The sequence below is a fragment of the Calliphora vicina genome, chromosome 5 (assembly GCF_958450345.1).
Source record: "Calliphora vicina chromosome 5, idCalVici1.1, whole genome shotgun sequence".
Classification (NCBI taxonomy): Eukaryota; Metazoa; Arthropoda; class Insecta; order Diptera; family Calliphoridae; genus Calliphora; species Calliphora vicina.
Window position 1 is genome coordinate 57569365 of NC_088784.1, and position 72089 is coordinate 57641453.

Below are 72089 nucleotides of genomic sequence, written 5' to 3' on the forward strand. Positions count from 1 at the left end.
CATAATGATGCCAAAATTATGATAGATATTGTCCTAATTCTTTAAGGCGTTTTAAGGCCTATGATCAGAGATACCGGGGGAATAATGTCCTGGCCGATAAGACCTACCTCATACAATATCCTAATGTGACAATAAACTCAACTATAAAAAACAAAAATTAGATTTTTCATAATTTAAGTAAATTTATAAAATTAATCGTCACTGTAATTTTTAGAGGAAAGTTTCTATTATTTCGGTAACGTTAATTGGGTATTTCAGGGACAATGGTAGCTTGGTGGTAACGGTAGCCAATCTTGGTTTATTTAGAAAGTTTGTATTACATTAAATTTAAGCACTGTGTTAAAGGTATTTTGTGCCGAAAGTTTCAATCATTACAATCCGTTTAAGTTTGAAATTGGAGTTTTGAAAATTTTATAAAAAATGTATAGCTTTTGGATGCAGATGGAGATCAGAACTTTTATAAATCTTAGGCATTGAGTTAAAGTTTTCTGTAAACATTAGTTTCACTATCAAATACGAAGAACATTGATCCATAATTGTACATGGGTATAGAGTTTTTCAGGGGAACATTTTCAATCCCGAAATCCCGAGAATTCCCTGGAATTATTTTCATTAGTTTTATGTGATGTTTTTGAAGTTGACTTTTTCTAGAAGAAGCTTAAAGCTCCAAAACAAATGCAAAATATTCATACAGCAAAAAAGATTTAACCCAAATAGACCAATAACAAGTTCATTATTCAAATTATTCTCAAAAATTCGTGAAACTTCAGGGCTGTCACAGAATTCTATTCCGATCGAAAGTGGAATTATGTTTGTATTTTTCAGTTCTCTTGTAACTGTCAGCTGTGTATGACGTGTCTTTTTTTTCTGCGCTCTGTGACTAAATTATTTTACAAAAATTGCATAAAAAACAAACATTTCAAAACGACGGGCAATTACTAAACCTGAGGACTTAAAGTCCTCGGTTTATCCTTCGAACTCTAAGATGAGTAGATATAATTATTGGACTCCTTTACAGGCATTGAATACAGATGACAATGCTCAAAATACAGACACTTCAGTGCAAAATACAAATGTTAGTGAATTTATTTCTCCAATTAAAGTTCTTTCACATAACTGCGAACAATTTCATAAAATGTTTAAAAATTCCGGTATGACTAAATACTGCATAAAAAAAATTTCAATTGGAATCAAAATAATTTGTGAAACTATAGAAACTTTCAATATTATTGTAAAAATTTTAAAAGAACACAATTGTCAGTTTTTTATTCATGAATCAAAGCATGATAAACCTTATAAATTTGTTTTGTTCGGCTTGGACGGTAAAACAGCTGAAGAAGTAAAAGACGAAATGGTTCTAAAAAAATATAAATGCATAAATGTTAAAAAAGTTGAAAAAAAATATAACGAGTACGTTGATACTCTTTATATCATTTATTTTGAAAATGGATCAGTAAAATTACATGACTTAAAACAAAATGTTAAAACTCTCTTTTATATGGTAGTCAAATGGGATTATCAAAGAAGAATTAAAAATAAACCAGTGCAATGTTATAATTGTCAAATGTTTGGGCATGGAGAGAAAGGTTGTTCTATAAAAACCAAATGTGCACTATGTTCAGGTAGGCACAAAACATCAGAATGTACCAACAAAGATAAACTTAGATGTGCAAATTGCAATAACACACACGCAGCAACTGACATCTCATGTCCAGTAAGAGAATCGTTTATACATATAAGAGAAAATATTCAACGCAAAAATAATCACTCTTCGAATCATAGAACAAATAATCAAAGAAGAATCAACAATAATGTCACAACAAGATTATCTGATAATAACTCTTTCCCTAACCTACCAAACACAAACAGTAGGAATGAAAGTGCTGCAAATATTTGGCAAAGTTCTCAACATAATAATAATTTTAAGAGAAACAATAATCAAAACTCAACTGAACTCTTTACTGCTGAAGAAATAAGTCAGCTGACCTTAGATGTATTGAATAAATTAAAAAATTGTAAATCCAAAGAAGAACAATTTCATGTTATCACACAATTATCAATACAATATTTATATAATAAATAAAATATAATGGCAGGCCAATTAAATATTATATTTTGGAATTGTAGAAGTATAAGAAATAAATATTTAGAACTTTATGATTTTTTAATAAATAATAATGTAGATATATGCTTTCTATCAGAAACCTGGTTATCGAATAATGTAAATATACCACAAATAGACTATTATTGTGTTCGTTATGATCGGACCGATCGCATTGGTGGAGGAGTTGCTGTTCTTGTAAAAAAAGATATAAGAAATTTTAGAACCATTTTTGCTAAAACGGAACAAATTGAGAATGTAGGTATTTGCTTAACGACTACAGATAATAAACAAATTAATTTATTTGCAGTTTATTTCCCGGGTAATGTAGCAAACTCTGAAACAAAGGGCTTATTTAGAAAAGACTTAAGAAAACTTCTTAAAGTGGATAGTAATGTTATAATTTGTGGAGATCTTAACAGTAAGCATAGAAATTGGAATTGTAATCGTGCAAATGTTTGGGGAAATATTCTGGTTGATACTGTGTCTGTCGTTCCGTACAACATTCTACACTCGGGCTCGCCAACTTATATTCCTACTGCTAGAAATAAGACACCATCAGTTATTGACATAATAATTTCAAATATTCCACAATGCATATCTCACCCTAAAACAATAAATGCTTTAAGCTCGGATCACCTTCCAGTGTCTTTTAAAATAAATATTGATCTCCTAAGAAATAGGCAACTGGTTTATAACTATAAGAAGACGAACTGGCATCTTTTTAGGTCGTTAGTTAATAGTTCAATTTCACATTTACATCGTGATGTGGGGATCATTACGAAGAAAGAAACTATTGATGTTTGTGTAGATTATTTAACAAAATCTATAACAGATGCAACAGTCATTGCAACGCCGAGAATAGATATTGATTTTCATAGAAATAAGTTACCACCTTACATTAGACAGTTGTTAACGTCACGCAACTATTATCGGCGTTTGTGGGTGAGGTATCGAAACATATCCGATTTCGACACTATGGAAAGATATAACAGAACAATTCGAAGTGAAATATCAAAGTTTAGAAATAGAACATGGAACACAAAGATTAGAAATCTAGATCAAGCTTCAAAACCGTTTTGGAATATTGCAAAATGCCTTAGAAAAAAGAAAATATTTATGCCACCTTTAGTGGAAAACTCTAAAACATTTTATGCGGATGAAGATAAAGCGAATCAACTTGCCACAAATTTTCTGGAAAACCATCATATTTCTACCAACTTAGGTAATCAAGATCATACTTCAATGGTTGACACTGTAAATGAACGATTTTCTTTACTCGATATAAGCACAGATGCAAGTGAATACACAAATGTCAATGAAATTGTTGCAATCATTAGAGAATTGAAACCTAGAAAAGCCTCCGGATTAGATGGTATTAAAAATATAATGCTACGGCAATTACCACACTCTGCTATTACCTACATCACCTTTGTTATAAACTGTTGCTTGAAACTACAATATTTCCCTAAAATCTGGAAAATAGCTAAGATTGTACCTATTTTAAAACCAAATAAAATTCCAAATTCAGTTCAGAGTTATCGACCTATTAGTTTACTTAGCAGCCTTAGTAAGATTCTTGAGAAAGTTCTCAAAGCAAGACTATCCATCTTTATTGAACAAAATGCAATTATTCCAATAACACAGTTTGGGTTCACACCTTTTCATAGCACCGTTCATCAAATCAAACGTATATACAACCATATAAATACTGGGTTTAAAAATGGACATTCCACCGTTTTAGTGGCACTAGATATCGAGAAAGCATTCGACTGTGTATGGTATAATGGTTTGTTGTATAAGATGATTCAGCTAAATTTTCCTCTTTACCTTATAAAATCTATTGAATCGTTTTTAAAAAATAGAGTTTTCTGTGTAAATCTCAATGATAAATATTCAAATTTAATAGAAATCCCTGCAGGAGTCCCCCAGGGCTCAGTTTTGGGGCCAATTCTTTACAACTTATATTGTTCAGATATGCCTACTTTTAATGGAGTTGAATGTGCAGCATATGCTGATGACACCTGTTTATTTTCTTATGGACAAAAAATTGTTAATTGTTTGCAAAGAGCTTTAGACCAACTAGTGACTTACTTTCATAAATGGAAAATAAAAATTAATGAAAATAAAACTCAAGCTGTATTTTTTAGCCAAAGACGAAAATATTGTTTTTATCCCACTAATCAATTGAAAATTAATAACACAGCAGTACAGTGGAGTGATAATGTCAAGTACTTAGGTGTATACATAGATAGAAAACTTATTTTTGATTTGCATATCAAAAATCAGATTAAAAAATTTAACATGGCCAAATGCATGTTATACCCCCTCATAGGGCGTAGCTCATTTTTAAGTCATGAAAATAAGATAATCTTAGCTAAAGTAGTGTTTCAATCTATTATTTTGTATGCTTGTCCTGTTTGGGGAGTTTGCGCAAAGTCCCACATTAAAAAATTACAAATTGTTCAGAACAAATTGCTAAAAATGATGTTAAATTTACCATGGCATTTCTCCACCAAAGATCTACACAACCAAAATAATATAAATATGATTCGGGATAGAATATTTGCTATAACGGAACGTTTTAAACTTTTTTGCAGGTTATCAAATAACCCATTAATTTCCAGTTTATATAATTAAGTACACATATGTATGTATATAAAACTTCAACTAAGTAATATATGTTTTATAGACTTTGTCATAGTATATATTAAAGTTTATCAAACGTCTATAAAACAAATTTTGTATTGAAATCTTGTTTATAAATCTTTTATAAATCTTTTATAGACTTATAAGCTACTAATAAATATGTGGGTATATAATTACTCCGAAAATAGTAAATAAAGTAAGCGCAGGTATTACTAAGTTATTTAATAAATCAGAGGTTTTTTAAAATTATCACTTTCCTCTGAAAAATAATTTTAGCTTGAACAAATTACACTTGTATAAAATTAATAATATTTTTTTTTTTAGATGAAAAGTTAATATATAACTACAACTCTGTAAATTGTGTGATAACTTAGATTAAGGAAATTTTTACAAATAAAAAAAAAAAAAAAAAAAAAAAATGTTTGTATTTAGCTCTTTCACAAGGAGTAAAACGAAAATTTTTGGAAAATTTTTCTTCAAGTTTTAATTAAAATCTTTACTTAATATTTGATTTAATAAGCAAAACATTGCCAATTCAAAATTAAAAAAAAATATTTATTTTTTGCGAATTAACAGAATAGATTGGAATCTAACGAAGACAGAACTATATATAGTGGAAATTGAAGACATTCCGATACAAATGGTGACAGGTTTGCACATAACCAAAATTAAAAATCGAGTCAGTTTATCTCAGTTAAATTTTTATTGGATTTTTTTATTTATATACAATTACATTTTAAAACCAAACACATTTTTTTAGCTTTTTAACAAAGTCTAAATTCTTAAATTCGAATAATTTGTTCTAGGCGGGAATTCACGTTATCCTGGGAAATTTAAAAATTAATCCCGATTTCCCGGGAATTGAAAAAGTGCAGGAGCCATTTACGAATATCATATTAACTTTTATATATACAAATGGTTCTGTACATTCTAATACTTGTTTTTTCTCGTCAAACTATAATGAAATTTAAAACTTGATCAATTGACATCTTGAAGTCGACAAAGAAAACCCTTTTAACTTGTTTCTTATTTTCATGGAATCAGATTGACCAGAAATTCTAAAGCAATAGAAGAACTAACACAAATCACAATAAATATTTTATTTATTTTATATTTATTTATATATGTATAAAAAAGACATACATACATAAATATTTATAAAAATAAATAAATAATGTTTTGAATGTTTTGCGTACGTAGTAAATATAGTTACTACAATTTAAATAAGTAAAATAAATAATAATTCGAATGTGGCCGTGAATTCTTCAATAATTATAAAATTAAATTTATTTAGTCACGTAATAGAAGAAAGAACCAACCACCAACAACTTGAAAGAAATTTATTCTTTAAAGGTCTGGGAATGTTGTTGGCTTCGCAGAGATTATGATGGTTTTTGTTGGATGGATTGTGGTTGGTCGTATGGTAGAGACAACAAAAACAACAACAAGTGATTTAGTACTCGTACACCGTTATTTCCATTTTTGCTGATAAGCAGCAACAAGTTTGCAACATAAATTGTTGCAAGATGTAGATCAACTACCAACTTAACTTTTTGTTTTTTTGTGCCGAATCACCTTTTTGTTCCCCCTCCATTCAACATGTTCTCGATGAAATTCATTATGAAAAGAGAGGATCGTAAAGCAAAATGCATAATTAATAGTTAAAATTACACTGCAGATTGTATGTTGCAACTTGCATTGTAAGAGTAGCAACATTAACTGCCACGAACGTGAATTTGTTGTAATTACTAATTCCGTTTAAAACATTTTTAGTTGTGGTTTTTCATTTGTCTATGGATCGTATGAATGAGTGTTCGTTCGCAGCTTTGATTGTGTGCCAGCCAAGCCAGATGAGATGAGCCAGGCGACGATGATGGTTCCAAGTCTGGCTATGACTTGTGGACTAACTGCCAGCCAGCCAGGCTGGCTGAATGGCTGGTTACCCGGGTTACGTGCATCTGGCATGCACGCCCAATCCGTTTAAGCAGTGTCGATTTTATGTCTATGTTTACTCGTACTGCAAATATATATTGAAGATTTAGAAATACATCCATACACTCGCTTTGCACTTAAATACACACTTACTCACCCATAAACCAGCCTGCAAATGCCCACAAATACTTGTACTTAAATATTGAATTTATGTTCTTTTCTTTTTCTTAAGATTTTCTAGCAATTTTATGATTTTCTGTTATTGTTGTTGTTTTTGTACTCATCATCATCATTATAATAGTTAATAATAATAACAATAATAATGGCAGTATGTGGCATGTACCTACCAGCAGTACCTACTAACGTGGCACTAACAGCAGTAGTGCAACCAGTTGTCTTTATTATCTTTGTTCTATTAACATGTTGTTGTTAACAGTTTTTTTTCTCTTCTATTGGTTTCTATTAAATCGTGTCTTTACCCTGCCCACCAACCAATACAAATGATTTGAATTTTTGCATTAAAATTATTTGAGAAAGAAAATTGTGATCCTTTTCATTTAGCTAGTTACGTACGTGTATTTCCAGATTGATTTTGTGTTTTTGGGAAATTAAATTTCATAGTCTTCCTATAATTTTATAATCATGTTGATCACTGTACAAGACAAGGTCGTGTTAAAAGTTTATGGTTTAGAAAAGAAAATTATTAAGACGTACATAACACAGGGCAACAGAAAAAAATATAGAAGCTTTTTAAACCACTATACAATTTTGATGTATTGTGGATCCATTAGTACAAATATGGTCCAAATTTTAAATTCTATGGTGAGGTTTTTTTTAAAATGTTTTTAAGTAAAATTGTGATTTTTGTTAGACGTTTCTCCATATAATTAATGATTACTCAAAAATGGTTAGTCCAATATTATTAAAGTAAACTTAAAATGTATAAATGTTTAATCGGCTCAGCAGTTTTGGGGTTATAATAACAAATTTAAGCTAAAAATATATTTTTTACGTGAAAATAGCAAATTTGCTTGTTTTAAAAAAATCGAAAATGACAGAAATTCATGTTTATTACTTTATCACAAAGCCACATGTAATAGCAACCAAATGAGATATCGGTCATAAAAATCGATTGATTATTTTCGAATTTATTCACAATAAAGTTAATTCGCTCATTATTACAAAATTTTAGTTTTTTGTTTGATATGCATAATATTGAGTAGTTAATGTCCTTCTTTTGAATGATTAAATTTTAGAAACATTGTCCCCATGCTATATAAAAATTGTCATATAAGTATTGCGTTTTAATGGGCTCAGTAGTTTCAGAATTATAATAACAAATTTAAACAAAAAATATATTTATAATTTTTTTTGTTTTTTACCTAACAAGGATAACGTTTAGCCATTTCCATTTTCCATTTCCAAAACTTTCAAAACTTTAAAACGTCTCCAGTTCTTTAATTTTTAAAAGTTGTGTAACAAACTTAGGATTTCATTAGGGATATACGTCAGAATAAAATTCAAAAAAATTAGGTTAAAACTTCTTATAATTTTGCGTTATGAACTTTACCCCCTGTCTATACTTGACAAATATTTATCATAACAATTAATGACGTTTGTTGTCAAGACAAAGTTGTCTGAGCACTAACAATTTTGTAATAACGAAGCAATAATACTAATAAATGGGGACTATACCTGATAATTTTGTATCTTGACAACCATTTTGATGTTTATCATGATACAAATTTAATAGGTATAGACAAGGGGTTAAGGATTTCGAATATAAAACTTTATGCAAACGCCAAAGCGTTAGCTTTGAGTTTCGCGATACAATTTGACCTAGTTAAGTGTGCTATCGTAATAATAATAAGAAACTATTTCTATTTCATATGTTAATGAGTCCAATAAATTATATAATTTCATCCTAATATTTTAAAAAATAATTTACTGAATATAAACACTGAACGCCACACAAAAAGTCAGGAGATTTAAACTAATTTTGTCAATAAAATTCACCTCGTCTATAAATGCATTTACTTACATGTAAAGTAATTTACTATTTAAGTGCAACCAGTGCACTATGTGTCAGAATTACCAAATCTTGAGCAAATGAACAGTTAATTTATTTAAGGTTTATTAACGAATTTTGTATGGATACATTATTTTATAAACCTTTTAACAGGCTTCAAAAATATTTCAAACAAAGGATTTTAGAACTTTGTGTCTCCTATAAAATTTGGAATTTATCACGTTTGCACGCTAAGTTTTGAATTTTTTTTGAAACGGTTCATTTAAAATGTTTATTTTCGGTTAACCGGTTTATCCGATTTTTAAATTTGACTACAAAATCAATAAATTTATTTTTTTTTATTTAAATTCATTGTTGTCCGGACTATATCAAACAGATTTAACAGTTAAAGTTCTGTTATAATGACCCTTTCGATACAAATTTTTAACCATTACAATAATTTTAAGTAATAGAGGATGATGAATTTGCTTACATACTTCCAGAATCAATTACACATAATGAAACTACTAAAAACTATTCGTATTCTGAATTCAAAATGAATTGATGATTTTACAAAACACTAAATATCCATAAGTTTTCACTTGTATAGTTTGTTTGGTTCTTGAAATGTTATTTGATTAATCCATTGTAAAAGATAATATTACTCATCAACGAATGATATACATGTAGTGATCAGAAATCTAAATATTGGTAAAATTTCTCAAATAATTCCTTTGAAAGTCAGTTGACGGTTTTCTAATATAGACAAATTTTCGATTAACCGACAAATTGCTTTTAAAAAAGTCGGCAGGATCATACGTAATAATAATTTCTACTAAAAATCATTACTGAAAAGGCACTTTTTGAAATCTAATTATTTTTCAATAATAATTGAATAAGTGCGATCGATATCGATATGTTAAGGGTTCCATAGTTGAAACAAAAAGTCGAATCTTCGAACTTTCAAATTTAACTACATATTTATGAAAAGTTGACTTCCTTCAAATTTTGTAGATTATTCGACTTTTTTAGATTTTTTACCCTATTTAATGTAAAAAATATATGTTTGCTAAATTTATTGATGAAAAAAGGTATTTTTAAAATTACAACAACAACTAAAAATAAAAAAATCTAATTTTTCGACGTTATCTACTGTTTGACTTACAAACACCCCTTTTTGCAACGGTTTTAGGGCTAGTTCTTTCATCTAGGGTTTGTTAATTGTTTTTAAGAATTTGATTTCATAGTCGGAACGAAATTAGTATTTTCCACACCGAAAAAAGTAATCTTCCTAATCCGAAACAAACCGAAACTTTTCAAATGTGCTGTTGCAACACCTTTACATATTGGACTCCATTTTCCTTCTATCTTCACATCAAAAGAAAATTATTGTTTTAAGAGAACAGTTTTTAATGTCTATTACCTGTTCTCTTTAAATTTATTGTATTATTATTTAAAATATTTATTTATTTAAATATCTATTAGCTTTCTCGGATATGAGTTTTCAAAATTCCGAAATCTAAGAGTTTTTCTTTATAAATGTCGGACCGATCACCAATTTTTGGCCTAATCTGATATTGAAACCGAATAGACCTGATTTTTCATAGTCCATTGAGCTCTTCAGGAGAAACTAGGTGATTTAATTCGCTTGAATGTTAAAAATGAAATATGAAATTCGTATTGGGCGGCTTTGAAAACAGCAAATTTTTTAGATGCATGAAATTAATAATCTCAAAATTCTAGTATTATGGCCCATTGTGCAGAGTGTCAAACCACTCACCATGAGAATGGGTAACATTTTATTTAAATGTATGTTTGCTTTTTAGTTTTGAACAGTTTTATTGAAGCGATTGAATTTAAATTTATTTGAATGTACTGCACTTTTTGCAATTTAGATACAAATATCAAAAAGACAAAAAAAACTAGTTTCAATTAATTGAATTTTATTAATCTTAATTTAAGATCTTTTGCTAATTTATTGCTGGCAATACGATATGAAAAACTTATATGCGCGTTATACATTTAAAACATTGTCGAATAAAAAACCAAACTTAAATATTTAACATGCACAAATAAATGCACTACAAAATTAAAGTATTTCACAATTTCTTTAAGCAAATACATACAATTTAATGAAATTAATTTAAATGTTATATTTTTTTAAGTTTAAACATTACAGTTGACCTATTCATTGATTATGGTGATCCCAAACAATCTCTATTGTTGCAATATTATGAAACAACTTCTTTTTAAGTTCCAATAATCCCAAATTAACACAATTTGTTTTTAAAATATTTCTTATTCTTATTTATGTAAATGTGACATAAATAGCTTTAAAAAGACACAGATTAAATCTATGAATTTATCATTAGAGAAATATGAATTTTAAATTTAGTAGCAGTATACGATTCTATAAATTTTATAACACAATTTAACTTTAATTTACAGTATTATAAATTCGTTATAGACCGACAACATGTTTCTTTATAACATCTACGAGTTAGTTCACAAAACTGTCAAAATTACATAAAAGTCATAAAAAAAATATAAATAAGATTATGAATGTCGAAATCTAAAAACACAGGGGTATTTAACGCTTAAAAGGTATTTTGTGACAACCATTAAATGATTTGTCAATATTTTTTTGTATTTTGTATTTAATTTACAAACATGAGAATTACATGATTCGAGTCTTTTATTTTTCTATAAACAAAAATGCAGACACAAGAGACAGACAGACATCAAAATGAAAAGATAAGATTAATAAAATTCAGCAGCAATAATGGACAATAATGGACTGAATTGAATGTATGAATGAAAATGTAAAGGTGAACATGAAATTGTACAACATTTGTTTCATAGAAAGCGAAAGGCATTTGAACTCTGTTGACCAAAATCTGCTCGTATCTAAACACAGACACAATCAATTAAGAAACAATCGTTAAAGTTGAAAAGCCATTTAACTCGAACATGAAACCCAAAACTAATGAATGAACAATTTTATATGATTTTTAGAGTGACCATTTTAGTTTCTACTAAAACTAAAAAAATAAATTGACAAAATTTTATTAATCATAAAAAATGATTAATTAATTTAAAGTTACGAATTATTTTATAGCTGGTCTCTAAAGCATTAGTGTTATTAAAACAAAAAATTTCCCTGTTCATTAAAAAAATTATATTTCTTTATTAGAGAAAGTCGACAAGGAAAAGTTTTGTAAATTTTACAAGTGTTTAAGTTAATTAAACAAGAAATTACATACAGAGTGTGTTACAAATGTATGTATATTTAGTAGTTTCGTGTATTATACTTATGTGTTTATTTGTTTGTACATACAAAGTCATAAAATAGATTTGTACTCTAATGCCCAGCGGTCTAAATATGTAGATAGAAAAATACAAAGAAACATTTCAAATTGAATTCGAGCGACTGCTTTGCCTGTCTGCATTCAGAAGCGAAACTCACCTGAACTGTAAAATGAACATAAACAAATCATCATTTTATTAAAACCTCAAATAATGTTTTTTTATTTGTTGTAATTCGTGTGTTTATATTAATAAAGTAAAAAAAACGCAACTACAAATTGATAAAAAGCCATAAAAACCAGGCATGCGCAGAGTTTTTTTTAAAATTCAAATTTCAAACGAATAAGATTGTAACAAAATTGTATCTTTATTTGCATCTGTCGGTTAAGTATTTTTAAAATAGTGTCGAAAGTTAGTTTAAGGTAACTTTGTATGAAGAAGATATGACAACAAATTAAAATTAAGGTCCTTTTTAAGGATTCCTAATGAAATCTGAAATTGAACTGAAACACTGTAACTGTTTAAGTGTTGACTAGGGTATTCAATTAATTGGGTTTCTGGTTTAATCGGTTAGTTAAGATTAATTAATCGGGGTTTAGATTTAATCGGTTAATTTTAAATTATTCTATTTAGATTTTGAATACTTTCAATCATTTCTGATAAAATATTCGTATCAGTAATGTCTCCAATTTAGTCTATTTTCATTTCCTCCTCAGAAAAATACATGTAAATTAAATATGCCAGTTGTTATACTTACTAAACATGATTATTGGATGTTCGAAAAATATGTAATTTTACTTTGACATTTACAGTAGCGAGCATAAAAAATGCAACGCTATGCAATGTGATTTTCAACAGCACTGATTTTGCTCAAAAAGATATCCATACTCCTATTCCGTTATATAAATTTTTATATAATTAAGAATTGTGTTATGATTAGAGTTCCGAAATAATTTTGATGGCTAGTTTTGAATTGGATTTTATTGAAATAAAACTAAAATGTTAGACATTGAAGTAATCAAGGCTGTGTTACCTGATCCATCGAAGGTGACATAATATATTTGATACTACGAACACATGTGGACATTTATGACTATTGCAACCTACAAAAGATAATTTAATGATGCAATATAATAAGGAGAAACCAATTCAATAAACCATATATTATTTACAAAAATAAATTAAGCGCCTATGCTTTTCGAAGAGGTCCTTTATGCATAAAATGGTGCAGTCGTATGATATGGAAGGACAATTAACGAAATTTTAATTTTCGTGTCTGATAGTTTCGACCTGTTACTCAGACCGTCTGGTCACAGATATTCCATTACATATTAAATTAAACTAGCATAACCCGGTGCACTTCGCTACCCCTACCCTAGTAAAATTAAAAAAATATGAATGGAAATACGAAAATAACACATACAATAATTTAGAATCTCTCAATTATAGTTCACTTGATATTCGAAAATAACTAACTAATTTTGTGTGGAAGATACCACTCTACTGCTCCCATTTTTGAACCTTTTATGTAAATATCAATCTTTACTTTCCTTTATAAGGGAGAGGTAATTCCTACTAAGCCGATAATGCTTAGCTAAACTTCGAACAGGGAAAAGGAATAAATTCGTTTTTAGCTAACCTCCGTAGAATGGTAATAAATTGAATGATACAGAGTTTAAATACTTTTATAATTATAGTTTGTTCTCCAGATATTCAAAATTAATTGTGCCACAACTACTAATGCAATCCCGACTATTTTCATCCAATCTGTGTAAAATGGTAAGAGAGCTATGCGGACAAAGTTTGAAGAACCTTGTAATTATTACTTTGTATGGGACGTGACTCGCATCCTTTTCCGACCCCTCCCATTTTAGGTGCTATGCCCTCTAATCTAATTCCGTATACATTCAGCTAAACTCCGCACAGTAATAAGAAATTAATTCGCTAAAAGTTTAAACTGATTTTCATTTATAGTTCTACAGATATTCGAAATGAATTATATACTTTGTATAGGGTAAGCCACGCCCACTATTCCAATCCCGAACAATTTCAGCGAAACTATGCAAAATTATAAAGGAGCCATTTAGACTAAGTTTGAAGAATCTTGCAATTATAGTTAAAAAAATATTTAGAAATAACTATTTACTTTGTATGGGAGGCGACTCACCATTTATTCCGACCCGTCCCATTTTTTGATTAAACTTCATGCAGTGATAAGTAATAGATTCGTATGAAGTTTGAAAACCGTCACAATTATATTTCCGTCACAAACATATTAAAAAATAACTATTTACTCATGTACAATTACATATTTACCCCGCCACCCCACATATGCATAAACAGTTTTTAAAATATCCGCAAGATTTTAAATTGGTAAAGAAACAAATTTATAATTATCCTTACGTAAAAAAATATTGGACAAAATATCATACAATAATTGCCAATGATCAATAAGAATATAAAAACAGCAGATGTGAACAACTGGAACCTTTTTGAGCAAAATCAGTGCTGTTGAAAATCACATTGCATAGCGTTGCATTTTTTATGCTCGCTACTGTATATTTGAATTAAAACGGAATAATAAATACAAATAAATATGTTATAGTACAAAAAAAGGAATTTCGATTAATCGACACAAATTAATCAATTTATTTGTTATTTGAAAATTGGACATTTTTTAATTATTCGAACAGTTAACCGACTAAAATTAACCGGTTAACCGTAGACACTTTCCGGTGTACAAGAATGGTGACACCTAATGGGGTCTCAAAATTCTCATAAGGCAGATTTTTTGGAAAATTTAAATTTTCCATAATATCTTCTATACGTTTTTAAATGTTAAAATATCTATAAACCTTTGAAAATAAGATAAAATGTCCTACACTTTGATATATAATAGCCCAATTCACAATTGATGTCGTAGTGTTGTAGCGTTGTATGTCGTAATTTTTTATTAATATTTTGTTTTTGTTTCAAAAACTTTTGTTTGAAAAATATTTTTCACAAACAACTTACAACGCTACGACTTCGATTGTGAATTGGGCAAATATGTATAACTTATATTTTCCACATGGAAACAGTGCCATAGAAGTAGACAAACGAATAATAAACTGAATAGCAAATAACTTGAAGAGCAGGGCTATTAATTCTAGTTTGGGAATGGATGAAAGGTTGTATCGGAATGGCTTCAATTGCCATTAGATTTTGTTTTACCTTCGTTAGATTCCAATTAATTCAGTTAATTCGCCATTTTTTTTTTAATTTGAATTGGCAATGTTTTGCTTATTAAATCAAAAATTAAGTAAAGATGTTAATTAGAACCCAATAATATGAAACAAAATTCAATTCCACGGTAGGTGTTTTTTCCCCAAAAAATTTCGTTTTACTCTTTCGATCGGAATAGAATTCTGTGACAGCCCTTGAAATAATGAACTTGTTATTGGTATATTTGGGTTAAATGCTTTTTGTTGAACGAATCTTCTGCTTTACGCATCTTTTAGAGGAAGTCAAATTCAAAAAATCTCACATAATACTAAGGAAAATAATACCCGGGAATTCTTGCACAATTTCCCAGGATTTCGGGATTGAAAAATTTGCGGAATTCCCGTGAAAAACTCTAGCCGTCACATATATGGGGTATTCGAATAGTTGATTTCAATCGACAGTCGGATATCGTTATATCTATATTTAAGAATCAAAAATATATGTCAACCTCTATATTTAGGATTGTTATATATATAGAAGTTTACAAGGATATATAAAAAAACAACGAATCATTATTTTGTTAATTCGAGGTACAACATTCGATTCATCCTAAGAAAATTCTATGTAAAATTTATAGGTTATTATGATGTTTTCTCAACATCCAAATAACGAATACTAGCTTTGAAAGTTCTTTGCTTGCTGGAATTTGTATTTTTTACTCGCCTTATTAAAAACAATTCATAGAAAATTTCTTGAACAATTTTATTCTCCATACCATTAAACATATAACCAGCAGTATAGTGAGTGCACCACCCATTCTAAACTACTTTAGACTGATACCCTAAATCATGGTACATTGGAATGTTAGCTTCCATGAGTTTTACAAAGTGTAATCAAAAAACCATAAAACCAGAAATTTTCATTTGCATGATTATAGTTACCACCACATATTTACTACTTGCTATATGCGGTGGTACATGAAGATGTAAATGAAGAAAAAATTATACAAAAAAACAAAAAAGCAATAAGACGAAATCAACTGAAATCATATTTAAGTAATTAGTATGTTACACTTAAAAGAGCATGGAACTCAAATGTTTGGTAGATAAAGATAAAGACTCATTCTTGGAAGCTTAGCAAATGCGAAAATATTTTCCTTTTCGTTTATGCAACTGACACAAAATAAGCAGGATCGTTAAAATACAATTTACACAAAAACAAACGAACAACTTGATGCAGAGCAACAACAATTACAACAACTAAAAACTGAATTAAATTGATGTAATTTATTCCAACAACAGGGAACACAAAGTAAGAAAACAGCACCATGTAGTATATAGTTAGATCATACTCAGAGTCCGTAATCTCAGAGTCAGTGTCAGAGGAAGATTTAGTTAAATATGGGTTTAAGTTAGTGCAGGCTTGTTGAAATTTATGTGGGAAGTTTTAGTTTAAATCATTTTAATCTTGGGATTATGCCTCGTAAATGCTGATTTTATTTTAATTTTGTTCTTTCTCTCTCTGTCCTTTATTGCAGTGCATCAAACACATTAACAGCAACGGAATCGTGTGCCACAACAAACATACAGGCATCACCATCATCATCGACAGCACTAGGACCAGTCATAAATAAAAAAGCTCATCACGAGTTGTTGGCCGAGGTCATTATGCAACAGCCAAGTGATTATTATACACAAACGGAAAGTGAACTTTTACAATTGGAGGCAGCTGGAGTACATTTGCCAGCCTATCAATTACAAGCCGACTCCTTAGCACAGCTAACCCAGCAACAGCAAATACAGCAGCAGCATCACCTGCATCACCAGCATCCTTCGTCTTCGTCAAACAATAACGATCGTTCAACCCCAACATCATCTTCGAATGCCACACCTACACCCATTATCACAAGTCACATTGATCCAGCGTCAAGTAGCAGCAATGGTGGCAGCAGTCATACAGCCACATCAATACATTTTGTGACCGCACCACCACAAGCACAACGTCGCCACTGTCAGCCTCCCTCAAATCTACCGCTCAGTTCGATTACATCACCCCTGCGTGCCAATTACAAAACCACCGCGTATTTACACAGTCATCATCAGCAATTAGAATTTCAACGTAATTCACAGTCCGACGATGACAGTGGTTGTGCATTGGAAGAGTACACCTGGGTGCCACCGGGCCTAAGGCCAGATCAAGTAAGTCTTAGGCATTAAAGATGCAAATATTAAATAATTGAAAACACAAATGTTAATATTAAAGCGGCCTTAACATTATCTGAGTGAAATAGTTTATCAGCTGATTGAGAAAAGCTTAATAAATCTTGAATGAATATAATCTAATAAATTAGTTAGTTAATGTTTACTTGGATTATTTCTAAGTCTTTTTTATACAAAACTCAGCTTTAGAACGTCATGACGCTTCATCGAAGACCACAATTTGCCATAAACAGAAAAATAATATTTTAAAGCCCATGATAATGGTAAAAAATTAGTTTTTAATTTTTGTTTGTAAAATACACAGTGATTTTATGGATGACCACATTTATTTATAATTACAGCATCCAACAAGTACATATATACGAGTATTATTCATATCTTTATTCCATTCATTCGTTAATGATTTGATTGTGTAATTTAATTTTATAATGAAAATTTGTCAGCAGAATATTAATTCATATACGACTACTTCTCTATATTATACACTATAGTTATATGCAAATATGTTAGTATTTTCTAGAAGGTGTTTTTTGCAATAAAATATAAATTCAAAGTCAAATTATAAACTCATTAATTTATAATGTATGCGTACTTTTGAAAAATTTGATTTGATCCGTCAGTGGTACCACAAAATAGACTCATACCAAGATATCGTAATCTGCCCTCATCATCAAAAGGCTGCACTGATTCCTTAATTTCTTCGTTCTGACAACTTCTGCTGTGGATAACCCAAAACTTCTGTCGTTTTTCTAAGCACACAACAGTGTTTAGCAAGTAAACCTAAATATATTTGATCGAGTTTCTACCAATATATAATAAATTTCCTTATGTTCAGCAGACAAAATTCCCGTTCTGATCAAGTATTATCAAAGTTATGGTGTAGGTACCATATAATCTATTCGCTGTCATTTAGTACAGCCAAATTCCAGACCAAAATGCTCTAGGTTTATCATCGGGAGATATAAAATGTTTGCTGGCACAATGTAGTATTATTTAGCCCATGGTGTGGATGTGGTATAATTAGATTTTACACAGCATTATAATTGTTATATTGCGTGATTGACGACTTCAATATCGTTCGTCAAAATGCCAAATGGGAGAATCCATAGCAAAACGGACAGAAAACTATTTTCGGTGTTGTCATCTTTGATTAAAGAAATTTACCACACATTACGGTTCCAAAGAGTTTCTTAATTCAATGACTTTTTCATCGGAAACCCTTTCCATTTCAAAAATATCGCGATTTGAAAATTGAAAAATTTGTTAAAATCGCCTAAAATTATATATAATCGCATCCCACTAAGGGACTAAAAATATCTTAAAGGAATGGACCTAGGCTTTCTTTTGAGCAAAAAAAAAAAATTAAAAAAGGGCCCATATTGGAAAAAAATTTTGATTTTGCAAAAAAAAATTAAAAAATTGTATGTCTTGCGTTACAAAATATTTATTTTGATAGATATCCCACTCGCATCCCACTAAGGGACTAAAAATATCTTAAAGGAATGGACCTAAGCTTTCTTTTGACTACAAAAAAAAATTTAAAAAAAGGGCCCATTTGGAAAAAAAATCGTATTTGCAAAAAAAAAAGTCAAAAATTGTAAGTCTTGAGTTAAAAAATATTTATTTTGATAGATATCCCACTCGCATCCCACTAAGCGACCAAAAGGGTCTTCAAGGATAATATCTAAGCTTTTGTTTGACCTAAAAAAAAAGATTAAAAAAGGGTCCATTTTGAAAAAAAAAAGTCAACAAAGTTTTTGATTTTGCAAAAAAAGTCAAAAATTTTATGTTTTGAGTTACAAAATATTTATTTTGATAGATATCCCACTCGCATCCCACTAAGCGACCAAGTAGGTGTTCAAGGAAAATATCTAAACTTTATTTTAAGAAAAAAAAAAAAAAAAAAAAAAGGACCCATTTTAAAAAAAAGTCAAAAAAGTTTTTGATTTCGGAAAAAAAATATTAAAAATTTTTTATTTTTTTTTTTAAATATTTTTTTTCGAAAGATCGAAGAAATAGCTATCTATACTATTTGGGACACATTTTGCTAAGAACAATAGGTAATAAGTTACATGGATAAGAAAAAACCCCTGTTTGACCAAATTGTCAAAATTTTACCCCCTATAACTCAGAGAGTTCTCGACCGATGTTGTTGAAAAATTGTGTCTGAGTTACTATCCAATAGAGCTAACCTTGGTGCAAATTTCATCCCGATCGGAAGACATCGATTTCAAAAGTTGGTTCACTTGACATGAAATGCCCCATATACACATAATTAAACTACTCACAGACCAGTATAATTTTTGACTCCATTTTAAAGCCAAATATATTGTCCTTAAAATGATGTGAATAAAATTGTTTACTTATAAAAGGTTAAAGGTCAATTTTTGGAGTATATATTTCAATGTAAAAAATATCAAAGATCGCGGTGTTAAAAATGCAAAAAGTAAATGGAATGTGGATACCGAAACTCTCTACTACATTCTTGCAAAAAAATTTAGATGGAGACTCGATTGTTACATTTTTACATAGTGAAATATTATAACGATATTCCCTATATTTATGGAAATATTACTAACCCCCAGTAACACGAAGTCTGGTTATGTATTAACTAATGGTTAAACTGACAGTTTTTTTTTATTAGTTAGGCCATAACCAGGCTTCGTGTTAAGGGGGGTAAGTTAATTTTATCGTATGTGAAATTTAATTTACTAAATCGATTATCGTATCGAATTTAAAATTTGGTATTGATGATACCAACCAAAGCAAAGAAATTTAATAATAATAATAACGCTCTTCCGTAAAATTTGGTTTTTGTAACATACGATAATTTCGCGCAAATGGGTCTATATGTCACTCCCATTTTTAGCCAAGATGTGCACAATGATACCGAAGTAAATTCTGCGAAGTTTTACTGCTTTCATAGTTATAGTTCACCAGATATTCCATAATAACTATTTACTTTGTATGGGAAGTGCTACGCTCACTAGAAATATCAAAATATCCTATTTGTCCTTCCAGATATAGGGGAACATACAGAACAAATTTCAAGAGCATCGTTCTAGTAGTTTATTCTGCTATAACTCACAAACAAATAAACATACATTAAATTTGTTCTTATTAATATTAACTATTCCTATTTTATTTATGTTTTTGTTTTGTTAAAGTTTTATAAGTAGATTTTACACAATTAAAATAAATAAGTTATAATTTATTTTAATAAATTAAATAGGATACTAATTATAAACGAATTTGTTTGAATTTTTCTCTGATCATTTATTAGTGTCCCGTTTAGGAAATTACAAAAGGTGGCAAGTCTAATAATAGAACTAATAATAATCGCAAATTAAAGAAATTTAGAAATTGTTAATCTTTCACATGTTTGCAAATCGGAGATGTAAACTAAAGAGACGATAGGGCCGACATCGTTCCTGTAGAACTCGAAATAAATGGCCCGATCGATAAGACTCCAGTGATTAATGGAAACATTTTATTTGATATACCAGTCTATACCAGTATTCGAGTTTTAGTTATCTCAAATGCTCCAGGGGAAGCGATATGGAGGCTCAAAGTGGGGTACCTTCGACATTTACGGAAGGCCATTGATGAACAGGGAGAAGCGAATTGGACCAACACTGCTTCTTTTTGGTGTATTTGTTATTAAATTTAACACATTTTGTTCCACCCAATAGATAAGATTTTTTCCTGTTTAGGCTGCGAGATATAAAATACTTTACTAAAATCGGTATATATGGCATCAGTTTGCTTTCTTTGCTGAAATCCTTGGTTTACGTGTGTTGTAAGATGAAGGATATTCCTTGTAATAAAATAACCTTTCCTAAATCCATGTTGACATTATGACAGAATAGACGATTATTGATGGTACATGTTTAATGTAGGTGTTGAACAAAATTAGGAATGGTTGAGGGGTATCCGAGTATGTACCAAAAGTATTTATAGACGGCAATACTGAGTATTAATATTTGTCAAAACCTCTAGTATCGTAATACAATTTCATCGTCTAAACAAAATTTGTATTTGATTTTCAAAAACTACGAATGATTTTTTTTTATTTACTATCGATATTCAAAATTTGTTTAAAACAATTCAAAAACTTTGTATTTTCATATCGACGGATATGAACATACAGATAATTATTTTTACCCGAATAAGTATCTTCTTCTATTTTTTTAATCCTAAAATTATTTAAAAGTGAAAAACAACAGTATTTGAACTTAATTTTTTTTTCAAACAAAATGTTTTTTTTTACTCATTTTAATATTTACATCGAAGACAAAATGGTTTATCTACCGTAAAAATGGGAATAATGGGTTTTATTGTATAATTTATATTTTAGGGAATTAGTAGAAGCCTATCAGTAATTTTGTAGAAGATCGATTTGTTAAATACTCAGTAGTTAGGAAATGAAACAGTTTTTTGCTTCTCCTGAACAATTAGGGTTTTGCAGATAAACCATTTTGGATAAATGCCGTCGATATGTATCGGGTAGGTATTTTTAAATACAAATAAGGCAAATAATAATTGTAAAGAAAATATAAAATAAAAATAAAGTTTTTAGAAAAATATCAATCAACAAAGAAGTAAATATTTGTAATACTATCGTGTAAAAAATAAATGCTTTCAATAGTAATTTAAATTTGATAAGTGTTAATACTCAGTATTGCCGTCTATAAATACTAGGGTATTCAATTAATCGGGTTTCTGGTTTAATCGGTTAATCGAGCAAATAATTAATCGAGGTTTAGATTTATTCGGTTAATAATCGGTTAATTTAAAATTATTACCCGATTACCTGAATAATTTCTATTTTAAAGTGAAAATACAACAACGAATTTTGTGTACAAAAATATAAAAAACAGCAAATAAGGTATTTGAGATCATTTTTGTAAACATATCGCCTATTTGCTGCAATAACCTCATAACTCAAAATCCGTGTTTTATGAACTGAGTAATACAAAATATGCGCTGTTCTATAATCTTTCATATAGTTTCATAAATTTTCAAAAAAGTCAATTATTTTTTGTGTGAGTATTTTTTATTGTTGTAAACATCAAAATTAATATTCATGTTTTCTCGTATATTTGATAAGTAAAAATTTGGGTTAAATACAGATTAGAAAGATATTAACATCTAATGTTTATTTTTTTGAAATCGCATGATTTGTTGAAAATTTATTTAAGAAATAGTAAAATGTCATAAAATATTCAAAGACGTTTTCCTCGAAACGACTTTTTTGAATTATGAAGTTGTTGCAGCAGTTTTTAAAGTTTTACTGAGATCTTCTAAATAATCTTTTATAAAAAGAATATAATTTAAACGATTTTTTCTTTAGATTTAATAAAACTTTTCTTGGAAAAAACTCTTGCTGATCTTTTTATAAAAGATTGTTGGATAAATCGAAAGCATGATAAAGAATATTTCTTTTTGGATTGTTTTAGATTTTGATTAATTTAATAATTTCGTTTAGTTATGATAAAAGACTCATAAATACAAACAAAGTTTCAAATACATGTAAATTAAATATGTCATTTTTTATTGGATGTTCAGAAAATATCTAATTTTAATTTGAAATTTGTATTTGAATTGATACGGAAAAATAAATACAAAAAAAATTTTTAAAGTGCAAAAAAAAGGAATTTCGGTTCACAAATTAATCGGTTTATTTGTTATTTGAAAATCGGCTATTTCAAATTATTCGAACAGTTAACCGTCTAAAATTAATCGGTTAACCGATTAACGGTTAATCGATTGAATACCATAATAAATACCTTAGAAACAAATTAATAGTAAAGTGGTAAAAGTGAAAATTTCAATATGTATCGTATAGAATTTCCACACAATTTTTGAAATCCAATCAGCAATAAAATATTAAATTTGAAATTACTCACTTACATATGCACCAATGTAAGTATGTAATTTCAAATTTCCAAAGGTTGCACATGACTACCCTCCACATTCCTATAACATTCCGCAACTATGCTGATAAAAAAAATCGTACTGCATGAAAAAAAAAAACAACTGCTATTAGCTAAATATTGTCGTAATTATCATCAACAACATCTCAGCCACTGTCAACAGTCTTTCATATTCAAATACACACACACCTGTAAATCAGCCATTCATTCATCAACAAAATTAAGCTTAGCGATGACTTCGAACGCGTTTGACCATAAATTGAAAGTTTTACTTGAGTGAACATTCAATTCTAATATTGGCTTGAATATAGTAGCCAGTCACCATTACGCAGTTGAAATATTTTCTTTCTCAAATATTTTTTTTTTTGTAATTTTTGGTCAAACTACTGTCTTAAATAACTTTTCGTAGCTTATCGCTTCCAATGTTCCCTGACGACCAGTAACAGCAACGACAAAAAAAAACAGCGTTCAGTAAGTGCCGTATGTACTGTATCCGTTCATCCATGTCTAACCATTCATCCAATCATTCCGCCAAGCAGCCACATCTAACGCCATCGTCAACCACCAAACACCTGTCTTTTTTTTATTCCTTAATGGAAATTCAAACTATTTGATTTTGCTGTTGTTGTTGTGTTTGTTTCTTTATGGCTGATTTGTTTCAATGGACGTGTAAAAATCTGTGTTCATTAGAGACAAATTAAAATTGTAACTATTTAGTGTTCATGTTTTTTGTTCAATGTTTAAATATACAAAAAACAACATTAAATAACTGATTAAAAAAAAATAAAACAAAATACTTGAATCTTTTTCAGCTACACATTTCGCAGATTTTTTAAATCTCCTAAGATGGATTTGGTATCATACAATTAATTTATGATTGTTTCACTTGGCGAAAGCATAGTTAATTGCATTTTTTACTTAAAAAGGCCATTTTAAATCGATAATTGATGTTGATTATTGGTGAAAACTTGATTGTAATTACATAATTTCCAAGTTTTATTGTAATTCGCAGTTGGTTTGAAAAATGTACATAATTATATAAGATTGGGTGGTACATACTTACATGTTTTACCAAAAATTTAGGAATAATTTGAGTTTATTCGATTATCTATAAGTTTATGGTTAGATGATTTACTTACTGCCCGTAAGCAAGACCACATCAATCGATGAGATCGATGAACTAGATTAAGCCTTCATATAAGCTAGTGCTCACACCAAATTTGGTAATTGTTGAACGAAGTCCAAGTCTGCTTGCATGCTTACCGATCATCCAATGAACCGTTTGCTCTTTCACATCGTATAAAGATGCATACGTACAGTGAGCCTCAAAAGTGAGGAAATTTAAAAGTTTCGGTTTGTTGGAGATCAAGTTGAATAATAGATTCGGTTCTGAATATGATTTTTATAATCTTAAAAAAATCAAAAAAATCACAAAACTCACTTCTGTGGCTGTGGGTATTTGAAAATTAAAATTTCAAAATTGTACCTTGTCCAGTATTTTAAAAATAATATTATTTTTTCTTCGTTTGTGTTCCGATTTCAAAAAATTACATATATATAGAATCTTCTCGTCGAGTACTACAGTAGCTATCAATTATCTCTTATAGCGTAAGAGATATTGGCATTTGAATAATAAATTTTTAACATTTTTACCCACCCTACTCCAGTTTTTTGATGACCGCGGTTTCAAATATTTTCCGATTTTCTCTATTTTTAATTTATAGGACTAACAAGAAATGTATATATAACATAAAGAAAAAATTAATGACTGAGTCCAAAGTTATGCTTAAATTTCAAAAATTTAAAAAAGGCGATTTTTCGTTATTTTTTTGGGAAAAAGGTGCTTTTATTCTTTTTAAGTTATCTAAAAAAATTTCTAAGAAGATGCATAAAGAATATATAGCTACGAGATGTTATATGTAGTACTCGACGAGAAGATTCTATATATATGTAATTTTTTTGAAATCGGAACACAAACGAAGAAATATTATTATTTTTAAAATTGAACATACCCGAGGTCTCCTAGCAAAAGAGGTCTTGAGCTCCAAATCTTCTCGTAAAAAACCGGAAGATCGATTTTGATTTTAGAACCATGGTTTCTTCTGAAAAAGTTCATAGAATTTTCCGTAGATTACGAATTTGCTATACGCTTTACCACGTTTTTTAGGCCCGAACAAATTGACCCACCCTACTGTATATACTTTATTGGACATTTTATGTTTTCTACACATATGTGACGGTTAACCGGTTTAACCGGTTTTTTCGATGTCGGTTTTTTAAAAAGGGCAATTTTCGGTTAACCGACAAACCGGTTTTTTTAAAAGTCGGTTTTTTATAAACACTAGATGGGACAGATTTTATTATTTATAAAGACTTACATTAGAATATGATACAATCGCTATTAGACAATTCGTCTGGGATCTGGTGAACAAATTGACAGTCTCATGGCATTAAGTATATATACATATGTATAGATATCTGCGTTGAGCAAAAAGAAGTATCCCATAACAATTATCGTTTAATACTTTTTCGCACATAAATTAAGTTTTATAATAATGTAATTACAATTAAGATTTGAAGTGATATTTTCTCTAGTAAAATATACTTTTATTTTCCCCAACTTTTCATAAAATTTAATTGGAAAAACCCAGCAATTTTTCATTGTAAATAATTGTGGCATGTATAGATTAGCGGGCGGATAAAAATTTACTTAAATACCCTTAAAAATTTCAAATATTTATGGTCGTGTTTAATCACCAGACCCACCCATTTTCCACATTTACGATAGATAGATGGATGAATGCATGTTGTCCTCGTATGTATGTAAGCTGTAACTCTGTATATTGGAAGCTTGTAAACAGCTCATGTTGTTCAAATATTTTATTACAACAAAATTTCATATGAGACTGAGTGTGTACGAACGAGCGTTTTCATTATATCTGCCATATGACCAAAAAATAATAGATACAGCAACAACAAAAAGGAAAACAGTTTCTAACATTTAATAGCAAGTGCAATTAATAATGTGAGACCGACTCCCTCTATGGAAACTAAAAATGAACTCGTTCATGCAACAGCCAACAATAACTAATGGCCCCTCTCACTCTCTTTCCTTAACTTTAGTTGTATTTAGTTGACCAGACCAAGGCACTTGTAATAAATTTCCAATACAACACAATCTGGTATTTAGATGGGAATAGATTTTTTTTATGTTTTTGGTAAATAAATCCAAAATTGTATGGTCAAGTCACCATAAATGGACGACAAATGAACGTATGTTGGTTCAATCGAATGAGAGAGTAGTATACGGGATTGTCGGAGCAGTTATATGTGTGTTGTGAACTAATTGAACCCCACTCTGTACAAAATTGATGCACACAGCATGGGATCTACACGATACAAGCGACATCAGTTGTACTTGCAAATGGTGCCAGTGGCAACTAGTAAAAGGAATCTGGCTGCGTCATACGGGATGAATAGCATGGAAAAAAATGCTCATACAACTAATGCCGCAGGGCACTTTATAGTGTAACAATCTAACGGCAATTGTGGCTAGTGTTAGAGTGTGCGTCTATTGGATTTTCTGTGTGATAGTGCAGATTTATGACGATGGCCAGTGATGCCAACTATTTAAGATCAAAACGTTTCGTGCAATGTTGTTTTCATATGAGATCTGTTGTTAAAAGTATGAAAATATTTGTAAACAAATTAAAATTGGAAACTAAATTTTCTTCTAATTTGATTGTCTTCAACTTATTTAATAAAAGTTTTGAGTATATGGCAACTAGTTCCAATCTTGACAGGCCTAAAGGAGGGCGTTAAATATAAAATTGCATATATCTCATCTATATAATTTAAGAGAAATACAAGCGTCACACAGTGGGGGATCTGAAAAAAAAGTGGAAATAAATCTGTAACTTCTAAACGAATAACAAAAAAGATACTTCAAGAAAATCGGGAAAGAATTGGATCCGTTATTAGCAAAATGGCAGACCAAGGTAGGCAAAAAAAATAAAATTTTACTTTTCAAATGAGAATAACTCGTAAACTATAAGAGATAATATATGGCTAAAGCAATGTTTGTAGATCTCGTCTAGTACATTCCATATATATAAAAATCTTTCAAATCGGATCGCAAACAAAAATTTGGCATCATTTTTAATTTTTGATATACCCGAGGCGCCCCACTTTGGGGCATTGTGGCGCGGCCCCCCCCTTGGTTGTTTAAGCCCAAATTCAAAACTTAAACTTATCGACACCTCCTCTATAGCCATGGCAAATTTTATTAAAATCGGGCTATTCGTTTAGAAGTTACAGATTTATTTCCACTTTTTTTTTCAGATCCCCCACTGTGCGTCACCAGTTTTTCAGCGTCTGATAAACTCATAAGATAAACTATGATATTTGAACAAAATTAGATTAAAAAGACATTAAATTGAAACGCCTAGCGCTTTTTTGTTTTTCAAAAAGCGCTAAATTGGCAAAGTTAGTAGCGGTAACGAATGAAGCAGCCATTTGGTTGCAACAATATATATTTTGTGTGTGTGTATGGTTGCTACAAATGATGCATGGCACATCATTACTTTTAATCGAAATTGACCAAATTGTCATGATGATGGTGAGAGTGAAAGTAATTTTTGTGATTAATATCACACAGACGGTTTGAGAATAGTTTATTAACAAAATAACACACACACAGAGTCATCATAAATGGCTTTATTTGTATCTATGTGCCTGTGTTCAGTAATGTCTATATGGATGTGTGCGATAACAAATAAATTGATAAATTGCCAATTTACATTGATTTGGGAAAAAGCTTCATAATAGAAAATGGCCATAATGCATTAAATATGAATATATTTATTATATGGTATGCGAGAGTACCCATAAATAAAACTAAAGGAAATTTAATAATATGTAATTGAATTGATTGAATTTTGAATTAATTACGACCATTTTTATTTTCAATTTCAGGTACGTTTATATTTTTCTCAACTGCCTGACGATAAGGTGCCGTATGTTAATAGTCCAGGAGAGAAATATCGTATTAAACAATTGTTGAATCAACTGCCGCCACAAGATAATGAAGTAAGTACAAGTTGTGAATACATTTTATAAATACAAAGTAAATATGATATAGCATAGATATAGTTATAGATTAGGATGGCCTTTATTTTGAATTTTATGGATTTTTCATGCTCCCGTTGTATAAATTGATCTACGTAAATTTTAGCAAAATCGTATAACTTTTAGAGGTTGCACATTTTATTTATTCGGCTGTGCCGAATATAGCTCTCTTAAATATTTTTAGGTAAACAAAAACTTTTTTTTCCAAAGTTGTTTTTTTCATTTCTTTTAAAAAAACAATTTTCGAATTGTTATTTAAAAATTTTTTTTTTTAAATTTTAAATTTTTTTTTGAAATTTTAAATCTTTTTTTATTTAAATTTTAAATTTTTTTTGTTGAAAAAAAAATCGGGTTAAAAAATATTTTTCCGATTTTGACCCATTGTAAGTCCAAGTTACTATGGTCTTATATACGTCGTTGCAAAGGTCTTTGAAATATCTATCATTAGATATCCATATTATCTATATTAATGACTTATTAATCCAGATATAGGTAAAAAATAGGTTAAAAAATCGAGGTTGTCTGGTTTTTTCCTCATATCACCGAAATTTGTGGACCGATTTTGTTGATTTTAAATAGGAAACTTTTCGAAAGCATGTCTGACAGAATTATTGAAGATTTGGATCCCGAAGATATCTGGGGTCTTCAGAAAATTGATTTCAACAAACAGACGGACAGACAGACGGACATTGCTTAATCGACTCCGCTATCTATAAGGATCCAGAATATATATACTTTATAGGGTAGGAAAATTATATTGTGGAAATTACAAACGGAATGACTAACTTATATGTACCCTTCTCACGAAGGTGAGGGGTATAATAACCTTGAAATTAAACTTGGTTTTGAATTCTGCTTTCATTTAATGATGTTTTTAGATTTATTATTAGGAAGTGGTAAATTCTAATTGTACCCTACACAACTAAAGCGGAGAGTGTGCACAAATTTTGTCCCAACACCCACCATGAAGTACACCAATCTCCTTAGGATATCTTTCTCGTTTAAGCGATGTCCAATCAAACTACATGTCGCTATTTCAAAGTTTGCGCAAACCTTTTTTTGCCCCAAAGACAAAGCCTACTGAAAGAATCTTAATGTTACTGGTATAAGTCCTAATTTTATTGGTGTTTGTCTATAAACGCACTTTAAATTTTGGAGCAATTTATTTCTTTTACTAATTTCAATTATTTTGTATTTTTAAAAAGATATGGTCTACCATTAGTTCCACTATTTTTTTTATAAAATTCTAATTAATTTTCTTCCATTTGTGTTCATTCAGTTTTGAATCTGCCATTTTCTTTAATCTTTGATTCTGATCATTATTTGTGTAAACTTTATGTGCCATGTATACTCACAAATTTTCCATCATATTTTAATCCAGTCTGCAAGCTTTCTAGTCAAACTGAGGAATATTATGTTCAGTGAACCACGATTTTTATTATTTTGAAAGGTGAATTACAGCATTGTCTTATTGAAAATGCAATCTTTATAAATTTTTTCATAAAATAACAAATAATATTCACTGGCTCACTTATATCGTAAGGAAAATGAAAATGATGTATTTTTTTTGAACTTAAACCGATTTTCAAAATTTTCCAACCGATTACCAAAATTTCTCTTCTGTTCATAAGGTAAAAATATATTCGGTTTAAATAAGCAAGTTGATAATAGCAAAATAACAATCAGAATCAAATTCATTCCATACTACATGCTAATTGGGAGCTTAGTTTTAGCCGTAGTCTTAGCTTTAGGCTATACTAATTAAATTAAATATTGTCAGTTTAAACTATTAGTTTTGTCCATAAAATGTTGTAATAAGCCTAAATACCTTCACATATTTAGTACAATTATAGAGTTTTCTCCTATTCAAATCATCTTTAAAAAAGTTTTAAGGGTTTTTGATTTTTCAGTCGTGGTAGTCATTCTCGTGGAATTGCCTATATCGCAGTGAAGAATTATCCAAAGATAAGTCATATAAATTAACTGAACACAAAAATTTGTTGTGCAAATCGGTCTAGAGCCTCTGCCCTGAAAATGATTTTAATGTGCATAGGCTAATATATTCTATTGTATTGAAATACAACTAAGAACTATATTAATTATCGGTGTTTTCTTTTCTGGCATAAATGATGCATTTACTCTGCCTTTTACCCTTTTTTGTGTTCTTTTCTGAAAAAAATGTATTTTGATCGTGTTCTTTTCTAATAATGTTACCCTAAAACCTTGAATATATGCTACATGTTTCACCCTCAATTTTATCAAAGGGTTAGAAATGCACCACTTTTTATGTAGGCAAAAAGTATAGTTATTTAATATTTAGAAGCTACATAAAAGAAAATTGCATAAATGGTAAGGATTTTGTTCTATTGTGATCGTTAAAAATGCAAAACATTATGAGGGTATGGGTAACATTTAATAAATGGTACACAATATATAGGCAACATTTTGTGTCAGAAAAGAAAACACCATAATTTTTATGCCATTGTAGGGTAAAGCCCGACTATACAATTTTACATCATTCCAGTTTTTACCACAGGAAATGGTTTCTTCAAAATCATGTAATATTTCGAATAGATTTTATAGTTGAATTTTGTCTGAAATATTTATTATTCAGCCATTATTAAAATAAATTCAAAGTTATATTACTTTCTATAATATTTCTGACAATGCTTAGTTCTCATTTTAAAATATTCGATATTTTTAGACCAGTTATGAGTTTATTGCAGTCTTTCAAAGCTAATGTAGACTACATTTAACATACGAGTTCATACTATTTACATCTTTTATTTATTTTCTTTTAAATATTTTCAGGTACGCTATTGTCACTCCCTAAGTGATGAGGAACGTAAAGAGTTGCGTATATTTTCGGCACAACGAAAACGAGAAGCTTTGGGACGTGGTGCAGTACGTCTAGTATCCGATGAGCGTCCTTGTCAAAATGTAAGTAAAGTATTAATTAAAAAAGTAGCGTTTCTTTTTATTTATTTCCATGTTAAACGAAGACATGTAATTAAATATTCATATTATTTTGCAAACATTTGCCACCAAATATAAATCAAACACTCTGACAACGAGTACAATCCTACAGCTTCAAATACTCTGCTGAAACTTACAGTTTTTTTCTAACTGTTAAAGTAGCAGCAAACTTTTCATAAATTTTATTTTTCGTGTAATTTTTCATCTGCCATTTAGTTAGTTTTCGTTATTTTGTTTGTCTTCTTTTCGAGCAAATACATATTTATTTAAACTAGACTAAAAGGAAATCGTAAAATGCAACACTTTTGCCACTTGCCACCGCTATTTGCTACATCAAGTTTTTCCTTTTTCTTGTTCGTCATTTTCATCTGCCATTTGCAGTGATTATGAACGTTGGTGCCACTGTCATTACCCGTACAAACACACAAGTTGCAAAAACTGTTTGTGTTGAGGGGTTGCAAAGATATTTGGAGGGGGGAGTTTGAAGAAAAACTTGGTCTTTACAAACTAAACAGTCAGCCACATTTACTGTTTAAAGTTTGTAACAGATGACAAAAAGATTTCATTAAGTCTACATAAAAACTAAACTAAAGAGTAAAAAATATTCACTGGCAAAAAATGTGTACGAAACAAAACAATATTCATAAAATAAAAATACCAAAAAAAAAATGGACCAAAAACAATTGAAAAGATGTTGTTTTTTTATAGCAAATTAAAGAAAAAACTGGAAACAACAAAAATAAGTTGACAAAATGTGTCTTAAACAGTTTTGTTATTTTGTGAAAAATAAATATAAAAAGTATCACGTAGTGAACGACTACGAGTTTGTATGATTCTTGAAGTCCCCTACCAAATGTGGCAGACTGCTAAGTTTTTTCTAAATATAAGCAATCAATTTTTCATTGTTATTTTGTCTCTAGCTGATTTATACCAAATTTTTAATTAAAGCTTCTTGCTCTCTTACTCTATTTAGTTTTGTGTAAAAATATGAAAGCCATTGGACAATTTTCGTATTAGTTGGAAGATCATTAGGATAAAAGAAATATTATTGAACTATCTTAATCAAATTTTATACCGACTAAATTTATACAATAATTCCCCTCCTTAATTCGGTTTTGACCAGTTACAATTTATTAACCTGTTTTCCATTCAAATTATATAAAAATTCATAACAAAAACTTCATGAAAAGTGAATGGTGAAAAAATTGCAAATAATACTGCTCTACTGCTTACAACAACTGGCAGGCAAGAAACTGACAATGAGAAGAAATACTCTTAAGAAAAAACTTCTTCAATTGTGTCTCGTTGTTTTTTTTTAACTCATATTTTTTTGCTTTTCTAAAAATTTTCTATAGAAATTGTTGGACTTTTTGTTTAAATTTGCATCATCATTATTGGCTGTCAGACAATGAGTAGCAAAACCCAGCAACCAGTCAAATATAAAAGCATTTCGGACAGACATTTCATAAAGTTTTCTATTATTCTTTAACTTCTACTTTCTTCAACACTTGCAATACGCAGGAAGAAATGGAAAAGAGATGCTTGATACACACCAAATATACTCGTAGCAACAAAACTGAACAATGAATGCACTTTCATTTTATTTAAGTACCCGTATATTCTTCTTCTTATTAAAAATATTTCACAAAAGTTCTGAAAATCTAAAACTTATTACGAGAATGAGTAAAACTTTCGTATGCTAAAGTACTCTGTTAAACTACCCTGCAGTTTTAAAGGGAATATTTGTAAATGCTGCTTTAGCATGATCCATTATAAACATAATCTGACAACAACATATGATAAGATTTGTGATTGTAGTCCAAAACATATTATGATCATTATTAATGTCATATAATATTATATGATCAAATATACATGATTGTCGCAAATAACTTTACAATTGATAATGAGACCCTGGAGGAGGTTGACTCATTCTGTTACCTTGGCGCTATTCTCACAACATCCGGTGGTTCAGGTGCAGATATTGCCAATCGGATAAAAAAGGCGACGCAAGCCTATGGCCAACTCAATAAGATATGGAATTCTCCAATTCTCTCTCGCCGGATCAAAATTAATCTATTTAATTCAAATGTTCAATCTACATTACTTTATGGCTGCGAAACGTGGAATGCTGCCCCTCGTGATATGAATGCCCTGCAAGTTTTTACAAACAAATGCCTTAGAAGAATTCTTCGAGTTTTTTGGCCACAGACTATGTCAAACAACAGATTATGGCATCTAACGAACCAATTACCTATAACGGTTGAAATACAAAGGCGAAAATGGAACTGGTAATTTTTTTTTGAAATAATTCAGTATGTTCAGAATTATTGGATGTATTGTTGAGAAATTTCACAAGGTTTGAGCTGAGGTGTTTTCGATTGACGTTTGTTCAGCTTCCTAGCGATAATGTGGGCCAGTGCGTAGCCCCTCAAAGTTGGTCACCTTTTTTCAATTTTTTCAATTTTTTTAATTTTTTTTTTAAAAAAGTCGCCAAAATTTATGATCCGAATGAGCTGAAATTTTAAATATAAATAGTCCTTGAGAAGGTCTATAAAAAATACGCTACAAATGTAGTAACCTACATTTCTCTATTAATTGAAGAGATATTCTGGTTTATTTATTTATTTTTTTTAATTTTGCACGATTTTTTTTATATATAGCGGACCTACGGAGGGTCGAAATTTATTTTTAAAATATCAGCTATATTGGCGATAAAATTCTAAATAAAATAAAAAAATTGATAGGGAACAGTTATCTGTTCCCTATAAAAAGTTATACACATCCAAATTTGGAACTTGTAAAAACGGCCGTATTTTTTACGTTTTTGCCCATATATTTTTTCTTTTGTAGAAAACAATTTTCTTCGGGACTATATAGAATTTGTATATTATCCGGAAAGATAACTTAATGCAAAAGCGTGTAAAGAAAAATTTGGCTCACTTAAGCGGACATATCACCCCCCTGACCGACCCAAAGTTGGCCAACTTTTAAACAAATTTCGGTTTGAGTAAAAAATTCTAAAAAGGCAAATCACGGATCCACTTGTATAACGCCATACGTTTCTTAAATACTTACTAAATGTGTTTACTATCACACGGTAAATAACGTCACAGTAAGCACTTTTCTGAAAAAACTCAGTTTTTGGAACATATTTTTCCCGTATTAGGAATTTCGTATTTGAAAATAAAAAGTGTCAAAAATTCGAATGCCATTGATTTAAGGACATTTGAGTCTATATTGGTTCCAAATCTTGTTATGATATCTTTAACTGTTAAAATTTTATATTAATGTGCTGTTTTTCGATAGCGAACGATTGCTTTGAGTGGACGTTTTACATGTATTTTGTTTTTGTTACAATAACAAAACACATGTTAAATTTCCACTCAAAGCACACGTTCGCTATCGAAAAACAGCACATAAGTCAAATTCTATATTTTTATTCGTAGAAAATCACATTATTATATTTTTATAGTTTTTAAGGTAAATGAAATCCCAAAATTTTATAACGTTATTTAATTTTACTAAAATATTAATCATCAAGTACTTACTTATATAAAAATCCTTTATTTACTCCTCAGAAGTACCACAAACCTTTCTCCCTTTGACAAATTTGTACATTTTTTCATATAATGCGTGCGTTAGTCTATTTGACCAGAATACATGAGAGGAAAAGAATTAAAAGTCAACTTAATCTTTAGAAGAAATAAATTTGTGCTATAAAAATAAACATTTCGATCAATTATAACATTCATACACAAATACGTCAGTCGAAAGCCTTGTTAGTAGATTGGCGGGTAACCAGTGCTAATTTCAAGTAACTTGCACGTCAACGCGAATCAAATTTAATGTACTGCCGGGTAGGAAGTGTCCCATTCACACTACAAAATTTACAAAATACAAACAAATACTTCTATATTCGAGTCAATAATGGATATTTGTTGTAAAAAGTTTTTCCCTGAATACTTGTACTTGGTTTTGGCCCCTTCCAACTTTCATCATTTATTTGTGCACTTTTCATTGAAAAGGGATTTATTAAGCAAAACAAAAAAAAAATATTGTGTTGAGTTCATTTTTTATTCCTCGTTTTATTACTGCTGCATCTCTTTCATCTTTTTTGTTAGTTTTCCTTTCTTAAGAAGTGATTTTGTTTTTTTTCTGCGTACTTTTCTTACAATAAAAACTGCGATTTATGAAATGATGTTTGAAAAGAAAATCTTTTTAATATTATTTTGAAATTTTTATGCGTTTTTGCAGAAGAATAAAGAGAAAAGAAGCGGTGGGATTTATTAATAAGATTTTTTATTAAATAAATGAAGCAGAGTTTAAGAAACAATCTTATTTGTCTTTAAATTAGCAAAAAGATTTTTTTGTTATAAAGGAGTTATTTCAGATAAAAAAAACTATTTTGACGTTGTTTTATATCAACACAAGGATGGGTCGATCGAAAGAAATAGGGGTAATAAATCTGAATATTCCAAACTACTGATAGTGAATCGTACAAAATGTCTTTAATTCAAACCTATTACAATTCAGCGTAATAAGTATATGTGGGGTATTCACACGCTCTACTATTTGGTCATATTCTCATAATGTCCTAATATATTATTATAGTTTAAACAAATTTTTGTTGTATTTCAAACAAAAGAGTTCTAAACTAATAACACTATTTGAACTATGTATATACACACAGATACTAAAGTATATGTACGATTTACTTTTTTGGCCTTTTTTAAAAAATTTATATATTTAAAAATACAAGGCCTCATGACTATTGAGTCAGTGAATGAGTGAGTGAGTGAATGAATGACTCAGGCCTTGTATTTTTAAATATATAGATTTTTTAAAAAAGGCCCAAAAAGTCGATCGTACGTATACTTTAGTAACTGTGTGTATGTTTATTCTTTTGTCATAAAATAATACATTTTTTGTTTAAAACACAACAACAATAACTATTATATTATAACAGGACATTATGACAATATGACTAATAGCAGACCATGTGAATACAACAATTGAATCACAAAAAAGTTTCAAAATTATCTGAAAGTAGTGATGACGACTACAGTCAATTTAATGACAATAACCACAAAGCTTTTTACTAAATTGAAAACTACAAAGAAAAGGGGATAGATATTAACGTAGATCTTGGAGACTTGCGGTACAATTTATCTGAAAAGAATTTGGAAGCAATTATGATTGTACAAATACTTCTGACAAAATAAATTAAAATCAAAGTCTGACAAAAAAATAAAAATCAGAATCTGACAAAAATAAAAATCGTAGTCTGACAAATATTTCTGACAAAAATCAGAAAGTAACAATTATTTGTCACAAAAAAAATATAAATCAAGAATTTAAAAACATTTAAACATATTTTATGAAGATATAATTGAAAACGATTAAAATGGTATGCCTGGATTGGATATCCGATATTTTCTTGTGATTGTTATTTTCTTTAGAAATTTCCAGAATAATTACACTGTGCACGAAATTGACACTTTTATATTCTATCAAAAAGGGCACACAGTGGCTTAAACTAATTCGGATACGCTGAATTCAGTGGTGTTAATCGATTTGCTTTTAGGTTGGCTCGTATTTTTGCACAACATATATTCGCGTAACTCAAAAATGGTTAAATATCTTGAATAAACAGAAAAAAACGAAATTCCGCAATAAAATTACCATTAATTAAGGCTTAATACGTTTTTAATCTTCGTAGTCGTTTTATAAATTTTTGGTTTTTAAAACGGCATTAAAAATTGGAAAATGAAGAAAAAAACCTGTCCACAACTTTTCGTTTTATAAAAAAAAGATAAAGCATATATCCCCTAATAACATTTTTCCCCATATTTTTACAAAAAGTTTAACTCACAGCACAGTGTTATTATTTTCGGTGCCTGTGAAAAATACTTTAGTTAAATTTAAATTAAGTTTTAACTAAATTTTAACATTTTATCATTCAAAGTTTAAATAATAAGATTATGAAACAATTCTGTTCGAATAAAAGCTTTTGAATGAAGCTAATGAATTTGTTTTATGGAATGAATTGCCGACATTTTTAAATCTGAATTAAGATGATCGTGAATTAAGCTCTAGTTGAAAAAACAATTGTAAACATATTTGTTGATGAAACAAACAAGTAACGTTACCACTAAAATACCCTTGTCGCCATAATACCGTTACCGCTAAATCACTGTTATCAAAGCAAATTAGTGCTAGCGTTACCTTTTACCATTTTAAATCGGTAGCCAACCTGGGAAAAAAATAAAAATAAAATACATATATAAATTTTAGTTACTGATGTGAGTTTTATAAAATAATATTTCTATTTTACTTGTGTACTCCTTTGTGTAGCATCTTCAGGGAAATTTAATAAAAAGGTCGAAAAATTAGACTAAAAATACACTATATAAGATTAGAAGATGCGAAACAAACTATAAAAATAACAAATTATGTTCAAAATAGGCCAAATATGCGCAAAAAAGTAGAAATGTGCCTTAAATATGCTGTTAAGTCAATATATGCATTAATATGATCGTATAGGAAAATCATGCAAAATTCTTAAAATATTCTGACATACATAGGATGTACTGGAATATACATTCATTTCCATGCTTATGAGTATTGAAATTCAATATCACATGAAGTGGACAGATAAATTTACATTACTTTTTAATATCATATTGTGAAGAATAAGATGAATGTTTTTAGTAATTTTTAGTTTTCTATCACCAATTCCTAAGATTAATATTATATACTATATTTTTTAATAATATTTTAGAATGATTCAGATTAGCTGAACAAATTCAAACACATAATATTGGGAGAATATAAGTATGGTAGCATTTTAACAGTCTTACAACTTGACTTAATGATTTTTTCGATTAAATATGGATTTAGCTTACAGCTAAAAAAGTTTAGTATTAAACTATTAAATTGCATACAATATTTTATCATCGTATTTAAATTTAAAATGAATATTAAAAAAAAAATCATGTTATCCTAAACAAACAAATGTTCTCAGACAAATCTGCATAGTTGAATGTATGTGAGTATTTTAATTTAAATTTCAGTATGTATCCTTGAGTGCATATGAGTTTTTCATTATGGATTTAAGGATATTTTCTGCTTTGTTAGACTCTGTTAAACAAACAACAACTTAATTGTCTCAACAATTCAAAGTTATTTCCCAACAAAAGAAACCACAAAGTGGAAACATACTCTTGCTCGTGCATAATGATAGCTTAATACAAAAGGACTTAACTTGCATTTTTAAATGAAATGTGTTCTGAATGTATGTATTTTTTAATTTTATTTAATACTAGCGGATACACGGCATGTACTATTATGCTGAAAAATAAACACTGTAACTGCTTGATAATACTACCAAAATTTAGTTTAGCTTGTTCTAAGAAAGCCAACCCGTTCCACTCGTAGCTCAAAGTTTTGAGGTGCATTAAAAGTTTTGTTGCCATTAAAAAATTAGTTTTTCAATTTAATTTAAAAGAATCGAAATGTGTATGTAATTATCGTTCTAATAAGATATAAAAGACAAAATTTGGTTAAGAAATTTTAAAGTTATTAAAAATTCGCCATTAATGTGTCTCAGGCCACTAGAACAAGAAATGTAGGAACAAAATTAACACATTATGAGAAATATTAAAATAAAATCTAATTTTTACTTAAAATATCGTTACATTAATATAAAAACGCCCTAACTCGATTTTTCAAAATTTAGTTTTTTGCATTCTTCGATAGATAATTCCATAATACACCATTAATAAAATAAAATTAAATATCACAACATTAAATTGGTTAAAGACCTTCATAAAAATATGTATTAAAAAAAAATCGCAACTACAGAAGTTTAAGTTTTATTAAGTTGTAAAGTTAGGAAAATGTTAGTTAGGGCCTTTCTATATTAAGGTAGCCATATTTACTTGTATATGAGTATTTGTCTTAGTAGGAAACCGTTAACCTATTCGCCAGTATGACCAAAAAAATAATCTTCATTTTCAATTTTTTAAAATTTTTTTTAAATAAATTTCAGAATTTATTGATCATCACATTGGGATTTATTGAGATTATAATTGGCAATAAAAATATGAAAAAATTATATCAATACGTCCTAGAGTTTTTCCGTACCTGGGATATAAATTTTGAGATTTTCGAGAAAAACTAATTTTTTGGCCATATGACTTTGGCGAATGAGCCCAATTTCCTTACTGTTATTAAATTGAAGTTAAATCTGTTCAGAATATTATAGTCCAGGTAATTTTAAATATATTCTGAAAGTTTTCCTAAAATCGGAAAACATTAATCCTTAAATCGTGAAGGTCAAAGGTCAAATTTTTCAATATTTGGAATTTCTCATTTAAAGATAGCGAAATGTTATATATTTTTGGGCCGATTTTGATGAAACTTAAGAAAAATATAACACGAAGTCTAGTGTTTACAATAAAAGGGTCCAAATTACCCTGAATTTTTAAAATCACGAAAAACACAGTCAATTTGACACCTTTCCTTACATATAAAATTTAGGATACTCGCAAACATTGCTTTAGATATATCTAATAGTTCATGAGCTTCGGAATTATTTCCAAAATAAAATGTTTCTCAACCACTGTGCGGCAGTTCGTAGGACAAAAATACTGATTTTTATATAGAACATTGCATTTGTTATTTACAGAATGTTAAGTATATAAGTATTTAAATTGTTGCCATATAATAAATACATAGGACCTTTTTCAATAAAGTTACCACATAAAATAAAACATAATAATTATTTTCTTTTCCAAATAACTAAGTAAAACAAGTAAGTAATACTTGGCAGAACCTACCAAGAGTATAAAAACCACACTAATTCCCTTTTTCCAAAATACATTATTTTCAAGCTATTAACAGTCGCGTTTCTTGGCAACAAAACAAAAGTAAAATCCTCAACACAATCTCAAAATGTTTCATTCAGTTGAGAGTACATATTTTCGCATTTTGGTAATTGAAATACCAAAATAAAGTTTTTGTGTGTAAATGACATTAATTAGGCAGGCAACTTCAAAACAATGTGGTTGAGGAATTCAAAGGAAACCAAACTCTCATGTACGAGTATGTTTGAGTCTAAGTGTATGTGCAATTATGCCTACTGCTAACACACACATACAAATAAACATGAACAACATTTTAAGTCCTGTAAATAATTAAGCAAGAGAAAAGAGAAGAAAACAGTAAAGATTTTTGTTATTTAAATGACCGGAAAACGGAAGTTAACAAAAGTAAGTACTTACAGAAAACTTGTGCTTAAAAGCTTTTATGCACAAATTTTCCCAGAGATTTTAACTCTGGTACAGGTGTATTTCTGTTGGTTGCTTTAAGTAATTTTGTGCTAAAAATTTGTTACTTATCGTTTGGTTAGTGTTTAATGTCATGTAAATAATTGCAATCATTTCTCATTAATCTTATCAATCCAATTAATCCATTTCTCAACAATTTTCCTTCTATTTTCTTACATTTTATCATTTTCCTATGTCGTCCTTTATGTCAACAAGTCTGTATATTTCTTTTGTTTTCAATTTCATGGCAGGTTTGTTAAATCATCGAAGAAGAAGATGAAATGACAAACGTACACAAATAATTATATTGACAAATTGTCACTGAGCACCGAGTTTGTTTTGTATGTCTGTAGTTAATGTCAAAAAAGGTCATTGGTCTTAATAAAATGTCCTTTTTCTCATTCCCTTTTATCCAAAAAAAAAATACATATTAAAGTATTTAACAACCAACTCAAACTAAATGTAATTTCGTTTCTCGTTTTTGTCGTAGTTTGTTTGGCATGCACGAACGATGGCAAAGTTTGTCCGGAACCGGAATTATTAATGGGTCTTGTTATCGTGCCTTTTTCACTACATAAACTTTACATTTCCTGTTGTTCTGTCTTACAAAAGAATTGAAGTAAAATTTTGCAAAAAACACAAGACTTTCTTTCATACAAAAAGGAATTGTGATTTTGTTAAGTTTTTTCTTAACTATTTGTCGACTCATTATGGATTAGATGGATAAAGATTTTTTCAGCATTTGCTTGACTCCTTCTTCTTAATAATTTTCAGTTTGTGTGCCCTACACTTAAACAACTGGCAGTTTAGAAAAGGGCATACGAAAACCTCATTTAAGATTAATTAATTTTAAAAAATTACGTTATTCCCATATTCATTTACTTATAGCTTCCTATATTGTAAAATTCCATATTAATCTGAGTTATAAATTGCTTGGTTTAAGCGTGCAATTAAATAAGTGAATAACAAATACCTACCACACATTTATCAAAAAACATTTTGCAAATTAGTACATGTCTGGGTAGAAAACATAAACTCAGAAAGCCAAAATGTTCTACTAGGAATATTGCAAATAATTTAAAGCACCTCTAAGTCTTTCATTATCAGTTTAAATAAGTATTTTTTCGCTTTTAATTTTCTATTTCCTTCGCATCATAATCTTAATTCAAACGTTTGTCTTGTCTTTTCATTCATTCATCTTGAATACACATCAATGATTTTTTTCATTATTCTTTTGTTCATCCCTTTTGAATTTTTGTTGGTTCACTGTATTTTCGCCTGTCATATCCTTGTCTTCAAAGTTATTGTTTGCCTTTTAAAAAGAAACTCCATTCTTTCGTATTCTGGCTTTCTTTGTCGCATCCTTTCAACGAATGTCACTTTTGAAATACGCGTTAATATTTTTGTTAGTCGCAGTATGGTTCGATGGTTTGGAATATTTTCTCATTGTGTTTTTTCTGGACCATTGAATATTTTCATAATTCATTAATTTATTAGTTTTTAATAAGTACAAAATTCTATAATATTTCTTTGAAATTTGTGTTTTATATTTAGCGAGTCAATATAAGTATAGGTATTTATACCAATATTTTAGTTACCATACAAGTTCGATGTGTCCATTGCACATAAATCGGACAGGTCGGAGATCTTAAATCAGTAAGATATTTTGTCGTACTGAGCATATTTAAAGCTCATAAGGTCCATGTGATGCAAATGGTTATGATTTTTAGAATAAGTTTATAGATAATCATACCCACAAATCATTAATGAAGAATATTAATTATGGCGTTCTCGGTGGGACACGTAGCTCAGACTGAAATCATCTGCTGAAACCACCACACGTCGTTTTCTATGAAATACCAATGATGACGTCGGTCCAAAATCCACAATAACTTTTACTGGATTTTTTGTAATCTGGTAAACCTTATGTGATTTGGTATGTGTACAGAAATTTATCTTGTTAAAATACCACCCAGCTAAACTTTCATTGCCAAGTAATGAGTGAAAATGCAAAATTTTGGCATGTCAATACTTGCACAATGGCATTTTAACTAATTATTTTAACACGGTGCACAGTGTGAGGTTTTGACATTGTAGCTTATCAAAATTCATAACTCGGTAATAAATAAAGGTACAGTCACGCATTTTGGTACAAGTAATATATGACTATATGACGAAGTTGTGAATTCTGTAGAAAAATGGGCGGAATTGGACAATATAAAATAATTTTTTTTTACATTATAATCATTAAACATCAAGTAAGAAAGTATAGTTGGGCAAGCCCGACCTATGATACCCTACACCGAGGGATTATAAACAGCTTTATTTTGATATGAAACTTATTTGTATTAAATCTTATTTTCTTATTTTCGAGAATGGTGCTTATATGTGAGCTATGACTAATTGTATAAATATATAAAACTTATGTGTTCAGAATTTGGTTTGGATATGTTTATAATTAAGATATTTATGAGAATTTAACTATTTTCAGATAGGGCATTTGTATGGGGACTAGGAGAAATAATGAACCGATTCTATCCAAATTCAATAGGCTTAGTTCTTGGGGCAATATAAAAGTTCTTGTCTAATTTTGTCGAATTATCTTTAAAATTGCGACCTGTAGTCAAAAATTTGTTGTCGCGAAATACCTGAACCCATGATCAGTTTTTGGATCGGCAATTGTGGAGAGGCAAGTTGGGGCAGACTGTTTTGATTGATTCTGTATGAAGACAGATACGGTTATCTAATATAAATGATGTAACTATATTTCCTTGCTTTTCTTTATATTTGTATGTCCAATTAAAAAATACAAAATTTCAAAATAAGTTCAAAAAAGAGATATATTTTAAAACCTTCAAACTGTTTTTCTGCTCACGTGTTTTACGATTTATTATTTTTTTAATAAAAAATTTATTATTTTAGGGCCCTCTAGGCTTTTCGTTATAAAGTTATTCTCGGAAGCGGATTTTATATGGGAGCTTTTATGGACTGATCGTTACAAAATGCAGTAGTGTAATTTTTGCATACGTACAACCAATCTGTGTATTATTTTGCTTCAATATCAATATTTATACGAAATTGAGGTACAGAGATTATTGTGTAGATGTAAATTATTGATGTCGAATTTCAAACTGATTACGCGATTTATGTGTATTTAAGTGATTTTCGGAAGTGAACCTAATATTATCAATTTTCACAAAATCCAGGAATTTGATAACTTATTTAAATTTTTGTTTGAAATCTTTATTTATGTATGTAGATTGATTTATTTTTCGATAGCTATAATCAATTATAGGTCAGTCTTCAAACGATTATTATGTATGTATATTAGTATTGTTTATGTTGAATTTTTTGCATAATAACTTATAAGAGAGTTAGTGCCGTTATTACAACTTGTCGTTATAGTTAAATGTAATAGAAAAAGGTACCCTTAAAGGTAACTTTAACTATAACGGCAAGTTGTAATAACGGCCTTTATACTTATTTAAGTGGAAGTTATATAGGGGATATTTCCAATTACACTGTCCAACAAATTTGGAAAAAAATGAATGCGCTGAATTCGAATCTGGCATAAAAATTGTGCTGTCACGTCTGGTTAATTTTTTATCGCATGCTTGCAATAAAACCGTGTAAAATACTACAATTTCACAATTATTAATTTGACAGAAGCCTACATTCATTCGAAATCTTCATAATAGTAGCATTGAAGCATGTCAGAGAGATCGTGTGTTACTGATTCAAGCTATTTTTGCTTCGTGTGTGGTGAATATTTAGTTGGAAAAAAGGATATGCAATATCAGAATCATTAAAATATGCATATTTATATTATTTTGGTTTTAAACTTGGCAGAAAAACAATGTTTTGCAAATAGTTGCAGAACTGTTTTATATAAGTGGTCAAATGGCAAGATTTTTCAATTCCAGTACTTTGGAGAGAGTCAAGATTTAAATTTAAAGAAATTATCAAGGATTTTGGAACAAAAGCATGCTGGGAGACTATTGCTGGTCTCTAATACTTGAAACCGAACCCACAAAATACAAACGAAGTTCAAATAACGCCATTCAATTAAGATTTGGTGGAAGTAGATTTTCAGAAGTAGACTTTACACCGGGCTATGGTCAAATATGGACCGATAAAAACAAAATAACGTTTTATGATTTCTTTTTACATGGAACTTATTTTGCTGAATAAATGCCTATTTCAATAGGCATTTATTCACCATAGAGCCATATTACGGGAAGAAATTTGTATGCGGACTGAACCAATTCTTACCATTTTCAACTGATCTTGTCATTTTATCATAGTTAAAGAAAAATAGAACAACATTTTTGAAAAATATCAAATTTGAGGTTGTCTCACATTTTGGTCAATATTTCATTCCCCTAAATCCTTTCCTCTATGCCATATCGTGCCTTCAATAGACACACAGGAGAACGTATCTATATTGTCTTAGAATTTTATAAGGACAAATAATACTTAGATATACATATTTTTAGAATGCAAACGGCATACGCCAACACAAAAACGAACTCGAATATTTTTTAAGTAACCAACAAATTGATGTAATGCTGGTTTCTGAAACTCATTTGACGTCCAGAAGTTCCTTTCGAATAAATGGATATGTAATATATGACACCAAAGATCCCAGAGGTAGAGCATGTGGAGGCTCGGCAATTTTAATAAAAGCCCGAATCAAACACTACTTAATGTGTGATTTTTGCGAAGATTATCTTCAAGCTACTACAATCTGTCTTGAAGATTTTCATCGAAACTTAGTGATTTCATCGATATACTCACCCCCAAGATTCTCAATTACTGAAAGTCAATATAATAGATTTTTTAAATCACTAGGCCCCCGTTTCCTGGCTGCTGGCGATTATAATGCTAAGCACACAGTCTGGGGATCACGACTGATTACCCCTAAAGGTCGTGTTTTGTTTGACTCAATTTCTAAAATGAGTTTGCATGTGCTTTCGAGCGGCCAACCTACTTACTGGCCAACTGACCCACGAAAAATACCGGATGTTATTGATTTTAGCGTGATGAAAAATATCCCTAGAGAAATGATTCAAATTGAATCCTCGCTGGAACTATCTTCAGATCACTCACCCACTATTATTACTTTATTGAGCCCCTAGAAATTGTATCCCCGACTGGTAATTTAGCGATGGCAGGCACAAGAATAAATTGGCTCAAATATAAAAAATACCTCAGTACACATTGCTCGGAAAACATACCGCTAAGAACACCAGAAAACATCGATCACTCTCTTATCAATTTCGATAAAAATCTCAAACTGGCTGCTCAACGTGCTACCCAAACCCCCCGACAATTAAGATTTAATAGAATTAATTCTGCAGATGTCCAACGGCTCTTAAATGAAAAAAGAAGATTTCGAAGAGAGTGGCAATTGCACAGATCCCCCAACTAAAATCGAAGCTTAAAGATTGTATAAAAAGACTTAAAAAGCTCTTGGAATTTCGAAAAATGGAATCATTGAATAAATATTTAGAAAGCCTAGACGCAACCCCGCAATCGGATTACTCATTATGGCGAGCAACAAAAAGTCTTAAAAGACCCGTTATATGTAAGTCCCCCTTGCGAAATTCAAGTGGCGGTTGGGCAAGAAATGATACTGAAAAAGGGAATCTGTTTGTTAATCATTTAAAAAAAGTATTTGCACCCCATTTTGGAGCAGCCAAAATGGGGTATTTGCACAAATACACATATTTGAATTAAAAAAATGGTTAAAACAATGGAAAATTAAAGTCAACGAGCAAAAATGTACACACATTACATTTACATTGCGTAGAGAATCATGCCCCCCTATTCATATCAATAACCAAACAATAATTCAACAATCGGAAGTGAAATACCTCGGAATACATCTCGATCGTCGCCTTACATGGAAAAGTCATATAGATGCAAAGTTGACTCAAATGAAATTGAAATCAATTCAAATTAATTGGCTTATTGGCAGAAACTCCACGCTTAGTTTCGATTGTAAACTTCTACTTTATAACATGATCATAAAACCGATATGGTGTTATGGCATACAGTTATGGGGCACGGCCTCAACGTCAAATGTAGTAAATATCCAAAGACGCCAAAACAAGTTTCTAAGAATGATCACAGTTGCCCCCTGGTATATCAAAAACGCGAATATACACAAAGATCTAAACGTGCCCATTGTAAAAACTGAAATCTCGAAAAATGTACAAAAATATTTAAAAAAACTTGAAGTTCACCCAAACCCGCTGGCCCGCAACATATTAGATAACCGTGACCACACTCGATTAAGAAGGAGGGACACAGCAGACCTAATCTAGAAGGAAGAATGCCAATTTAACCAAAACAACCATGAATGCAAAATTTTTTCGTCCGGCACTGGCTGGACTAATTAAATAATAATATTAGATATACGATTTGAACCACTTATTGTTAGTTCATTAAATAATGATGATACAATAAATAAATGATGATAAAAAAAAAATATACATATATACTTTTTGGTTCAACGACCAATATCAATTTTGGTGGTTAGTATAAAAATACCAAGGTTGGCTGCCGTTAACGAAATTACCGTTAACGTTACCTTTTAACCGTTTTGAAACGGTAGCCAAACTTGAAATATATATACAAAAGTTGCAAATTAAAATTAGTTTTGTCAATAATTAAAACAGTTTTCAATAACACTTTTGAATCACTTAAAAGCAATTAAATTTGTTAATTTGTTTAAAATTCTACAATACAGAAATCCCTATAATGCTCAATAAATACATTTTAGTTTATTTAAACTAATGTATTAAATAATTAAATGGAGTTTTTTCTATAGCCAACAGACAAAAACAATGCCCACGCATTAGCAATTATTTGGTTTGAAACTAATTAAAACACACGAAAAGTATCCAAATACTTAAACGAAAAACCCACAAAATTCATTTAGTACATTTAGAGTGTATAGATAAAGACAACAGCAGAGTTAAAATACAGACTAAATAATTTCACAAAATACGCCTTAATAATAAACAGAAAAGAAAAACCTCTAGGGAACACTTTCACTAAATAGGAAAACTCAAATAAGCCAACAACCACCGAACCAAGTCATTGCTAAATTAGAAAAATAATGTTTAAACATTTAATGGTTTCAACTTGTAAATATTTGTGAACCCTTTTTCTCTCTTTCAAATCTCAAGCATCATGCTAAAATACAGGAAAAGGAAAAAAAACACAAAACTTAGTATTTTCAAAACTTTAATTTCATAATATCTCCTTAAGGCACAATTGCCATTTCATGTTGTATTGGGATAGGGAGCATTTATGAAGATTCCTCCTCTGCTGCCTTAATAAACAAGAAATGCTAAAGATTTTTATCAATTGAAGCTTAAATGTTTAGAAAAAACTTTATGGCATTTTAAATATGTTTCGTTATTATTTTGGGCAATCTTTAACCAAACCAAAAAAAAATCATTTCTTCAGGTTTTATTTAAACATACTCTTAATTTTATTTCATGTATTTATGCAACATAAAGAATCATACAAATCCATTTTGTAAATATACATTTTTTTACATAAAAAAAAAAATATTTAACATCATCATCATCTGTAGTCATGATATTGGAATTTGTTTTTTTACATGTTTCTTGCTTTTCTCTCATTTCTTTTTTTTTATTTTTATTTTAGTGCAACGAACAACTTTCCTCTGGTGACATTGTGGTCTTTGCTCAACGTCTTGGCGCTCAGGTCTGTTGGCATCCTGCCTGTTTCGTTTGTTGTGTTTGCAAGGAATTACTGGTGGATTTAATATATTTCCATCGTGATGGCAACCTCTATTGTGGACGTCATCATGCTGAAACCCAAAAGCCACGTTGTTCAGCATGTGATGAGGTAAGTAACATGTTTACAGCCATAAATATTTTTATTTTTACTCCAACTGCAAAAAATATATACAGAAAAAATACCACACAGGCCAACAATATCTAAACGAACATCCAACAGCAACAACTTATGACTTTGGCATCAAGTCTTTAGGGAATCTTTTTTGTTTAGCAAACGAACTGATAAATAAACAAAAATTAAGAACAGGTGTCCCTTTTATAATATGGTGACGATTTTTGTTAATGATATTATTATTAGTCATCCGAAATTCCTTTTGTAATTTCAATCGCTTACTTTTTATATTTGAAAGGGTGAATGCCAAAATGTAGAGTCAGAAATCCGATTTAGATTTCAATGATGTGTTATATTGATATTAATTTTTTAAAGTGCTTTATTAGTCGATGAGTTTAAACTTTTCATATACAATTTCTGCCTTACATAATAAATTTGTCTTGGTTCGATCCAAATTTGTTCTTTAGTATCTCAAACTAATATAGGCTACAATTTATGGGCCTGAGTCAGAAAAACAAATTAAAAATTTTTGAATGAAAATCCATAAAAATTTTTGTGTGTTTTTCATACAAACATTTTAAAATTGTTTTTAAATTTTTTTCAGAATCAGATTTTAATTCAATATAGGATATCAATTAAAAGTATTTTCTATATTATGTCGGAATTCTGAAAATAAATAAAAAAAGGCAATTTAATGTAATATTTAAATTCTTTTTGCTAAAGCCAGATTTTGATAATCATCAAGTTGTGGTATTTGGTTTTATGTCCCAAGGTCAGGGACCGTAAATAACGGTTATCCAGAACATTTTAAATCAAAAATCTCTATGTTAGAGTCAACGGAGACCTATACTGTAACGTACCAATAGATTCGTAAATTATAGCAACACCACAGTTAACAGTTATTTTTCAACGTAAAAATAAAAGTCCACATAAAACTCTTAAAAGAAGAGTTTTAAATAGTCGTAATAAAAAAACAACTAATACTATTTTTCCCGTCAGAAAAAACTCATTGAGGAGTTTTATTTTTTCCCGTCAGAAAATAAAAGTCATTTGGGGAGTTTTATTTTCTCGTCAGAAAATAAAACTCTTTTTGTTTATTTTCTACTTTTTTCAGTATCTTCCTTTATTGAATATATCTGATATAATGTTTGTAGTAATTTATTTGTTTATGAAAAAAAATAACAACAACTTGATTTTATTTTAATGACAATTTATTCAATTGCAAATTGTAATGATCTGACCAGCGACAAGCTTTAGGTGTCAATTTACAAAAAATGAGTTTTATTTATTGACGGGAAAATATAAACTCCTCAAATGACTTTTATTTTATGACGGACAAAAAAAAAACTCCTCAAATAAGTTTTTTTTTGACGAGAAAAATAAAACTCCTCAAATGAGTTTTTGTACGGGTATTTTTTTTAAGAATTCCATGCGAACTTTTAATTTTAAAGTCACAAAATAACTGTTATAAATTAACTTTTTTCATATTACCTACGGTCCCTACCTACGGTTTCATAATAAAATTACCAAAGAGTACCATTTTGTCGGTTGTGATTTTACTCAGGTTCATATTGAATGAACTTCTTTATGAGCTATGTTTTTAAGTTAATTATTTTAATATGTGAACTGGGTCACAAGATCGCATATGTCTAATTTTATGTTTCTAGATTCCTTATAAATTAAAAAAAATCCCATCAGGATAATTACAAAAAAAATACCATTTTTCAGCACTTGTATTTAATTTCCTGTTTTCATATTTATTATAATAGAAAAATTAAAAAAAAAACGGGATGAAAGAAAAAGTACCATCAAAACCATTTTTATACAATAAAAAAGTACAATTATAAGTCCCTGTCCTTGATTTTAATATAACTCAGAAGTATAAGATCTAACTTTTGTGTTGACTAGTTCAATTTCAAATACTAAAAAAGTACCATTAAAAAAAGTACCAATTTCCGTTTTTCCCTCTTGAATACCAGACAAAGTTGAATTTTTAAAATTCTTAATTTTCTAGAAAATTTGTGTCAGACAAAAAGTACCTAACTGTTCACCTTCGATTTCCAGTTCCAAATAACATAATACTAGGGTATTCATTCGACTGATGAGTTCGATTAATCGAATAATTTCTTACGAATAATTATTCGAACAATTTAGAAATGGCCATTTTCGAATAACGAATAATTCGAACAATTTTATGTAGAATAATCGATTAAAACGAATAAATGTTCATATATATTTAAATTTATTAAATTGCTTAAAATTTTTCATAATTTCAAATTTAAATAATTAATAATGACTCACAAAAATTGTATTGTTTCTGAAATTCGACAAATAACTAAAGACAAAGAGACTTATGATCACTGTAGATGAGTGTTCCGATATCTCCTTCTATAAATATATAAATATTACTGCAAGAAGTTACAATTCTAAACACAAATCTTTAAAAAATGTTAACTTAGGACTTGAACCAATTTCGCGCACGAAATATTAGAATAATCGCTATTAATAATCAAAATTTTAACTTAGATTAAAGTGGAGATGAATGTGATGGAGAATGTGATTTTGAAACGGTCGTCGAAAGTGATATTGAGGATGATATTTATAATGATTACATTGAAATAGATGAAGGCCATGATGTATATATGTGATGTTATTGACAGCGTACGCAAGTTTTGTAAAATTTTTAATGAATCGAATGATAAACACAAATATTGCAAATGTTGCAAGAAAAGCATGAAGTTCGTTTTATACATGATTTTGAATATATTTGTCTAACATGGAAATAAACTTTTTGCGTATTTGTAAATGCGTCAATCATGTACTGCCTGACTTCAAATTAGCCACGTTCACTGACAATGATATCAAACTTTGGACAGATTCCCTTTATTGTGTAATTCCCCAAGACCACTTTATTAAGCAAAAATTCGGCAACGTTGATAGAGCTTCATGTATAATACAATTTGTTATAAATAATTTAGAAATAGTGAATAATTAATTTACTAAAGAATTAGTTACTCAATTTAAAACCCGAATTAATGAACGACATAAAAAAGTTCTTAATACGTTTATATTGTATTTAAATTCAGGATCATGTCCAACTAGCTAAAATTTTTTAAAGCATAGCTCCAAAACGGAGCTATTGTTTTGTAGATTGTTCGGGAGTTAATCTGATCAGAATATTTCTGTTTAAAATTTAATGATAGCCTTTGTTTTTGAATGTTTTTAACATTATCAATACTTGAGTTGTTAACATTAGCGTTATTTTTTTTTCTTTAACAATAAAATATTAAAAAACCGACATCAAAACTTCATTCTTTACTTTTTTAAAAAAAATTTAAATTATTCGAATAATTCGATTAATTTTAAACGTGTGATCGAATTATTCGAACAAGTTAAAATCTCTTATTCGAATTATTCGTTTTATTCGAACAAGAGAAAAATCGAATAATTCGAATACCCTACATAATACTAATAAATTTGTGTGTAACTAAAAAATAACATTTAATATTTCATTAAAATTTATTTTTGGTACTTATTTTCAACAAGAATAATTTTATTGAAATAAATGTGAAATCTCAAATTTTAAATATTCCTATGAATATGCCAATATATAAAGACAAATATTTTATTATAAAAGAACCAAAAATATATAAAAATATGTACATAAATATACTCCTAAAGTTCAAAATATTCAAAAAGCACCAAATACAAATAAAGTTTAAAACATACATAGGGTGTTAAAAAGAACTAAAATAATGTACACGTGTAACCGTTTTCTCCCTAAAAACGTTGGATTTCAAATTGGTCAAAGAAGCTTTTCACAATTTTTTACTTTTTACGCGACCAAACCAAATAGTTTTTAAGCCTGAATGTTTATTCAAACTCAATAAAATAGAAGATTATAGACCTGAGGTTTGTAAAAAAAATACATTTTGTAGCTAAAGGTTTACTCACTGCCATTTCGGTCGTGGAATGTCTGTACTAAGGAAATATTTTCTTAAACGCTAAGTAGACTTTTATGAGAAATAACATTTAATACATATTATCTGTATTTAACTTTAATTTTATATAAACATATAAAAAGTAGCTTTATTACTTACTTATGCTGCTCAAAATAAATACTTTAGCGTCACAAAAACTGATTTCTAAATTAGGAGTTCAATTCAATACTAAATTAAACTGAATTACAATTTAAATTGTTAAAATTTTAGCAAGAGCCAACTGCCTTATTTGCTATTTGAATATGTTTGCATCCATTTTCCACTTGTTCTTTAAATCTACAAAATGATTTGGTGTTTTAATACTAAAAATGGTAGATAATTAAGTGCAACACAAATTAATTAATTTCCAAAAATTCATATGAAAAACCTGTTGAAATGCTTTAAACCAAAAATTGTGCATTTAACATTTGTTTAAACTTGAGCGACCATACTAAACACAAATAGTTTTAATTAATTTTAAGTTAAGTAACAAAATTTTAATATTTTTACTTTAATTTCAGATTATATTCTCAGATGAGTGCACGGAAGCTGAGGGACGTACTTGGCATATGAAACATTTTGCCTGCTTTGAATGTGATCTACAGTTGGGCGGTCAACGGTATATAATGCGCGATGGCAAACCATACTGCTTGAGTTGTTTCGACACCATGTTTGCCGAATACTGCGATTATTGTGGCGATGTCATTGGCGTAGATCAAGGCCAGATGTCACATGATGGCCAACATTGGCATGCCACCGATCAATGTTTCTCGTGTTGTACTTGTCGCTGCTCGCTGCTGGGTAGACCATTTTTACCTCGTCGTGGCACAATTTACTGCTCAATAGCATGCAGTAAGGGTGAACCCCCTACACCATCCGATACCAGTTCGGGGCCTCAGCTAAGACCTACGCATCGTGCCAGCACCACCAGCCAAATAGCAAGATCCCCACGGCCAGGCAAAGCAGCCAATAACAAAGACCGTCAGGGCAACAAAAGTTCGGGCAGCGCTGGAGATTTACTAGAAAGACAAGAACGTCAAAGAAGGGAAGATTTGGGACGTATAATGTTGGCTCGAAATCTCGATAATGTGGTTGCCCCGGGAATACCTCGGCCAGCCCACCCACCTCCTATAGATCTTACCGAATTGGGTATCAGCTTGGACAATATTTGTGCGGGTGATAAATCAATATTTGGAGATCCCAACATAACAGCCTCACTACCCGATATGCTGGTATCCAAGGCTGATGATTCCCATAGTTATCAAAGTATAGATAAAATCCATATTAACTCACCCAGCAATTCGGATATGACTGAAAGCACCCAGGAGATAACGAATGAACTGGAACTAGACCAGGAAAATTATAATGGGCACGACGATTTGCCACATGACAACTACGAACGCATCAAAAACGACATCGGTGATGATGATGACGACGACGATGAGGACGGTGAAGATGAGGAAAACAATCGTCATCCAACGAAAGAAGTAAGATTTCACAGTATTCACGATACCATGTCACGCTCCAAAAGCTACACAGACAATTCGAATGCACGTCGTCGACGACGGAGGCGCAATCAATCACGTAGTAATTCCGAAATGCAAATCAATCAAACCAATCTAAGACTGCACAATGCACAAACACAAGCCGGTTCTAGTGCTGTGAAAAATTTAGACAATTGTGATGCAGCCAGCATTTGCTCTACTTGTTCGTCCAGTTCATCCAGTGACATGGATGATTATGTCTATCGTTTGCCGGCACGCAAACACTATGGTGGAGTGCGTGTTTCCTATGTGCCCAACGATGCAATTGCGTATGAGAAAAAGCTTAAGAAACAAGCAATGATGGAACAAGCCAACAATGCCATGACCAACTACAGTGCTGGTCAGTCAATGCTTAATAGTAATCATTCGTCGGCAGCAGCATCTTCAATAGCGACCTCTTCGGCGACTGCGACAACAACATCTGCCGTTGATGGCAAAAATTGCACGATTTCATGACAACCTCCAATATTGCCACCACCACCACTCAATTTGAGCAGCTATTACATTCTAGACACCATACTGGAGGAGGACAGATATGTGGCCATAGAAAAGAAACCTGGTTGTTTTAGACGTTTTTGGAATCTCTTCAGTTCGGGCAAAACCAAACAGACAAATACATATTTGCAAAATGTTTAAAACCTTAAAAACAAGGGTTTAGGTCATGCAAAAGTTCTGATCATATTAAATACTAAATATGGATTCCAGTAACTTATTACAACTTACACTGTTGCAGCAAGAAAATAAAATTAAATTTTAATAAATCAAAAGTTCTTTTTAAAATTCAGTTTCTTACTAACGTTATTTTTGAGTAAAAAAATATGTGTTTTTAGCGTGAATACTATTTTTTGTTTAGATTGAAAAGAGTCATTTTATAACCTTTCTGGGTTCTTATAGATAGCTCAGTCGATGTAGTGATGTCAGTTAGTCCGCGTGTTGGTTGAAATAGGCTTGCCAAAACCATCAGATAACCTAGGGACACAGATATAGTCATGAGATTCATTGGTATTAAAAACCGGCTCATAAATGGCTGAGATGTAAACAAATATGTTCCCGGATAACAAAAAGAATTCATATTGGTCCATAAATGGCTGAGATAAGAACAAAACCCAGTTTCGGTTCTAGTATATAAAATCAATCAGCCTAACTATAAAATAAATTCTAAAGATTTTATTATTGTTAAAGTCGACTTTATTTCAAAATAGAACTTTTGTTTTTTTCGTACCATAAGAAATATAAAAAAAAAAAAAAACTTTCAAATCTTTTTCCAACACTAATGAAAAAAATTTTCAATGAATGTAAATAAAAAAAGGAAATTTAACAAAATTAAAAAAAAGAACAAAATGTACATAAAAGTTCAAAACAAGAACCTTCACCCTAACTATGAAAGAAATTTTAAAGTTAATTTTTGTTAAAGTCGACTTTATTTTAAAATAGAACTTTTGTTTTTATTTGAAAAAAGCTTCAAAACTTTTTCCAACATATACATACATACAAATAATTGAAAATATTTTTCAATGTATGTAAATAAAAAAAGAAATTTCAAAAAATTAAAATAACAAAATGTACATAAAAGTTCAAAACTAAACGCTTTTTTTTTAAATAATAAAACAACAATTTAAATTATATTTGAAATTTGTTTTATGGTACGAAATTTAAAATTATAGCCAACTTTGTGGCTTTTGTGGTTAGGGTGAATATTCAGTCAGTCCAAAAGAAGTCTACTTTCGAGTGGGCGCAAATATTTGTATGTATGTATATCTCGGAATTTAAGTTCTGTACGTAAACTATATATCAAATATCAAATGATTGATATTTCAAAGGCTTTCTAACGAAGTATAACACATCTTAAAAATTTAAAAAAGGCCAATTTTGGGAAAAATACAATAATTTTTTAAACGACTTTTTGAAGAAAATCCTGAAAGTTAAATACGCATCAAATCAAAAGTGGTGTAATACCAAGACATTAGTCTTTAGTTTTCAAAACCGGACCACCTGGTTTTCACAACAAACAGTCTCCTTTAATTATTTTTTTGTTTTCAATAATCTGACTTGTTTGATTTGAAGAACAGTGAACATTTTCCGAATCTTTTGAAAAAACTACAAACATATTTATAAATAAATCTAAATTAAGAACTTTAAAGAGTAAACGATTTCATATCAAAATTGGATAAATAAAGTCCTGCCAATGTACTCTAAGACAAAATTAAAAAGAAGAAATGTAAAATTTAAATTGTAAATATTGACAAGAAAATTATTGTGAAACACATATGAAAAGAAACTTCCATATCGCATTTAACTGTAAAATTTAATTATAATTAGTTTTATTAAAATTAAAAATATTTTACACAAAAAATTCCAAAAATAAAAAAAAACAACAAAATATTACACAAAATTATATTACGAAACTTGTGCAAAATATTAACAGTATATGGTAAAATTACTAACAAAAAATATATTTAAACAAAAGTTAATAACCACAAAAACAAAAAAAAAACATTTAATTATGATTTGACTAGACAGTAGCAGAACTAATATCGTAATAATAATTATACAATATTTAAAAAATAAAAATAGAAAAAACTAAATTTCAAAAACAACGATGAACAATAATAAAAAATCAAAAAAAAAATAAAACGACTAAATGAATTTGCAAAAACAAGAAAACTCTTAAATAATACAATAGAAAGTTAAGACAACGAAATTTTATTTCTATGGGCCATAAATGAAACGAAATAAAAAACGAAAGTTCTTTTATGCCAAAATGTATGAAAGAAATGAAATTGTAAACAATAACCCTGCTTCCAAAGGTAAAAATCAAATAATAAAACATAAAACAATAAAGAAATTAATGGTTTCTTTTTCAACAAATTATACTTAAGTTTTTATTTTGGTTTCTAGATTTGTTTCTTTTTTTTTTTTTTTGAGCGTTCGATCTTTGATGAGTTTGTCCACGTAGCATTGTAAATTAATCTCTATGATGATGTGCAAATACGTTCTTTTGTTTCTTATGAGTGAGTTGTTTTTATGTAATTTTATATTTTATTGACATCACATCGCCAAATTCGTAGACAGCCATCATCAGCATTCCCATCCGTATTTGTATTAGCATCATAATAATAAGTTTATTAGTTCTTCCATATCGTTGTTATCAACTTGTGATGAATACTAAATACTTTCCATTCAATAAAAGTGAAATTATTTGAATCACACATGCATAAACAATTTCATATACACCCCAGCAGTTTTACAAGTAGCCAATGTATCCCTTAGATACAGTAATTGTCACTAATACCTGATCACTTGGCTGACTCCAATTTTTATATTTTGGAGAAGGGTTTGTTTACAAGTTATCGGTTATGGGACTACCTAGGATATCTAGGATAGATTCTTAGCAACCCTACATGTTAAAATAACTATTTATGTAGCTAATTAAGTAAACAGTTGGGTAGGTAGTAAGTTACTGGCACTATTTGTATCAAAAGCATTTACTACTTCGGACCAGCTATTAGACAGTCTCTTTGTAATCTATGTAGGGTCAATTTACAAACATCTATTTATGTAGCTAATGGTCACCCTAAATGATAGGTAAAATTCCTAGTTCGGAACAGTCACCCAGAACAACTGGGACATGTATAAAAGCACACACACAAATGTCATAATCTGTCATAACAAAAATAATCCGCCCCATTCTGTAATGAATAATTTAGATCAATGTAATGTTTACAGACTGAATACAATTATTCTAAATTCAATGGAAAACAAATATATTGATAAATATTATACATACGTACTCATTTACTTTACTACCTATTGATAAAATATTTAAATATATATTTAATTAAAAACTGTATTTAATCTTCAGTTCTTTCGATTAAATACAACTGTATTGCATATTAATGTGTGTTATTAATTTATTAAATACGAGCATGTGTAAATGTTAATATTCGTGTGTTTGAATGGAAAATAATGTTTTAATTTGTATCTCTCTATTGTAATATAAACGTTAATGTTGTATTATTATCATATTTATAATTTTTAATCTTTAAATTGTATACATATGAGTGAAAAATACATATTTTAAGTTAATCAAACATTAATCATACAACCTTCATATTTACAACATGTATATTTTATGAATAATTAATTATACATATTTATTAATTTAAGATAAAAATAAAATAAAAGAAATCAAAACAAAACAACTAAAATCAAATAAAAATAAATAAAAACTACATATGTTATAAACTGTGATCATTTGTGTCTTATTTTCAAAACGATTGCTCTATAAGAATCACTTTATTTAAGACAACAAATTGGGACTGGAGGTTTTCTTATTTATGGTAAAGTGAAACTCAGATTTTCACTTTCTGCTGTAACATATGATTAGTAATGGAAAAAAGTAAAAAAAAAGAATAATTCTAGATGTGAGCACTTAAACATTTAAGAAAAAAAATGTTGCCCTTTCACAAAAACCACCTTATTGGACACTCTAACTCATTACAAATTTTTCTATTTGTTCACAAATTTCCATAAGAAATTTTAATTTTCAGAATTTTTTTACGATTTTATACAATGCCATATTTTGATATACTCTAGAGATAATAATAAAAATGTTTAATATATGGGAGATTTCATGTCAAGTGAACAAATTTTTAAAACTGATGTCTTCCGATTGGGATGAGCGTAGTCCTATTGGATAGTAATTTATACACAATTTTTCAACAAGATCGGCCAAGAAATCTCTGAGATTACAATTTGGCCAGACAGGTGTTTTTTTTCTCAACCATGTCTCATTTTATGTCTTGAGTGTCAAAACATTTATTTTGATAGATATCCAACTCCCATCATACTAAGCGACCAAAAAGCTTTTCAAGGAAGCTATACCATTTGGTATAAAAAAATTATTGATTTTTTAAATAAAGCCAATTTTTTTTATTTTTAATTTTTTTGAAATATTGAAGAAATAGCTATCTAAACTATTTGGGACAAATTTTGCTTGGAACAATAGGTAATAAGTAGGGGGCGGATTTATATGCAAATGCATTTTTTTTCCAACGTCCAAATACAATGTAGACTAATTATATATCCGAATCACACATTTTTCTGTAAAATGGCATCGATTTTTTAGGGCATATTTTATTAATAATGAATATTTTGTTATATTTAATTTCAAAATGCTTATTTATATGCATATTATTGAAGTTTTTAATATTTTTTGTCGTCAATGGGCAACATGTTGTCTGAAAAAATATAATTCATTATAGAAATATCATTAAATGTTATCGACTAACTTCTTTTCTCGATCAGTAATTGTAAATTATTATTTCAAAACATTTAGCATCAAAAAAGTTTAGAGTTATTTTAGGTATCAAAAATTACTTAAATGTATTGAAAACATTCGTATTTGTTTTCATTTCAATTTCGATTTGTAAGAGATTTCGTTATCGAAAGATTTTGTAACTTCACATACACAGTTACCGTTCCTGACAGTCATTTCCACAGCAGTTTTTAGGAGACTGTCCTGAACTAGTTCTTTTACCTATCATATCCTAAGCTGACCCTCTTCTTGACCCTTTTGGATTTCTTAGAGACAAATGCACTACACAACGTTTAGAGTGACTACATTATAGATTATTTAGGGACACTTAAGTGACAATTGTCTTTACGGTAGATTACATAACTCCCTCTGCATTACAATTAGCACATATATATATGTGCTAAATGGAGTTGGCCAAGTGATCAGACATTAGAGACATTTACTCTCTATAAGAGATACATTTACGACTTGCTTAACTGCTTATTAGGAGATGAAAATTAAGGTTGGATGCTACTTTACAGCACGACCAAAATATTGACGATTTTAAAAGACAAGTCACAAGATAAATGTTCTAAAGTATTCATACCAGGATGTAATAATTAATATATCCATCGCTTTCTCAGAAGAACAATTATAATTTTAAAACTTTAACTAAAAGTCCTAACTGCTGGAAACACTGTTGGACATTGCGCGATTCATAGTTAATTATTTTATGTTTCACCATAAAAATATAAGTGCATATTTGTTTTTAATTTTTAGGTCATATTTTTCAATAATAAATGCATGAAAATCGCCCCCTAGTAATAAGTATTTTGTATTTTGTCGAATAATTCGAGACAAAAAATTCGTTTTGTCGAATAACTCAAAAACCGTCCTTTTGTAAAAACCGGTTTAAAAAACCCCGAAATTTGTGGAAAAAAATGGTTTGACAACTCTACATGCACGTGAAGACGGCAAAGTTGTATCCATACTTAACTTATTTTAAAGCTTTTATTTAGCTTGCTATGTTACGGGTAGTTGGCCTGTATGTTAGTTTAGGTCAAAATTTGTAACTGAATTTGAACTAGTTCTCGTAGCCCGAATAGGCTGATTATTTTCGAAAAATTGAATTTAAGTTCGAAAAAATTTTAAAGCTGGTCCAGTAATATCTAAATTTTTAGGATTCTTAAAAAAATATTTTTAATTTATTTGGGGCCAAATTTTTCCATTGCAAAATTTAACAATTTTTAAAAAAAATCAGAAAATCCAATAATAAAAAAAGTTCTAAAACGAAGAAATTTTTAAATCAAACTTTCAATTACATTATACAATTTATATGATATAAAAGCCTGTCGCAACAAGCTTATCATCAGGAAAATATCGCGACAAGTTTTTATATCATATAGGTATAAATGTATATAGGTAATATAATAAAAACTTTGATTTAAATAAAAGTTATTTCCTTCTTTTTAGAATTTATGTAAATAAAAGATTTTCTTAAATTTTTTTATTATTATTTTTTATATTCAATAAGTAAAGAAAATTTATATTTTTAATACTTTGAATCTTAACTAACGTGGGACAATTTTGATCAAATGACTGATCCGATGACTCACATATTTGCTAAATGTTTTTGTAAGTTTTCTGGCTATTTTAGTGTTTTTATTAAGCCTCCCATTTCTTGAACAGGTTTTATAATTATTTTTAAAGATAAAATCAAGTTGTTTAAAAAAACACACAATCCACAATTCATAAATCTAAATGCGGTGGATTAGTAAATTTGATAATAAATTTTAGAGTTTTTTTTAACAAATGTTTGTTAATATTTTTCCTAAAACACATTATAGAAAGAATTTTATAAGAATTTAATTTGCATATTTATTTTTTTACTGGTCATTAAATGTATTGTATATTCTTACTTTTTTTATAGTAGATAAAATAACAGAAACGATTAGCTAAACAATGGATCTTAATTATTTATATGTTTATAAATTCATGTGATTTTCTTAATATTTTTAATTTTTTATATGTTAGTTAAGACCAATATATCGATTAGGGTTATATAGTAATTATAACATTAATACATTTTTTTTAGGATCACAAGCTCATTTTTGCACAATTTTGAAAGTAGGGTGTTCAATTAATCGGGTTCCTTGTTTAATCGGTTAAGAAAAATCAAATGGAGTACGAATAGTTTCAGCTAACGAAATTCTAAATCAAACTAAAGCTAAAAGAAAAATATAATAAATAAAAATCTACTAAATATTTCATACTTTATAGAAAAATCAAAGTAAAAATCATGCATTTAATTAATTAATCGGGGTTTAGATTTAATCGATTAATAATCGGTAAATTTTAAATTATTCGATTAACCGAATATTTTCTATTTTAATTTTAAGCTGAAAATAAAACCACGAATCTTGTTTACTTATTTAAGTATTTTATTAATAAAAAGAACAAAAACATAAAAAATAAACAAAACATATCAATTCAAACAAAAACTAATAATTTTCTTTAGTTTTAATAAAACTTGACTTGGAAAAAACTCTCTCGCTGATTGTAGATGTTGGAGAAATCGAAAGTAAGGCATAATACAGAATATCCAATATCTCAGTTAATTTTTAGTGTAGCATATAAAATCCTCCATTATACCATTGCACTATGGGAGAATTTAAAAATTTTGCGGCAAAAAGTCGGTTTTATAACATCATATTTTTAAAATTTTTTTTATCACGTTCTATTGCCAACACATTGGAAAGAAAAAATAAATTCAAATAATGACGGTTGACAACCCATAATTAGACATAAAATGCTGATAATACATAAATTTATTCTAATTCATTTTATTAATTGTGAAGCAGTATAATTGTTTACTAAATAAATCGTCGTTTTCCAAAATATGCTTTCAATAAAATAAATCTTTGAATATGGATTCTATTACTCGAGGTGTGTATTTTTAACTGTTGTAAAGATATTGTTTGTATTTAGAACTTATTTTGATGTTTTACTGGGTCAACTTTTTTGAGAAATTGTGGATAGTGTTATTATACCCTACACCACCATAGTGGGGAGGGTATAATGCGTTTGTGCAGATGTTTGTAACGCCCAAAAATATTAGTCTAACACCCACCTTAACGTATACCGATCTACTTAGAATCACTTTCTGAGTCGATTAAACGATGTCCGTCTTCCCGTCCGTCTGGCTGGCTAGTCGGCTGGCTGTCCATGTAAACCTTGTGCGCAGAGTACAGGTCGCATTTTTGAAGATATTTCGCTCAAATTTTGTACATATTATTTTTGAAACTGGCTGAAATCGGTCAATTATTTCACCTAGCCCCCATACAAATGTCCTTCCGAAATTGGACTTTATCGGTCATAAATGTTTAATTTATATATGTATCTCCACAAATTTCGCTCCAAATAAGTTTTATATATACAAAATTAATGTCACCAAATTTTGTTACGATCGGTCCATAATTAGTCATAGCTCCCATATAGACCCGCTTCCGAAAATCACTTTAACGTGTATAAATCGCTTAAAAATGTTGGTATACACACAAAATTCGACATTGTTAACTTTAATATAGACATAAATCACACGACCTAATTTCATGGTAATCGGTCCATAATTGGACATAGCTCCCATATAAGGCCCACTTTCGAAAATCACTCAAAAATATATATTATTGAAATTTTAAAAGAAAAATGTTTTTGCTTTTTTACTTAGTGTAGGGTATTACAAGGTCGGTCATGTAAAATTTGTTTGCAACTAATTGCAAACTCACGACTTAATGCTAATTTTGCAAAAGGTAAATAGCTTGTCGGGAAATATTTTTTGCCGCTACTTGGGGTTTTTCGGCCATAATGCATTGGATTTTTTTAGATTTTGAATACTTTTAATAATTTCGATAAGATCTGATCAAATACTCGTACTGTCTCCAGTTTGGTCTATTATCATGTGCTCCTCCGACAAATACATGTATATTAAATATGCCAGTTGTTATACCACTAACCATGTTTCTTGGATGTTCGAAAAATATGTAATTTTACTTTGAAATTTGAATTACAAAAAAATAAGCTATAGTGCAAGAAAAAGAAATTTCGGAAAATCTTCAATTTTGAATTATTGGACCAGTTAACCGACCAAAATTAATCGGTTAACCGATTATCTTTAATCGATTGAATACCCTAATACATAGTCACTAGGTGGAACAAGTAAGAAAAATTAAATAATAATAATGTTCGGCGACCATGAAAATAGTAATGGGTTATGAGGTAATTGATTCTAAAATATTTAAATATTTACAAATTGAGAAATCACAATTCTGATCGGCTTTTGTAAACGAAAACAACAAGGTACATAAGCAGAAAAATTTAAATACAAAACATTCTTGTCTTTTTTCTTAATATTCATAGAATATATATTTTTAATTGTGTATAATATAGATGATGTTGATGTTGAGTAATAGAGAAAAGGCCTTTAGGGCGAATGCTTCATTAAAAAGGTTAAACAAACCAAATACAAAAGAACAAAAACACACACATTTTAAAATAACATGCGTATAAATATTTATTTCTCTTGTTTTTTTTTCTGTTTGCAAAATTCTTTTCAGCCATCCGTGTATACTAGGGTGGTCCTTATATTGGACTTTTTCGATTTTCGACGCTCCCAAGATCTAAAATTGTTCTTCATCATAAAAACCAAAATTCTAAAAATTTGAGCAAAATCGAAAACGAAAATGGTATGCGAGTTTACCCGCAATACTTTGGAATCGAGATAGCTTCCTGGACTACCCACATCTGCATGTAATATGATTAGTATACACAACATTAGAGTAAATTCATTGGCGGAACTCACCAAATATTAGTATTAGGCCAATGTACTATGACCAATGTACTATGGCCAATGAATGTATTTATGTAATTTCTTTAAAAATACTCTTTCGGTAATTTTACTCAGAGAACCACAATGTCCCACTCAATAGATATATAGTTGCAATCCACGGTCAGTTGTTCCTTTAAAAAATGTATCGTTTGAAAATATGTTTTCAGAAGGTAATGGAATTGAGTTTTATGACACTTTTTTCATCAATAAATGACACTATTCGGTTTCTACTAGGGTATTCAATAAATTAACCGTTATCCGATTGATATTGGTCGGTTAACTGTTCGAATAATTTAAAATTGACGATTTTCAAATAACAAATACACCGATTAATTTGCGTCGATTAACCGAAATTTAAGTTTTAAACACATATTATTAATTTTATTTCTTAACACGTAAAACATTCCCTTCTAGCAATAGTTTTTTGAAGTTAGTACGAAAACTGAAACTAAGGAATTTGGAAATTACATTTTTTCTGGAATGTTCCATGATGAACATTGTCCTAATGGTATAGACGAAACTAACATTACTGAACGAGTCTTTTATCAGAACTTAACGAAACTATTAAACTATTCAAAATCAAAAAAAAAGAAAAATCCAAAAAGGACTCCAATGATATGATTGAGGTTTTTTTATGCTTAGAAAAAACTAAAAAAAGAACGGGGAAATAGGATATTCTTTATCATGATTTACTTTCGATTTTTCGACATCTTCAATCAAGTCAAGTTTTATTAAAACTAAAAAAAATAGTTTAAAGGAAAGCATTAAAATTATTAAAAGATTATTGCAGAAAATCTCACTAAAATCCTAAAAAAAATCACATCTGTATATATTTATTTATTGTTTTGTTGAATTGTTATGTTTTGTTTGTTTTTTTACTTTTTATTAATAAACTGTATAAGTACACAAAATTTGTGTTTTTCTTTTCAATTAAACAATAAAATAGAAATTATTCGCTTAATCGAATTATTTAAAATTAACCGATTAAATCTAAACCCCGATTAATTATTTGCTCGATTAAACCAGAAACCCGATTAATTGAACACCCTAGAGTCTACTATGTCTATAAATGTAAAAACAACTAAATTTCAATATTTTAAAGTAACCAACTTAAAAGCGGGCTGACTATTTACTATCAATTTAACAACCAAATTAAATGCTAAAACAATGCACAGTGGTTTACAAACGTTTGCCCGTTTTACGAATTTCGGTATTATAATGCTATTGATTTAAGGATATTTGTACATCAGTTCCAATTTTTTTTGATATCTTTAACCGTTACAATTTTACATTTTTCTTCGTGGAAAATCATCTTTTATAATTTTTATAGTTTTTAAGGTAAATGACGTCCGAAATATTTATCAAATTATTTAATTTTATAAATTTTTCGTTCCTACGATTTATATAACACTAAGCATATATAAATCGGACAACTTATTACAAAGATATGCCTAAAACTATATGTATATGAAGAGTTTTGATTATTTCCTCCAAATAGTATGATAGGTTTTTATCTCGAGATCTCCTCACTTTGAATTTTTTATGTTTTACAATGGCAAAACAGCATGTAACATTTTCTTCTCCTTAACCCGACATTACCTCTGGCATCTACAAACACAAGAGACTTGCGCAACTAAATTGCCTAGTGTGAAAGGGGTCTTACAAAATCTTTAGAAAATGGAAGATATCTTTTTTGGGATAGCCATTGTTGAAGGAAAATTTTTTCGATTAATATCTTCTGTTCAAAAGAAAGATGCGTTATAATATTTTAAAAGTTATGTATAAATGAAACTGAAAGATTTTACACTATTCTTCTATAAGATTTGAACTTTGAACCTCGACAAAAGACAAATTTTTGAGCAACTTCAGAATTTGTACGACCACATAGAACGAGTGTACCGAGTTTTAACAAATTTGGAACGGATTAGGTCCGGTGCATTGTCTATAAGTCATTTAGTTAAGCATAAATTTGATCATAATTTTGAAACAAAAATATGAGCGAAGATTTCTTAAATTTCACGTGATTCTCTCATGAAAACAAAACTATTTCAGATTGTATGACAGTAAGTTGTTTGCTATTATTAATAATATATTTCGCTTTATTCTGAAGGCACGATTTTTTATAATATTGTCCAGCTTGATTTAAAATTGAAACCAAATTAAGCGCCACCCTATTGTGAACATATTTATTTGAAAATAATGTATTTTCATTTTGTGTTTTTATATTTTTACACCTAAATAAACTGTCAATAAAATGCATTTACTCCATGATGAACAACCAGCTCAGCTTGGTTCAGTTCAGTCTACCAGCCAGTTAGGCAACCATGCAGGAACTGCTGCGTACGTATTGGAGTGTGAGTTTGCAAGTTTCTATCCCAAAAAAGTTTATTCAACCGTCATAAAATTATAAGAATAAAAGGAAAAAAAAGCAAATAGTTGAATAACAGATTTTTATACTTTATCAGTCTTTAGCCAGTTCAGTTCACAAATACTTACTTATACCCTCATATTCAGGGAAACCGGAATCATGCAAATGCATGTTTTTTCGTGTACGTGGTATAGAGCCGTGCATAAGATACATATTTATCCGTTTCAGAACATTTTAAGAATTTTGCCATGGATTTGTTAGTACATATTTTTGCATTTATTAGTTTTAACAGTATATTTTGCCTTTTTCTAGAATATTTTGCCATTTTGTATACATTTTTTTTTTTGTATTTCTCCAGTTTTATATTTATGTACATATGTATATTTTTTAATTATTTTTTCACACATTTTTCAAGCAAAATTCAAAATTTTTTTCAGCACTGTCGGTACTGTCCACAGTGGGTCAGAATCAAAATTTTTTGGAAATAAATCTGGTATTTCTAAACGGCTGATCCGATCGGGACAAAATTTGATGTGGACGTAGCCAAGGAGTATTCGAGTGGCGGCGCCATTTCTAAACATGTACCATTTTTTTGTTTCCTATCCGATTTCAAAGATTTTTATATAGGCATTTCAAATTTGAAATTATAAAATATCGCCATACCTTGATCCGCTTTTTTAAAAATATAGGGCGTACCGAATGGATTCGATTTTATTTTGTTAGTTAGACAACTAAATTAGCAATAATATACAAAAGATTTCAAAGCAATATCTATTATCGATTCAAATAAAAATCCAAAAATACTTAGTAGATTTTTACTGTTTCTTTGGGCGAAAAGGTGACTTTTATTAAAAAAAATCTTTCTTTAAGAATATATAACAGTTTTATGTATTTACAAGGTATCTTTACGGAGAAGATTTTGGTATAAAAAACATGTCCTATTTTTCGAATATGTCGCCCTTTGAAATTTTACCTATTTTTTAACAAAATTTCAAATTTGGGCCACATGTTCTAAAATCCTAATAACTATGTAATAAAATCTTTATTTATTAAAAAAAAACTTAATGAAATTTTCAACGGTTTTTAAATTTGTCATTCCAAATTACAAAGTGTAAAAAAACTTGTCAAAAGGTCAAAGGAAATCCCGCATTTCCTAAAAATTTAGACGAAAATTCTAAAAATGGTATTTTTTACAATTTTGCCCATAGGGTCCAAATTTCCTTTGGGGCTGGGAAAATACTTTGGGAATAAATAGGGAACACATCAAGGATTGCAATGCTACTTTCCGTTTTCTGATCCCAGCATTGGGATTTTAGAGCATGTGTCCCAAATTTGAAATTTTGGTAAAAAATATGTTAAATTCCAAAGGGCGTTGGGGCGACATGTTCGAAAAATAGAACATGGTTTTTATGCCAAAATGTTCTCCGTAAATATACCTTGTAGAATTTAGTTGTCTAACTAAAAACAAAAATTTGAGTCCATTCGGTCCAAAAGTACGCCCTATATTTTTAAAAAAGCGGACCAAGGTATGACAAAATTTTCTAATTTAAAATTCGAAATGCCTTTAATTCGAGCGCTTTCCAAAAATATAAAAATCTTTGAAATCGGACGCGAAACAGAAAAAATTTCATGTCTTTAAAAATTTTACATGTGCGCTCAAAGTAGAGCGCACATAGAACCGCCCCTGGAGCATTTGTAGAACCCATTTTAATAACCCACGTAAAATTTTATCCCAATCGGACCAGCCAGATTTATTTTCAAAAAATTTTGATTTCTAGAAATACACAATAGCAATCAATATTTGAAAACTACATCAAAGCTAACATGTTTTTCATTCTACTTATTTCTTTAAAAATTGCTAATTTTGTTATAAAAGAAATTGTACTGAGTTTTTAATAAAATTAATATTTCGGATTTGAAAATTATATAGATATTTAGAGCACATTTCCGGCTTCTCTGCTCATATGTATAGAGATTTATTATATGTGTTCACAAAGACCCATACGCATACACATGCCCACATACTTACTCACACTTGCACTAAATATCCTTTCCCAGCGGGAAAAAGATGCAGTAAAGAGGCCTTCCTAAATGCCTCATTTTGCAGACACAAGGACTTGCAAAATCATTTTGCCGCATTGCAAAATCATTTCAATTTTACACGGCGTGTCATTGCGAGCCAAGGCCTTGCATACTCGCTGCTGTTAGAGGGCTGAGAGAAGGCCTACTTATGATGGGCTGTTGGCAGCCAACAAGCTCACTTGTTATTAGAAGGGGATTCATAGGGCTTCTCGAACACCTTCTAAGAGCAGGCAGGGTGGAATGAGTATCGGATCTTTTAGAATGTGTAAGTATGCCTTTTAGAAGGCCTACAAATTAAAGTCCTATCATTTTTTCCCGCTGGGTTCATTTACTTTACCAATACTTATATACGTAGTTATTTCGGTATTTTCACTTTAAACACACATCCATAAGTATTAGGGTGGGTCAAATTGTATGGGATTGAAAAAAAGTTTTCTATGGGTCATTCCAACAATCTTTGCCTATGAAACCACAACTTAAAAATTAATTTCGAGCTTCCGGATTTCATTATGAGAAAGTAAAATATTCGTAAATTCACAATAATTTTCCCCAAAAAATGGGGATAAAATCCAAAAGAAAATGCACGAAAGCGCGCTCTGACGGCACCCAAAAATAAAACCCCCGCTTACACATTTGGCTAAAGGTAATACAATTTTCTTGAATACTTTGGAAAAATACCTATTTTGAAAAATCTGGGGGGGGTGGTCTCGACCCTCGACATGGTCACAAAAAAGTTGATTCACCCTAATAAGTATACATTAATAGTGATTCTCAACTTGCTTAACTGAAACAGTGGTCTTGTATACATTAAACCCATGAAGAAAATCTGAAGGCTTAAAATAGGTAGAATTTATATTTAGAACTTTCAACTACAAGAACGAACGGTTTGAAGATTTCCTTTGCTTGGCAGTTTAAGAAATTCTGACATAAAATATTTGAACTGGTATAAGTATGTATTTAGATTCCTACTGTGCAAATGGTAGTAAATTTTCTTCGTTAAAATGTTAAGAAAGACTTGTAAATTTTATTCGACTATTAAATCTTTTCCCCCTATTATTTTTCTCTAACATACACTTGCAAACAAAGTTAAAGTTAAATTTTATTTTATAGTCAGTCGAGTTTTTTTCCTCTTTCTGGCTTATATATACATACATATATATTTGTGTTTTTTTTTGGTGAATTTTTATTACATTTTAAGTAGTCGTAAACTGAAACACTTGATGAGACATTAATCGACGTTTATTTTATACTATTACCCATACAAAAATATACTCGCACATGCATTTCGGTGTGAGAAAAGTTAAAATGGCTGATTTTCCTTTAGACACAAAAGTCCGTTTGTATGGGAGCACATGTGTGAAAGTGTTTCTTTTCATTTGTCAAAATCTTCAACAGATGGCACGAACTTTGTTTTCAATCAGTTTAATATTTTCCAAATTTTATACACATAAAAACACTTTGGCGAACAAAACGACTAAGTACTTTTTGTAACACCAAGACATTTTTTATTCACTTTAACTATATAAAATGGTTTGTGTTTAATGTTTAAGAATAAATACATATGCTAAAAGAAATTTTAGAACTACTTAATACATAATTTAAGTTATATTGTGTTGAAATAATTACACAATTCTAAAATCAAAACAAAAATAATTAAGAATGTAGACAATCATGTTATACCTCATTTGGATTAATCTGTTAGCGTAATTGTGAAATCAAAAACATTTAATGTAACTATTAATATTTAAGTTATTTCTGTTAAAGCTCTATTTTGTACCAATAATTCCCCCATTATGGATATTGGGTTGCCTCTTTTTGAATTTTTTGTTGCTAAGTTCATTAATTTAAACATTATCCTGTATTTATGGGTCAAAATTAACCAAACAGTTTATAATGCTTAATATATACCCACCCACTCCTGAACTATTATTTAAAAAAATCAAGCATTTGATATAAAGAGAGAGTGCACAGTGGGGCACAGTCTGGCATTTCTAAACGGCTGGTCCTAGCGGGATAATATTTGAATTGGGCGTAGCATTCGGGTTTAAGTTATTAAAACGGGCCCTACAAATACTCCGGGGCGCTATGGGGGCTCAAAGTAGGGTACCTTCGACATGTAAAAATTTTAAAAACACGCCATTTTGTGTTTCCCATCCGATTTCAAAGAATTTTATATTTTTGGAAAGCGCTCGGCTAGGTCTTGAAAAAATATGCTTGCGTGTGCTATTTATCTCTTATAATTTCCTAGTTATAGGCATTTAAAAATTTTTTAAACATTAAAATATTGACATATTACACGGTTTTTAAAGATTTTATAGTTGCTTCCGTTACGTTTTTGGACGATGTGGTCCACTTAATATTCGAAATGTCCTGGGTTACCTTTCCTGTGTTCTTTAATAATTTTTTTACAAGATCCCAATACATTCTTAATGCAGGCACTCTGTGCTGTTTCAAGAAAGGTAAAACCCGTTTTTGTATTTCTGTGTTTATTGTGCCTGATGTAATAAATTAGAGTTTCCAAAAAACCGAAGAATTATAAAACCGCGGTTTCAGGAGCCAATGTTAAAACAATTATCAAAATTGGCTTAATAATTTCAAATAAAATGTATTTTCCCGATTTTATCCCCTTTTTGGTACCTTTTTTATCCCCATTGCGGTGGTAAAATTTTATTCAAATAAAAATCTGCATCGTGGTTGGAGTTCATAATAAAATATTCGTATGTCTATGTCAAATTATAGAAAAACATATTTTATGAAAAAGTACCAAAAATAAACACAATTTTTATCCCAATTTCCAAAAAGTACCAAACCTATATTTTTTATTTTTTGATAAGTAAAGAATGCGATTTAAAATTTGTTTATATGTTTTTTGGTTTAAAAGATACATAGGGTGCCAAAAAAGTACCAAAATACAGTTTTTACCCGTTTTCTCCCCTAAACGGTTCGAATTTTGAAAAAGTACGAAGCACCTGTCAGCTTTTTTTTAAATGGAGTAACATGCAATTTTAAGTTTTTTTGTATCTTTATTAGTTTTGAAGATATAAGGTTACCGAATTTACCCGTTTTTACCCTTTTTTACCCCCTAAACGTTCGAATTTCCAAAAATCCCTTCTTATCGGATCGTTTTGGGGAGGGAGGAACCCACAGTTAAAATTTCGTTATTCTAGCTTCAGCCGTTTGGGCTGTGCGATGATGAATCATTCAGTCAGTCAGTCAGTAACGTTACTCTTTTATATATATAGATTATATTGTTA

General features: G+C 29.4%; 1 protein-coding gene across 1 annotated transcript; it reads left to right on the forward strand.

Moving 5' to 3' along the window:
* The first annotated feature begins 16754 nt into the window (after positions 1–16754).
* Positions 16755–54660, forward strand: esn (espinas). The gene is made up of 5 exons (XM_065512772.1): positions 16755–17398; positions 28330–28443; positions 31294–31422; positions 48474–48677; positions 53182–54660. Exons 1-5 carry the CDS (start codon positions 16868–16870, stop codon positions 54658–54660), a joined length of 2457 nt encoding a protein of 818 aa, XP_065368844.1. The 5' UTR covers positions 16755–16867.
* The last annotated feature ends 17429 nt before the right edge of the window (positions 54661–72089 follow it).

Excerpts from the sequence above, each read along its gene's own strand:
- esn (XM_065512772.1), top strand. The coding sequence starts at position 16,868 with ATGCAACAGCCAAGTGATTATTATACACAAACGGAAAGTGAACTTTTA. Across the intron at positions 17,399-28,329 it reads CGGGCCTAAGGCCAGATCAA|GTACGTTTATATTTTTCTCA; the intron begins GTAAGTCTTAGG and ends TTTCAATTTCAG. Across the intron at positions 31,423-48,473 it reads ATGAGCGTCCTTGTCAAAAT|TGCAACGAACAACTTTCCTC; the intron begins GTAAGTAAAGTA and ends TTTTTATTTTAG.